The sequence below is a fragment of the Nicotiana tabacum genome, chromosome 23 (genome assembly GCF_000715075.1).
Source record: "Nicotiana tabacum cultivar K326 chromosome 23, ASM71507v2, whole genome shotgun sequence".
Taxonomy (NCBI): Eukaryota; Viridiplantae; Streptophyta; class Magnoliopsida; order Solanales; family Solanaceae; genus Nicotiana; species Nicotiana tabacum.
Genome location: NC_134102.1, coordinates 86241666 through 86313754, shown reverse-complemented (window position 1 = coordinate 86313754; position 72089 = coordinate 86241666). Strand labels below are relative to the sequence as shown.

At 38.7% G+C, this 72089-nt stretch overlaps 2 protein-coding genes across 2 annotated transcripts; one reads left to right on the top strand and one right to left on the bottom strand.

Moving 5' to 3' along the window:
- Positions 1-40372: 40372 nt before the first annotated feature.
- LOC107784204 (large ribosomal subunit protein eL37) lies at positions 40373-42793 on the top strand. The gene is made up of 4 exons (XM_016605287.2): positions 40373-40511; positions 40604-40739; positions 41718-41819; positions 42529-42793. Exons 1-4 carry the CDS (start codon positions 40509-40511, stop codon positions 42573-42575), a joined length of 288 nt encoding a protein of 95 aa, XP_016460773.1. The 5' UTR covers positions 40373-40508; the 3' UTR covers positions 42576-42793.
- A 682-nt stretch (positions 42794-43475) lies between these two features.
- Positions 43476-56704, bottom strand: LOC107784203 (GTP-binding protein At2g22870-like). The gene is made up of 4 exons (XM_075245453.1): positions 56067-56704; positions 45542-45611; positions 44551-44713; positions 43476-44160 (listed from the first exon to the last, which is right to left on the bottom strand). The coding sequence occupies exons 1-4, from the start codon at positions 56572-56574 to the stop codon at positions 43942-43944; spliced, it is 960 nt and encodes a 319-aa protein (XP_075101554.1). The 5' UTR covers positions 56575-56704; the 3' UTR covers positions 43476-43941.
- Between the last annotated feature and the right edge of the window lie 15385 nt (positions 56705-72089).

Here is a 72089-nt window from a genome sequence, read left to right as displayed (position 1 = left end):
AGCTAGGTTCTAATAGTTGGCAGTTGAAAACTGATTCTGCAACACTTCATCCCTATAGGCATGTTTTCTAGGCGAGCGATAGATATAACAATAGTTGATAAATCAAATAAGAACCTATGGACATGGTATCTAGATGAGGACCAGTAGAGCATAAGCTAGTATAATCCTATAGGCGTGGTATCTAATGAACATGCTGCCGTTATGCAAATTAAAGGATGGTTATTGGCATTTGTTTCCAATAGGCATGTTGTCTAGTGACACATAGCAGTGGACATGGGAATAAATAGAGTATTTAAGCTCATGCTTTGATAGTAAACAATTTGTGTGAGTGTGTGATTCCCCTAATGGCATGATTTCTCCTAATGTACATGGAAATTCAAATAGCATATATGGCAGGTTGGATAAAATAACAAGTAAATCATACGAATCCTATAGGCATATTTTCTACCCTTTCATGCAAACATTAGAATATACCGTTACCCCAATTTCACTGACACCCCAATTGTTTATTACAAAATTATTACAGACCAGATGAGGAATATAAGTACAAATATTACACAAGAAATTATAGTAGGCATACAGCAGGCCCAAAGGAGATACCCTGTATTGCCTGGGCCTTCAACAAACTACTTCTTCATAAATAGCATGCCCAGATCCAAAAAGGGGACTATGCCCATCAGCACAGCCCAAAAGTCATAGAGGAACTCAAGCTAAACCAAACAGTCACAAATTGACCATATGACCCAAATATTGAATTACACATAAATCACTTACACAACCTAGTTTGCAGATTATACAAATAATGTGAGGAAGAAAAGCTAAATGCCAGAGACATCTCAAGTTCCAGCAGCAAAGAGAGTGATCAAAGAACCCCAAATCCTAGTGTGTCAGAGTTCACAAGGGCCTAAAATGGACCCCGAGTAGCGCTCACACTAGGGAGGTCAATAGAGAGAGTTTTGGTGGCCTTGGCTTTTAACCGGCCAAGAGTGATAGATTCAGAATAGTGTAGGTAACAAATGAGAGTGAGAGAACAGTGATCAAGTGATAGAATTTGAAGAGGTGCACTTATATTTTAGAAGCAGACATAGCAGGGGTGATAAAACAAAGAACATACAAGCAAAGAGAATCAACAAGAACTCAAAGGACAGGTTGATATCACAAGTTCAAACACTTAGCATATTGGTGAGAAAACATTTTGTAAGAAGCAGGGGAATCGGGTTTTTTAAGACTACAAGATTAACATACAAAGGTGCACAATGCCAAACGAGTCTAAAGTAGAGCACTAACTTAAAGGATTTAAAGCCTAGGGGTCCAAATTATGTTGAATATCCGTCACAACACCAGAAAGTAGACATGCCGACTTATATCACTAAGACAAAACAGTATCAAACATTATAAGGAAACACACATTAAGATGGCTACTCTAAAGATCCGAACTAATCACCATGGGATACAGGATTAGGAAAACCGAAGATATAATGAGTGACAAAATAGCATGGGAGTAGGTCATAGCTAGAGTGAAGGTCATAGATTAGGACACATTATAGATATGAGTCAGTCATTATAGGAACCCAGAACAAAGTAGGGAAGCAAACTCATGCCAAGCAGTAAATGTAAATATCCAGGTACCAACACATTAGGCTAAACGAACTTAAGAGAGTCCAAATTATTCAAGTTAAGCATAAATATATATCAGAACTCGCAGATTTAGGTAAAATCAAATGCTAAAGAAGTTCAGATCACAAAACGAGTTCAATGCCAACAAGTTTGCTCATAGAGATGGTCTAGAAACATATTAGGTCATGAAATTTCAGAGGTATGAATATGCAAACCATGAACACAAGAGAATAAAATTGCAAAAAGCTAAGGAACTTACCAGTTATCACTTGACAAATAGACAAACAAGAAAGAACAAACTCCACAATACTTTGAACATCAGCAAAGAGCAATAGAACCCAGAATCTTAGTGCGTCACAGTTCCCAAAGGCTTCAAATGAACCCCGGGCAGTGCTCGCACAAAGAAAAGTTTGAAAAAATCAAATTCTGGTGGCCTTGGCTTTTAGCCGGCCAAGAGCCAAAGTATAGAACAAGAGAATAAGAGAATAATAGAGTGATAGTCTTTAGTTTTTTTAGTGAATCTCGTGAAAAAGTCTGTTTCAAAGGGGAATGGGTGAGGGATTTATATAGTGTGGAAATCGAACAAGTAAACATGGAAAATAAATTATTCAAACACAAATAAGGAAAGAAGATCAATCAAGATTAAGTAGGAACAAGGAAAGTCACATGCATAGCCTATTCCGAATCAAAATAGGTAAAGATCAGACAAACCCTAGTTTGACAAATAGTCAAGATTAGCCAAAAATCTCGGTGAATCAAACCTATATGACCTTGTTGAGAGTGTATACAGACGGATTTTCGTCTGAATCTTGTGGGTTGAGGGGGATTGCACTCGATTTGGAGAGGTAATATTTGCCAAAATCAGGCAAGTACTAAGTAATACCATGAACGAATGAATGATAATGAGATTGTACAAATAAGGTAAGCAAATCGTGAAAGAATTTCATGATTTAGCCGGGTTTTGAGGTGATTTGGGAAGAGGTGTTTAGGGTTTGGTGTAGGAGTTAGGGAATGCAGAGGCGTCTGGGTTGTGGGAATGGGATTAGGGTTTAGGGTGAGGGAATATTAAGGAAGGTAGGGATTTATTATGGGTTGTTGATCATTTGAGATCAACGGCCAGGATCAAAGGGAAACGAGGCGGGTCTTTTAAGCGGGTACCGACCGGGTCAATTGGAAAGGGGTTGTATGGTTTGGGCTTGGGGTTATTGGGCTAGGCTACTGGACCAATTTTGGTCCAAAAATTGGCTTAAAACTGGGCTACTATTTAAATACACAAAATTTATCAAAACATAATTTATAAAAATACTAAATAAATAAATAAAAATTATTATTTATGCACTAAAATAATTGAAAATAATAATTTAGTATTATAAAAATATAAAAATGCTATTTTGACACAAATAATGTAGTAAAAGAGCACTTATGTAGGAACATAGACTATTACTGTAAAAAGTTACATAAATAACTAAAAATACAGATATAATTATATAATATGATATAAAAATATTTTAAAACATGTGTGTGGTGTAAAAATAATAAATTAGGATGATTGAGTTATTGAAAATAATTTAAGGGAATAATTAGCAAATATTCAAGTAATTTTAATGCAAGAAAAAGCTTTGAAAATTATGAAAAATTATGGAAAATGCTTGTATAAATCTTGTAAATTAAGTAATGATGCAAAAATGATATTTTTAAAGTATATATACTTATTTGAAAAAATATGAGGGCAAAATTGGGTAACAACGGCTGCCCCTCTTTACCCAGAATGATGGAAAAGTTGTCTGGTAAAGAAAAATGATGGCCAATTTTGGCCGAATTGAGTGAGAATGATGTGATTTGAAAAATAAATGAGGTCAAACCCTGGTTCCTGAGTTGCCTACATATCCTTGGTGTTACGGTAATCAGGTCGTGTGTAGTTCTGGATCCAATGGCGAACAAAACCGATGGAGTTGTTGTAAGAGTGGTCGTATGTTTTGAAGAGATTTCTTTGGGTAGGATATTATCGCAAATAATAGATGATTTTAGGTGGAGTCATGAATGCGTATTTGAAACATTACGGATTTATCACAAGGCAGATATCTGAACGGTCATAGAGTAAAAGGTAAGCAATTACTGGTAGTCGGTTACGTTTGAAACAATTGAAGGATGTGAATGTTATGACAGGAAACCGGAGCGAAGATTGCTCCCGTTTGTAGAACGGTTACCTCCTGGATTACCTACAAAACTTAAAACACGGTGCATGCGACTATATATATGGGTTATTGCGAAAGTTTAAACGTGATGAAAATTCCCTTTGGACTATGAAGGTTGTCTTTGGACGGTGAGGATGATGTCCTGGGCCATTAAGCGTATGATAAGGGATTCGCAGGTCATGAAATGGTGTCCTCGGGCCATGAGGATGGTGCCTCTGGACTATGACACCTTTGAATAATGATATGCAATTTTGAGAGATCCTCAGGCCATGGAATGGTGTCTCCCGGCTATGAGGATGATGCCTTCGGACTATGAGGCCTTTGGACAAAATGGCAATGTTTCACCCCATGAAATGCAAAGATATGATGCCTGGTCATAGGTGAGGACGAGACAAGACAAGGCTTAGTCTTGTGTGAGATGAGGGCGGCGCTTAGCCCTAGGTGACCAAATAGATAGTGCTAGGTCTTAGGTAGCATAGTGGAGAGAGTATTTAGTCTCATGCAAGGAAAGGCATTGCTTAGCCTTATGCAATTAGGGAGGCAGTGCTTAGCCTCATGCAAGAAAAGGAGATAATGCCTAGTCTCATGCAGGGAAAGGCAGTGCTTAGCCTTATGCAATTAGGGAGGCAGTGCTTAGCCTCATGAAAGAAGAGGAGACAATGATTAGTCTCATGCAGGGAAAGGCAGTGCTTAGCCTCATGCAATTAGGGAGGCAATGCTTAGCCTCGTGCAAGAAGAGGAGACAATGCTTAGCCTCATGCAAGAAGAGGAGACAATGCTTAGTCTCATGCAGGGAAAGGCAGTGCTTAGCCTTATGCAATTAGTGAGGCAGTGCTTAGCCTCATGCAAGAAGAGGAGACAATGCTTAGTCTCATGCAGGGAAAGGCAGTGCTTAGCCTCATGCAAGAAGAGGAGACAATGCTTAGTCTCATGCAGAGAAAGGCAGTGCTTAGCCTTACGCAATTACGGAGGCAATGCTTAACCTCATGCAAGAAATGGAGACAATGCTTAGTCTCATGCAGAGAAAGGCAGTGCTTAGCCTTATGCAATTACGGAGGCAATGCTTAACCTCATGCAAGAAATGGAGACAATGCTTAGTTTCACTCAAAGAAAGGCAGTGCTTAGCCTTATGCAATTACGGAGGCAATGCTTAGCCTCATGCAAGAAATAGAGACAATGGTTAGTCTCATGCAGGGAAAGGCAGTGCTTAGCCTTATGCAATTACGGAGGCAATGCTTAGCCTCATGCAAGAAATGGAGATAATGCTTAGTCTCATGTAGATAAAGACAGTGCTTAGCCTTATGCAAGAAAATCAATGATCAGCTGCGAGAGAGTAAAGTATTTCTTGGCTTGATGTGTTTGCGTTTAGCAACTTGTCATCATAAAGGTAGTGATTTTGCTGTGCGTATGTATTTGCGAATATTACTGTTGTGTCTATCGTACCTGCATTCAAAGAAAAATTGTGCGTTTTGCGGGGGACGGTTGGTTCGTGCTCTTGATTCCTTGCTTCGCCTTTACTCCTATCTCGAGATCCTATTTGAGTTACTCTGGATAATGTCTGGCTGTCATAGAAACAAAGTTTTTAAAAATATATGCGTGCATTTGACAAATTATTTGCGAAAATATAATTATTTGAAATGCAGTATGTGATATCAAATAATTTAGATGAACCAGTGACTGTGACATATTTTAGAGACATTGCAACCTCCTTGCCTTAGAATTTTGAGGGCTCCCCTCAAAATTCTACCCCAGTTTAAATGCAATACTTTTGGTTGTTCCACATATGACGAAGTTGGCTGAACTTGCAATCTTGTCCCAATTTTCGATCATGGAGAAAATGAAAATTTTATTAAGATGTGACCGAACCCACAGGGCTGCCTACGTATCCCCTCTTAAATGGGAATCAGGTCAAGCGTAGTTCAGTTACATCAAGTGAAGAAATGTAAACAATCCTAAACATAGTATCTCTTGACTGCGTCTGAGTTGATAGGTTTTGGCCAAATCTCTCCGTCCATTTCTACAAGTATGAGTGCTCCTCCTGTTAATACTCGATGAACCATGTAGGGACCTTGCCAGTTGGGTGAGAACTTCCCCTTGGCTTCATCTTGATGTGGGAAGACCACTTTAGCACCAACTGCCCCGGTGTGAATTACTTGGTCTGACCATTTTGTTGAAAGCTCTTGTCATTCTGTTCTGGTAGAGTTGATCGTGACATACTGCATTCATTCTCTATCCATCAATGAGAGCCAGTTGTTCATAGCGGCTCTGTACCCATTCTGCATCGCTGAGCTCGGCTTCTTGTATAATTCTCAAAGAAGGGATTTCTAGTTCGGCAGGAATAACTGCTTCAGTGCCATAAACCAATAGGTAAGGAGTTGCCCCAGTTGATGTGCGAACAGTGGTACGATACCTGAGCAGAGCAAATGGCAACTTCCCGTGCCATTGCTTGTAATTATCTACCATTTTCCTTAGTATCTTCTTGATGTTCTTGTTGGCGGCCTCTACAACTCCATTCATTTACAGCATGTATGCCGTGGAATTCTTATGCTTAATCTTGAAAGTTTCACACATGGCCTTCATTAGGTCACTGTTGAGATTGGCGGCATTGTCGGTGATGATTGACTCTAGCATTCCGAACCGACAAACAATGCAATCCCGAATAAAATATATGACGACCTTCTTAGTTACAGCTTTGTAAGATGCGGCTTCGACCCATTTTGTGAAATAATCTATAGCCACTAGAATGAACCTATGCCCATTTGAAGCAGCGGGTTCGATTGGACCGATGACATCCATGCCCTAAGTGGAGAAAGTCCAGGGTACACTTGTTGCATTGAGTTCATTGGGTGGCACTCGTATCATATCAGCATGTATCTGGAATTGGTGATACTTCTGAATATATGTGATGCAGTCTGTTTCCATAGTCATCCAGAAATACCCTGCTCTTAGTATTTTCTTGGCTAAGACGAAACCATTCATGTGCGGTCCACAAGTTCTGGCATGCATTTCTTTGAGTAATCTGGAGGCCTCCTTGGAATCGACACATCGTAGTGACCCCAGATCAGGAGTCCTTCTATACATAATTCCTCCGCTTTGAAAGAAATGGTTGGCTAACCTTCGAAGTATGCGCTTCTGAGTATGGGTTGTGTGCTCTGGATACTCTCCATTTGCCAAATATTCCTTGATGTCGTGGAACCACAGATTTTCATCACTCTCTTCTTCAACATGAGCACAGTAAGCCGGTTGCTTATGAATTCCTATTGGAATAGGATCGATGAAATTCTTGTCGGGGTGTTGTATCATGGAAGATAAAGTGGCCAACGCATCTGCAAACTCATTTTGAATCCTTGGAACATGTTTGAACTCTATCTTTGTGAACCTCTTGATCAGCTCTTGTACACAGTGCAAATATGGCAATATTTTGGTGTTCTTCGTAGCCCATTCTCCTAGAACCTGATGCACCAAAAGATTGAAATCTCCAATTACCAGCAACTCCTGAACATACATGTCAATAGCCAACTGGAGTTCCAAGATGCAGGCTTCATATTTTGCCATATTGTTGGTACATAGAAACTTGAGTTTTGCAGATACCGGATAGTGTTGCCTGGTTTCTGATACTAAGACAGCGGCGATACCTACTCCTTTGAAGTTTGTTGCTTCGTCGAAGAACATTCTCCAACCATCATATGCTTTAGTGATGTCTTCTCCCACGAACGACACCTCCTCTTCGGGAAAATACGTTTTCAATGGTTCGTATTCTCCGTCTACGGGATTTTCTGCCAGATGATCTACCAATGCTTGTCTTTTGACTGCCTTCTGAGTTACATAGACGATGTCAAACTCGCTCAACAATATTTGCCACTTTGCTAACTTACCCGTAAGCATGGGTCTCTGAAAGATATATTTCAGTGGATCCATCCTCGATATGAGATATGTAGTGTATGCACAGAAATAATGCTTCAGCTTCTGAGCTATCCATGTCAAAGCACAGCAGGTGCATTCCAGCAAAGAGTACCGGGCTTCGTAGGGTGTGAATTTCTTGCTCAGATAGTATATTGCATGCTCCTTTCCTCCAGTTTCATCATGTTGTCCCAAAACGCAACCGAAAGATCCATCAAGTACAGACAAATAAAGTAGCAGTGGTCTTCCTGGCTCTGGTGGGACCAGAACGGGCGATTTGGATAAATACTCCTTGATTTTATCGAAGGCTTTCTGGCATTCTTCAATCCAACTTGTTGCAGCATATTTCCTCAGCATTTTGAAGATCGGCTCACATATCACTATTGATTGTGCTATGAAGAGACTGATCTAATTGAGACGCCCTAAAAAGCTCATCATATCTTTCTTATTCTTCGGATGTGGCAAGTCCTGGATAGCTTTGACCTTTGATGGGTCTAACTCAATCCCTTGGTGGTTTATGATGAACCCTAACAATTTTCCAGTAGGGACTCCGAAGGCACATTTTGCAGGATTCAGTTTCAGATTGTACCTTCGAAGTCGATCAAAGAATTTCTTCAAATTTGCTATGTGATCTGTACTCCTTTGGGATTTGATGATGATGTCATCCACACACACCTCTATTTCCTTGTGTATCATGTCGTGGAAGATAGATAGTTTTATGGCTCTCATGTAGGTGGCTCCGGCATTCTTCAGACCAAACGGCATCATTTTATAACAATATATTCCCCATGGAGTGATGAAGGCTGTCTTTTCAGCATCCTCCCTATCCATCTAGATCTGATGGTACCCCGCGAAGCTATCCACAAAGGATTGGAGTTCATGTTTGGCATAGTTGTCGATCAATATGTGTATATTAGGCAACGGGAAATCATCTTTGGGACTTGCTCTGTTTAGATCTTGGTAGTCAACACATACTCTGACTTTCCCATCTTTCTTTGGAACTGGCATAATGTTGGCCAACCAAGTCAGGTACTCGACCACTCTAAGAACCTTGGCTTTGATCTGCTTAGTGACCTCCTCTTTTATCTTCAAACTCATATCCGGCTTGGATTTTTTGAGCTTTTGCTTTACCGGTAGACATGTAGGATTAGTGGGTAACTTGTGAGCTACTATGGATGTGCTCAAACCCATCATATTTTTATAGGATCATGCAAAGATATCTTCATATTCTTTTAGGAATCTGAGGTACTCTTCTTTCTCTGACGGTGATAGATGAATGCTTATGCATGTTTCCTTGACCAGTTCAGAGTCCCCTAAGTTAACTGCTTCGGTTTCGTCCAAATTGGACTTTGGCTTGTTTTTAAAATTCTCCACTTCTCTGACGATTTCCTTAGGTATCGTATCATCTTCCAGGTCTGCTGAATCACTATCTTTTTGTTGCGTTGTCTCATTAAATGTCACAGTCATAGGTTCATCGGGATAGGTAATAATAATGCTGTAAAAAAAAATGTAGAGAATAATAGTAAATACGAAAAGTAGCAATGCATTAATTGAAATCTTTAAAATGTTAACAAATGCGGCTCGATGACTCGAGCAATTATTTCAAAGCAAAATACTGAAAATGTCTCAATTGCTTAAAAATAATTTATGCTAATCTGCCAAGCTACCCAGGAACTCGACGGGCTCGGGATGGTGCAGCAGTCCAGTTTTTTAGAACAGCTCCTTTCCCCATGGTCTGAATGGTAAGGTCTTCCTCCTCCTCCTCCTCCTCCTCAACTATCGCACCGCAATCCATATCTTCTTCATCCAGAAATAATTTCCTCATGCTAGCTAAGACTCCATCTTCCTCAGATCCCCACATTATATCAAAATTAATGAAATTCTAGTGCAGAGGTGGTACTGGTTATTCCAGCGGATAATAAGGACCATGCCATGGTGGCGACCAATCCTGGTACTCTTGCCAAGTATATTCATATTTGAGCCCAAAGGTTGTGTCATGACGCTACGGTTGTACGGGGTTGGTGATCCCTTGGAGGTTTTTGCCAAGACCCTTGCCAGGTTCAGATCATGTCCATATTAATATCCTTTCTATCTTGTTACTCCACCATTGATCCTTTTCAATTACGTTGACTCGCTCAATGCGATGGTACGTTTCTCCACCCAGCTTCTTCCTATTCTCGATGATTGGAACTGCCTGATTGGTGTAAATGGGGTTGCTTCCATGCCCATGGATAATCACTTCTTGATAATTCCATTCAAACTTCACAGCCTGATGCAGAGTAGAAGCCACTGCCCCAGTGGCGTGTATCCAGGGTCATCCCAATAATAGATTATAGGTAGCAGATATATCCAGCACTTAGAGCTCAACATCAAACCAGGTCGGGCCCATTTGTAGGTTAAGGTTGATTTCTCCGATTGTGGCTCTTTGGGATCCATCAAACGCCTTTACATTCATACTTCCCATCTGTATCTCATGCAGGCCTTTACCCAACCTCTTTAGAGTAGTCAGTGGGCATATATTGAGACTTAAACCCCCATCTATCAAGACCCTGGCGATGAACTTATCCTCAAATTGCATTGTGATGTGTAGTGCCCTGTTATGACTTAGTCCTTCTGGTGGTAATTCATCCTTGTGAAAGGTGATTTTGTGGCTTTCCAGTACCTGCCCGACCATGTTGGCCATCTCCCCACTAGTGATGTTGGTGGGTACATAAGCTTCACTCAGCACTTTCATCAAGGCATTCTTGTGTGTCTCGGAGTTTTGCAGCAGTGACAAGATGGATATCAGAGCGGGAGTTTTGTTCAGATGATCGACGATAGAGTATTCCCTTGCTTGTACTTTTCTCCAAAGGTCATCAGGGCCAGTCTCAACAACAGGCGGCTTAGATGCAGCTTTTTTGCTTGTTCCTCCCAGGTGCTCAGGTGTATAGACTCTGCCAATTCTAGTCATGCCTTGCGCCACACCTGTTTCCTCCATTTTGGCTTTTCCTTTTCTCCTTGCTTCCGCAACATAATCCCATGGGATAGCATCAGACTTGTAAGATGGCGTGGGAGCTACCATCACAGTGAAGGGTGTGGTTACCTTGACTTCAAACAGTGCTGGTGTGGTTACCTCGACTTCAAACGGTGCTTGGGTTTGTACCACAATGGGTGTGAGGGTGACCGGAGATGTTTTAGGATCATCCCTCTCCTGAATAAGTCTGATTGACCCCTCCAAATCCCATTCCTCGTCGGTATCTATCACATTCACTCCCTCACCTCTGTGATCCAGGAGAGGATTGTTACGAACATTTGGTACAACTTCCTTTGCATGTATGACCTTGTTGTCGATTAGTGTCTGAATCTTATCTTTTAGTGTGCGGCACTCATCAATTGTATGACCTTTCATGCCTAAATGATAGGCACATATCTTGTTCGGGTTAATCCACTGAGAGGAATTCTCCATAGCAACGGCAGGGATGGGAGTGACATAACCAGCGGCCTTTAATCTCTTATATAATTGGTCTATGGGCTCAGAGATTGGGGTGTATTGTCTAGGTGGTCTGCGGTCGAAGTTTGGTCATAGTTTTTGGTAGTTTTGGCAGGCGGGTGGTGGCGAGTGGTAGTATGCGGGTTGAGTGTTATAGGCGTGGTAAGTGGTAGCAAGTTGTCGATATCTGGGGAGTGAAGGCTGGTATATGGGTGGAGGCATTTGGTATGTAGGTGGAGATGTTTGGTATGTGAGGGGAGACTCAGGACCCTGGGCCACCATTACAACACCTATTCCTTTCTTCTTCGAGATACCTCCCGATTGCAAAGCTTTATTTATGGCCTGCAGTGCTTCAAAATTCATCACCATCCTACTTTTAATCCCTTCTTCTATTCTTTCTCCTAGCTTGATGATGTCGGAGAATTTGTGGTTCTCAATAACCATCAACCTTTCATAGTACTGCGGGTCTTGAGCTCTGACGAAGAACTTATTCATTTGTTCTTCTTCGAGTGCTGGTCTTATTTTTGCAGCCTCAGACCTCTACCGAGTAGCATATTCGTGAAAGGTTTCTGCTGATTTCTTCTTGAGGTTTTGAATGTAGAAAATGTCTGGTGCGTTTTCTGTGTTGAACCCGAATCTGTCCATGAAATCTGACGCCATGCTTACCCAATTAACCCACTTCTTTGGCTTCTGACTGATATACCAAGACAACGTATATCCATTGAGGCATGAACAGTTTCATACGGATTCGTTCATCTTTGCCCACTCCTACAAGTTTGTCACAATATGTCCTCAGATGCACTTTCGGATCACCAGTTCCATCGAACATTTCGAACTTGGGAGGTTTGTAACTCTCCGGCAGTTTCACATCTGGATGAATGCACAAGTCCTCATAGTTTAAACCTCTAATTCCTTTACCACCTTCGACACTCTGAACTATGCTAGTGAGCTTCTTGAGTTCTTCCGCCATGTTCTTAATGAACAAGTCTTTCTCGGTTGATTCAGGTATGTATAGGGTTTGTTGCGGGGTGTGGGGTAAGGTTTCCATGTATATGGGATTACTTTGATGAACTCCGGGAATCTAGCCATAAGGGTGGTCATTGGTTGAGTTTTGGGGATCAGAAGTGAGTTGTGGTGCGTTCTGGGGAGTGTGATAAGTGGTAGTTTGTGGGTATGGGGTTGGATGATAGTGGTGGTGTTGAGGAGTAAGTGCTGGTAGAGAGTTAAGGTTTTGATGAGGCGTGGGGTACTGGTGTGGTGCAGGAGGATTTGGCGGTGGATTTTGGTTTTGTGTGTTTTGTGGTGGCGCTTGGTTTTGGGTAGTTGGATTTTGCTGGTTAATATCAGGGACATTAAGGGTGAGAGAAAGGTTTGCCAAGTTTCGGACTTGCTCAAGTTCTCTTTATAGCTCCAAGATTTTCTGTTCCAGACGTAAGACTAGTTCATTCTGTGCCGGAGTACTTCGGCCATCCGAAGTTTCGACATTTTCTGCCAGGGTGGCGTTGTCCTTCCTGATACCACTCAAATCATCCATTTTCCCTTTCACTTTGCTTTTGCCTTTAGGATCACTAGGTGGAGGAGGAGGTGGAGGACCTCTGGATCTAGTCTGATATGCTGACGATGCCAGTATGCACGAACCAACCTTGGGGAGTGAGAATAATCGAAAAGGAAAGAAAATGCAAAAGGTACCCAAGTTAGTAAAGGGTATTGAAAGAATGCTTGCAAAATCATGTAATATTTCGCGTCCTAATTTGGGGACCTCGTTGTGCCCGAGGTAGGCGTAAGCGACACATAGACTTGGAGAAAATTGATGCCAATAATTTGTGTCATTTCATTAATGTGAAAATGAGCCAAACCTTCACTAAATCGACAACAATAATAAAGCTACTAATGGCATTTAGCCTTATTACAATTGAAATCTAAAAAAGATATTATTTGCTAGTCTACTTGGTCCCTGAAGGGCCTTCTCCGTGCTTGGCTCTTTTGACTCCATCAATCAAGTTCCCCAAGTCACGTATATCCAATAATAAATAAGCCTTTGCTAGATGCCCTCATTCACTGCCATCCATGTTTTGACAATCCGCAAGCCTCTTTCTCATCTTTCCCTCAAGCTCCATCAATCCTTGTTCTAGATATTCCAATCTCTCGGTGGACTTAGTGGCGATTTCCTTCCATTCATTAATTGCCTCCATGTCCACTTTATGTTGTTCCAGATGTCTAGCTTCAGACTCAAAAACCCTTTTGCGAAGCCTTCTATACTTGACATGTGCCTCAGCAGCATCATCAATGATCCTATTTTCCAAATTGACCCCTGGCTTGATGTCTCCCGCTATATCATCTACCAGCCATGATGGATAGAAATACACATGACCAGCATGGTACCTGTCTGGCTCGATAACCTCTCTTTCCACAATGACCTTCTGGTTCCACATATGTTGCTCCTCGAACTTGAAAGGAATGATGTCCCTTTTGAAATCTGCCTTGTACTGGACCATGTTGGAAACCCGAGGTATGACCTGTTTTCTTCCTGCTTGTCTCATTACCCTTATAGAAGCATAAGGATAAATGTCTCGCAACTCGATAAATACCAAATGAGTAGTATCCCTCGACCTGATGATGAACTCACTGCTAGAAAACCACTCAAACATCCAATGTACTTTCTCGTCTGTCAGATTGCTGAAGAAACGTACCCAACTTACAGCACTTCCGGGTTGTGCGAACCTATCTGGGATGAATGTCATTTTCTTTGGATGATGATAATCTATATAGTCATTCAATGGCCGTCGCAGAATCTCTTGGAGATATTTTCCCCTCTGAAAGTGTTCCAATAGCCAGACTTGCAGTAACAGATTACAACCTTCAAAATGTTAGAACCCCTGCTTGCACCGGTCTAGAGCGCGATACAGTTCAGCTAGGATCATAGGGATGATGGTGTAGGTTTGCCCCTCGATGCCTTCCATTAAAGTTCTTGCAACCATAGCTAAACGAGTGTGAATCCTTCCCCCTTTCATTGGAAATATCAACAAACCCAAGAAGCAAATGATGAATACATAAACTCGGTGGTGTGTCCAACCTAAGGAGGTAATGGCAAGTTCCTCATGATGAAAACGGTACAACTTACTATGCCCATAACGCTCATAAAGAAACCCAAAAGGGATGTAGGATTTCTTTAAGCAAAGCAATTCTTTATTTTTCTTAAATCCCAACATCTTTAGAAAACCGCGAGGGGTGCAATTCTCTAGTACTAGTAACCCTGGACTATCCCATGGCAGCTTAGCAAAACCTTCTATTTCTTCTAAGAGATGAGTCATTTATATGTCACCAAATCGGAAGACCGCTCTTTTCTCATCCCAGAACATGGTAGCAGCCTCAATCAAAGCTTTATTTGGTTGGATATTAAGCAAAGATGGCAAGTCACCAAATACTCTTCTCACATGATTTTTGTCGCAAGGTGCAAGGTCTTTCCACCAGTCAAGTAGCAGAGGTGGGATGTATTGGACCATGCCGAACCTGGGGACTTCGTGTTTCATTTTCTACAAACAAATAAAGTTAGCCCTTTCCCCCTCCAGATATGACCACTTACACAATAATGATCAACATATTTGCACATTTTCTCCAAGTAATGCACATAACATGGTAGTGTCCATTGGGATTGTAAAAATCCCGTCGGACTTTGGACAAGGCTTATCTTAGCTGGCTATTATGTTAATAACGTTCTAACTCGTACTAGGTTTAACATTATGCATGTACATTTGATATTGGAGTAAAGTTTTTAGAATGGCCTAGACTGGTACTCCCAAGTGGACAACTTGAGAGGGAAAGGCACGGGACCGTCAATTGCACCGCTGATCGACTAGTCTACCGTAAATAAGTCTTTCCGATTTGAAAAAGGTAATTTTGGAAGAGCGCGGACACTCATCAAGCGCCGCTATGTTGGTAATTGGCACGAGTGGAGTATGATGTGGAGCATGAGTTTATGCAGATATAATAACACGTTGTCAAGTATTTGCTCGATAAATATGTAAAAGCAGTAAATATAGTAGTAAGGTAAAACATGAAAAACATAGAAAAGAAAGACAAAAGGAAGAAGTTAGTTCGTGGAGTATATGTGAGAATGTAATGAAGAAAGTAAGGGAGTAGGGATGGGAGAGGCATGATATGGCAGTCTTAGGCAAAATGAAGAGCAATGAAGAGTAGTCATATCAAATAGAGGTGAACGGGTAAGGGATGTGCATGTCATAACATATTTAAATGAATAAAAGGCGAATAGGGAAAGGGATGTGCATGTAATAGCAAATTTAAACAAATAAAGGTGGAGAAGGGAAGGGATGTGCATGTCATAGCATGTAATAGAGAAAATAATCCACATAAGCCAAGTTCATTATGGTAAGAGCCTAAGCATAAATCCCCAGCAGAGTCGCCATGTTGTCGCGCCCCCCTTTTCTCGCAAAAGCGGGCTTTGATGTGTGACAACTCTTTTGGATGGGAGATATAGTGTTAAAAGAAGAAGAGACTCCACCTAATGATTTTTAAGGTGCGTTAGGGCACCTATTATGCAGATAACTCTGTTTGACTAGTCAATTCCACCAAAGATCGGGTAAGGGCTCAAATTACCTCAAAGAGAAGGTGTTAGGCACTCTTCGAGGTCCACAGCTGTGGGTCCTAGCCGAACTTAAGACTATGTGGATTATAATTAGGCAAGATGATTAAATAAACAAAGAGAATAAAAGGTCAAAGAGTTTCATTATAACACAATGAGAATTGGTACAAATCTTAAGGACTAAAAGGATACAACTATAATGGTTTATATTAGATGAGTAAGTGTATAAAGAGAAAAGAGGGGTCCTAAGTTTTTTTAGCCTAAAAGATCACCCCGTGCAACATAAATAATACTTCGCAACTCCTTTTGGATAGGAGTTGCTCATATTATTCAACGGGCACAGACTATCATCTCCTGCTACCCGATTACTATGTTGAAGTTGTTTACTTAGAGCATTCTAATTCAATTCTAGGTCGCGTCCTATGCGTGCACTACCCGTCCCATGCCTATGGTCCAGGAGGCGTTGGACCTCTATTTGGGTGGTTCTATACTTTACTTAGACTGCTCAAAATGATAAAACTAAGCAACATTCAAAACAAATAGGACTTTACTTAAGGACAGTTAAAGGCTCAAGTTAGCCTCCACACTTAGACAACAAATGCACACAAACAGATTTCTACGTTAGGAACTATACAATTTCATAATTGAGGCAAATTGAAGTCATTAAGCTCTATAGACATGGTTTCTAAACAACTACTCAGTTTAAGAGTATCTGATACTATTATGTTGTTTATTGAGATTACAGATTATAAGTTATTAAAACCTATAGACATGGTCTCTAAGTGATTTACGCAATAGGGGGAATGAAAACCATTGGGAATACTCAGAATTACTTCCCTTTCATACATTGGCATTCTATTTTGAAAGAGGATAGTTAGCTGTTACAACCCAAATTCGCATACCATAGATCACGCCGTAAGTTAGTCGACGTAAATCCAAGAAGAGATTATCTTTGAGATGATAAGAAGTTAATCCTATTGGTCTTAAACGATACAAGGGTGTATAAGAGTGGTTAACAAGTATTTGAAGTTAAACGAATCAAGAATGTTGTAACCCGTATTTTCGGGTAACACTAGAGGTGATTAATTGTCCCAAGAGGTCTTGTTTTAATGTATTTGAATCATATAATATCTGCATCATAAGTCTTGAAGTCAAGCGAGTTATGAAACAAAAGTCGATAAAAGTTGTCGCAACCTAGGTTTATAATTTTACTTAAACTTTAGGTCAAATGTTACTGCATTTTTCTCCCAATGTGCTTAGAATTATGGGGTGATCTACCTATCAAATTGAAGATCTATGAGTCTAGTTTCCAACGCATTAAACCGTTCATCGATACAATCTCGGAATAGAGAGATATTCGCATTTTCGCGAGAGTGCGCCAAGCTGCTCTCTATGGGGCCCACAAAGGCGGTTTAAGACATATGGACATATATAAGATACCTCAACCCCATTTTAAGTCATTATTTTTCAGTATATTCAGACCTTATAACCCTAAAAACAGTCTCTCAAGGTTCTCTTATGATCCAAGTCCCAAACAAAGGGCAAACAACACAAATCAAATGTCGGGAATCCCATGGCGCTAGTAAGTTTCTTGTTCTTCTTGTTGTTGCTGATTTTTGTGTTGTTCCAGCTCGTGTGGGAGGTTGTTTTAAGTGTTTTATGTCCTGTAAATATACCTTCAAGTTTTTAATATCAACCCTAGGTGATTTCAAGTCTTCTAAAGTAATTCTAGTGCCGAAAAATCCGAATTAATTGCTAGTTTCGCTTCCTTGTTCTTGTGGCAGAATTGAAGGGATATTTCGTGGAAAATTAAGGTCAAATTGGAGTTGTTCTTTCTGTTTAAAGGTAAGGAACCTATTACTCTATATATATTTAAGATTATCCAAGTTGCAGCTAAGTCGTTGAAGCTAGAACTTGTGAAATATATATCAAAAGGCTTGGTAGTAATGTTGTTAGTTGGTGGACTGTTTTGGAGGCTCAATATGATTATTAATGATGTTGTTTGGGCTGTTTGGTGATTGTATTGACTTGTGGGAAGTCATATAAATAGGGGAGGTGCTGTCCGTTTCATCGTAAAATAGGTTGTGGTCGATACATAATAGTTACGACGCTTAAACGATAATGATAGTGTCATTTGTCTTATTGTAGACTAAGGAGTCGTGACATTTGCATAGCTTGAGGTTGGGCAGTATATACAAGGTATGTGAGGCTATCCCCTTCATTCTTTTGCATGACTCCAATTGTACATAATGTAATGAATGAGCTCCCAAAGATACTCTACTCTTAGAAGCTAGCAGTACTTACATTGCTGCCCTTCTTATGAAACGATTGATATTGATGTTACTTCTCTTATTCTTATATTATCAATGTTGTTGGTAGTTCCTGATTCTTTTTTGCCTTCTTGAGTTCATCCTTTAAATAGTGGAATACCTATATCTATTTTGTTGATCTGTTACCTTGTTGGTACTGCAGTTTATGTAGTTCTGTTGCTACAATTATCAGCTAGTATTATTCAGTTTAACCTTTTGGGTTTGTTCAGTTCTGTTGCTACAATTATCAACTAATATTATTCAGTTTAACCTTTTGAATCCATATTGAATTGTTGATGTTGTTTATCCTTATAGAGTATGTATTTCCTTCTCGTTCTAGCTGGGTAAATCTTTATGGATCAGTTGTTAGATCCCCTATTTATAGAGTATGTTGATGGTTATGCTACACCGATCACTAAGAGATGAACTCATGGAATAAGCATTTTAATATATAAGGCTTATAATCCGAACCGTAATCCGAAATATTTATCCGATCAAAATATCAAAATCCAATCCGAACCGAATTTAACTTGGTTCGAATTCGGATTGCAATTTATCAAACCTGAAATCCGATCGGAAGTCCAAAATGTGCCAAATCCAATCCAATCCGATCCACGAACAGGCCTAGTTGATGAATCAATTAAGAACCTATGGACATGATATCTAGATGAGGACCAGTAGAGCATAAGATAGTATAATCCTATAGGCATGGTATCTAATGAACATGCTGCCGTTATGCAAATTGAAGGATGGTTATTGGCATTTGTTTCCTATAGGCATGTTGTCTAGTGACACATAGCAGTGGACATGGGAATAAATAGAGTATTTAAGCTCATGCATTGATAGTAAACAAGTTGTGTGAGTGTGTGATTCCCCTAATGGCATGATTTCTCCTAATGTACATGGAAATTCAAATAGCATATATGGCAAGTTGGATAAAATAACAAGAAAATCATACGAATCCTATAGGCATGTTTTCTACCCTTTCATGCAAGCATTAGAATATACCGTTACCCCAATTTCACTAACACCCCAATTATTTATTACAAAATTATTACAGACCAGATGAGGAATATAAGTACAAATATTACACAAGAAATTATAGTAGGCCTACAGCAGGCCCAAAGGAGATACCCAGTATTGCCTGGGCCTTCAACAAACTCCTTCTTCGTAAATAGCATGCCCAGATCTAAACAGGGGACTATGCCCATCAACACAGCCCAAAAGTCATAGAGGAATTCAAGCTAAACCAAACAGTCACAAATTGACCATATGACCCAAATATTGAATTATACATAAATCACTTACACAACCTAGTTTGCAGATTATACAAATAATGTGAGGAAGAAAAGCTAAATGCCAGAGACATCTCAAGTTCCAGCAGCAAAGAGAGTGATCAAAGAACCCCAAATTCTAGTGTGTCAGAGTTCACAAGGGTCTAAAATGGACCCCGAGCAGAGCTCACACTAGGGAGGTTAATAGAGAGAGTTTTGGTGGCGTTGGCTTTTAACCGGCCAAGAATAACAGATTCAGAATAGTGTAGGTAACAAATGAGAGTGAGAGAACAGTGATAAAGTGATAGAATTTGAAGAGGTGCACTTATATTTTAGAAGCAGACATAGCAGGAGTGATTAAACAAAGAACATACAAGCAAAGAGAATCAACAAAAACTCAAAGGACAGGTTGATATCACAAGTTCAAACACTTAGCATATTGGGCAGAAAACATTTTGTAAGAAGCAGGGGAATCAGGTTTTCTGAGACTACAAGATTAACATACAAAGGTGCACAATGCCAAACGAGTCTAAAGTAGAGCACTAACTTAAAGGATTTAAAGCCTAGGGGTCCAAATTATGTTGAATATCCGTCACAACACCAGAAATTAGACATGCCAACTTATATCACTAAGACAAAACAGTATCAAACATTATAAGGAAACACACATTAAGATGGCTACTCTAAAGATCCCAACTAATCACCAGGGGATACAGGATTAGGCAAACCGAAGACATAATGAGTGACAAAATAACATGGGAGCAGGTCATAGCTAGAGTGAAGGTCATAGATAATGTTTGGATATAATTCCATATTTTTTGTGCATTACTTACCTCATATTTTGGTGTTCTAATGCTAAATTATACTATATTTATGCTTAATTAAATTTATTTTATGTGTAGTTACTTTGAAGATGAAATTTAGGAGCAAAGTAAATATTTTAATGTGTATTTTATACACTACAAATGATGGGATCATTAATTATGTGATTATGAACAGCATTAAGTGGAGGAAATTGAAGACAATTGCAAACAAAGAAAGAAAAAGCAAAGAAACAAGAAAAATGGAAACGTTAGGCAATCCAAATTTTTGCAGCAACTTGAAAGCAAAAGTTCGGCGGAAACGTTACTGGATTTACCGCTACACGCCGGCCTGGACCTGCATTACGTGATTTGCCCTATTTCGCCTGGGACTTGGTTATTTCGATCCTATACGGTCCCAACTTATATAAAAGGGGTCCTAAACCTATTTTGGAGAGAGAGGACATTTTTTAGGGGAAAACACAAGCACAGAGCCGCCGTGGAGGCCGGAATTCATCAAGTTCCATCTTTCTCCCACCAAACTTAGTAATTTTTATGTTTCTTAGTATGATTTGTTGTTTGGCTACCATGTCTATGTGGAGCTAAACTTCACGTTCTAGGGTTGTGGTTCTTTCATGACTATTATTATTCGAATATGATAAACCAATATGATAAATCAAGAAGGTAAAATCAATATCCGAATAATAATAATAGTCATGAAAGAACCACAACCCTAGAACGTGAAGTTTAGCTCCACATAGACATGGTAGCCAAACAACAAATCATACTAAAAAACATAAAAATTACTAAGTTTGGTGAAAGAAAGATGAAACTTGATGAATTCCGGCCTCCACGGCGGCTCTGTGCTTGTGTTTTCCCCTCAAAAACGTCCTCTCTCTCTCTCCAAAATAGGTTTAGGACCCCTTTTATACAAGTTGGGACCGTGTAGGATCGAAATAACCAAGTCCCAGGCGAAATAGGACAAATCACGTAATGCAGGTCCAGGCCGGCGTGTAGCGGTAAATCCAGTAACGTTTCGGCCGAACTTTTGCTTTCAAGTTGCTGCAAAACTTTGGATTGCCTAACGTTTCCATTTTTCTTGTTTCTTTGCTTTTTCTTTCTTTGTTTGCAATTATCTTCAATTTCCTCCACTTAATGCTTTTCATAATCACATAATTAATGATCCCACATTTGTAGTGTATAAAATACACATTAAAATATTTACTTTGCTCCTAAATTTCATCTTCAAAGTACCTACACATAAAATAAATTCAATTAAGCATAAATATAATACAATTTAGCATTAGAATACCAAAATATGAGGTAAGTAATGCACAAAAAATATGGAATTATATCCAAACATCAATAGATTAGGACACATTATAGATATGAGTCAGTCATTATAGGAACCCCGAACAAAGCAGGAAAGCAAACTCATGCCAAGCAGTAAATGTAAACATTCAGGTACTAACACATTAGGCTAAACGAACTTAAGAGAGTCCAAATTATTCAAGTTAAGCATAAACATATATCAGAACTGGCAGATTTAGGTAAAATCAAATGCTAAAGAAATTCAGATCACAAAACGAGTTCAATGCCAACAAGGTTGCACATAGAGATGGTCTAGAAACATATTAGGTCATGAAATTTCAGAGGTATGAATATGCAAACCATGAACACAAAAGAATAAAATTGCAATAAGCTAAGGAACTTACCAGTTATCACTTGACAAATAGACAAACAAGAAAGAATAAACTCCAGATTACTCTGAACGTCAGCAGAGAGCAATAGAAACAAGAATCTTAGTGCGTCAGAGTTCCCAAAGGCTTCAAATAAACCCCGGGCAGTGCTCACACCAAGAAAGGTTTGAAAAAATCGAATTCTGATGGCCTTGGCTTCCAGCCGACCAAGAGCCAAAGTATAGAACAAGAGAATGAGAGAATAATAGAGTGACAGCCTTTAGTTTTTTAAGTAAATCTCATGAAAAAGTCTGTTTAAAAGGGGAATGGGGGAAGGATTTATATAGTGTGGAAATCGAACAAGTAAACATGGAAAATAAATTATTCAAACACAAATAAGGAAAGAAGATCAATCAAATTTAAGTAGGAATAAGGAAAGTCACATGCATAGCCTATTCCGAATCAAAATAGGTAAAGATCAGACAAACCCTAGTTTGACAAATAGTCAAAATTTGCCAAAAATCTCGGTGAATCAAACCCATACGACCTTGTTGAGAGTGTATACAGACGGATTGTCATCTGAATCTTGTGGGTTGAGGGGGATTGCACTCGATTCGAAGAGGTAATATTTTCCAAAATCAGACAAGTACTAAGTAATACCACGAACGAATGAATGATAATGAGATTGTACAAATAAGGTAAGCGGATCGTGAAAGAATTTCATGATTTAGCCGGGTTTTGAGGGAATTTGGGAAGAGATGTTTAGGGTTTGGTGTAGGAGTGAGGGAATGCAGAGGCGGCTGGGTTGTGGGAATGGGATTAGGGTTTAGGGTGAGGGGATATTAGGGAAGGTAGGGATTTATTATGGGTCATTGATCATTTGAGAACAACGGCCAGGATCAAAGGGAAACGGGGCGGGTCTTTTAAGCGGGTACCGATCGGATCAATTGGAAAAGGGTTGTCTGGTTTGGGCTTGGGGTTATTGGGCTAGGCTACTGGGCCAATTTTGGTCCGAAAATTGGCTTAAAACTGGGCTACTATTTAAATACACAAAATTTATCAAAAGATAATTTATAAAAATACATAATAAATAAATAAATAATATTATTTATGCACTAAAATGATTGAAAACAATAATTTAGCATTATAAAAATACTATTTTGACACAAATAATGTAGTAAAAGGGCACTTATGTAGGAACATAGGCTATTACTATAAAAAGTTACATAAATAACTAACAATACAGATATAATTATATGAAATGATATAAAAATATTTTAAAACATGTGTGTGGTGTAAAAATAATAAATTAGGATGATTAAGTTATTGAAAATAATTTAAGGGAATAATTAGCAAATATTCAAGTAATTATAATGCAAGAAAAAGCTCTGAAAATTATGGAAAATTATGGAAAATGCTTGTATAAATCTTGAAAATTAAGTAATGATGCAAAAATGATATTTTGAAAGTATATATACTTATTTGAAAAAATATAAGGGCAAAATTGGGTATCAACAGCACCTGCGATGGCTTTTTCGCAGGTGCTACAGATTGGCCACAGAAACGATAATCGCTTGGCAAAAATAGAGAATTCGAGGGTTTTATTTTATTATCCATATTTTGAGTTAGAGAGCATAGTTTTGGAAAATTCAAGAATCCATAACTAAGATTTGACTATTATACATGAATCAATCATTGTTTTTATCATTTAATTAGTGTTTTGAGTTGGAAAAATTGGAGAAATTTGTGAAAACATCATAAGCTATATTTTGAGGATTTGAAGGTCGATTTAAGGTCATACTAGAATTGAATAATTTTAGTATGACTAGACTCGTTATTGAATGGGTATTCGGATTTTATAAGTTTGGTCAGGTTCTGAGGTGCAAGCCCGGGGTTGACTTTTTGAGTTGTCTTTTTGATTTTCTTTAAAGATTGCAACTTTACTATCCGAAATAGCTTTTTATGATTTGTATTTATGGTATAAAGTTATTTTGGCTAGATTCGAGCCATTCGAAGTTGGATATTCACGAAAAAGGCTTAATAGTGGATTGAGTATAACGAACCGATCGGTTGTTTTGTGTAATTGCACCATGTTTCCCCTTTTATTGCTTCACACATGTGTATTTATGCTTTTATGACTTGCGAGATTGATTAATTTCGCTTCGGGAAGTTTTTGGGTTGATTTGGACCCTTGATTCTTGACTTAGAAGTTTAAATTTAAAAATATTGATCAAACTTTGACTTTTGTGAAAACGACCCTGGAATTGTGTTTTAGTGACTCCGATAACTTTGTATCATGATTTCAGACTTGGTCGTATGCCCGGAATTAATTTTGGAAGTTTATAGGTTGATTTGTGTTGATTTGCCGAAATTTTGCAATTTTAAGTTGAAACGTTTAACTGTAGGTTGACTTTTAGCTATCGAGCTCAGAATTTGATTTTGGGACTTGGAATAGGTCTGTTATGGCATTTAGAAATTGTCTGCAATACTTGGTGTAGTTTGGAGTAGGTTTCGGATGCTTAGTTGTAATTTTAGAAGTTCTTAAAAATTCCTTTGAAATTCATACTTTTAGAGCTCAATTCGTAGTTTTAGATGTTATTTTTGTGTTTTGATCGCACGATTGAGTTCGTACGATATTTTTAGACTTGTGTGTATATTTGGTTTGGAGTCCCGAGGGCTCGGGTGAGTTTCGGACGCTTAGCGGAGTGTTGTTGGAATTAAAGTTTGCTGGTTTTTCTGCACATGCCTCAGATCTCGCATTTGCGAGATTTTGGTTCGTATTTGCGAAGGTAGGCCAAGTCTGCTGGGTTCGCATTTGCGAACTCAGTGTTCGCATTTGCAAAGTGTACCTGGGGAAGAGCTAGTTCGTATTTGCGATCGACCTGGTCGCATTTGCGGTGGTCCCGGGTTTGTAGTTGTGAACTTTTCATCGTAATTGTGATGACAGCATAGATGGAAGTGTCTTCTATTTTGCGAGGGATTCTTTGCATTTGCGGGGTTCGCAATTGCGAACCCCATGTCGCATTTGCGACATCTGCGATTAGTCAAATAGCTGAGGGACGGAATGTTTGAGTTCATTCTCTCATTTTTGAACCCTAGACACGGTAGGAGGTGACTTAGAGAGGGGAGTTTTACCTACAAACATTGGGTAAGTGATTCTAATCTATTTCTAATCATATTCCAACAACATATCTTAGATTTTAACATCAAAATCATGTTAATCAAAGTAGAAATTGGTGAATTTTTTCTAAATTTTTGAATAATAAGAAATTGAGTTTTGAAAGTCGATTTGGACTCGGATAATAAAACTAATCACATACATGAACTCATGGAGTCATGAGTATATGGAATCTACCATTGCGCCCGAGTTTTGATCGGGCAAGCCTCGGGTTGACTTTTGTTGACTTTTTGGAAAAAGTGTAAAGATCTTAACTTTATCTTTTGCAATTGAATTCCCTAGCATTGTTTGATGATATTGAGTCAATTTTGGTTAGATTTGAGCTATGTAGAGGTGGATTTTAAGGGAAAAGCTATTATCGAGGGTTGAATTGGCCTAGTTGAGGTAAGTGTCTTGCCTAACTTCGTGTGGGGGAACTACCCCTTAGGATTGGTATTGTTTGATTCAATTGTGCTAAGTGAAATGCGTGTACGCAAGGTGATGAGTGGGTACACAGGTCGTACGTTGTACTTGACCGGTTTAGGCTGCTTAGACTATTTCCATGCCTTAATTGAAATGACATATTATGTTCTAAATTCTCATAGTTAAATTAATCTTAATTGTATTAGATTATCATTAAATGCTTTAGTTGACTTATTTAGTATTTGTTCTATATCCTACTTGCTAAATTGCTCTCATGCTTTAGTTTAACTTGATGTCTCCTTTATTGTTATATGTTATATCTTCATTGTTAATTTTCATTGTTCGAATTAATTGTTCGTGTTATCCCTTTACTTGTTGATTTCCATTAATTGAGACTCATTGTTGAATATTATTTCCTTTATTATGAGTCAGTCTTATCTAATATTGTGGTTATACATTATTTTCTCATTGTTGAGTTTTTTTGGTGTTGAAGTTGTGAAAGTTGTTAATACGTTGAGGCGATGTTCGTTAGTGTTGAAAAATCTATCTTATTGAGCATTTTTCATCCATTGTTGTTGTTGATATTCTTGTATACGTTGTGGTGGAGTTGTGGGCTATCGTTGTGGAAATATTTATATTGTTGTTATTGGTAAATTGTGATATGTGGGCATTTGTGGTGCGAACTATTATTGTGATATGATATTGACGTGCATGCGGTAGTATAAGGATTGCGTTGATGTGCATGCGGCAGTATAAGGTGGGAACTTATGCTACGTGTTGCTTGTAGGGGAACTACGTGAAGCCACATGGCGTCATAAGGTGGGCTAAAGTGTGTGTAGCTATTTCGGAAAAACTGTTTTCAAAACCTATTTATAAATGTAAGGCTCACGCGGCGGTATAAGGAAAGATTATGATAGAAAATGAGAAAAGTGAATACGAGGCGGTACCTCGGTTGTGAATTCTGATTATACGAGACGGTACCTCGGTTTGATTCTTGTTGTTATTTCATGTTGCAAAGTGTTTTGGCAGGAGTATATTTTGTTGTTTCACTCTTAAAGTTTCTAGTAGTGATGGACAGTACATGATCGTTGTAGCTCTTTAGTTGCTTCTTTTTATGCTATTTCCGTTGTTGGTTTCTGGTACTAGTTCTTGTTATTATCTTGGTTTCATTTCAGTTGTTCTTCATTTTCCTTTAAATGCATGTGTTACACTTTCATACTGTCTATTTTATATCCTAGTAGGTATCTTGACTACTCTACTGAGGTTATGCTTGATACTTACTGGGTACAGTTGTGGTGGACTCATACTACGCTTCTACATATATTTTTGTGCAGATCCAGGCACGTATGCTCGTGTCGATCATTAGAGGATTGTTGTAGCTGCTGCTTGGGAGACTTCATGGTATACCTGCTCCATATCCGCAGGCCTCGGAGTCACCTTCCCTATTTTACTTCCTGTTGTATTTTCTTTCGGACAGTGATGTAGTAGTACTCTAGTTGTATTTTTTGGATCTTATGACTCAGTTCCACCAGGTTTTGGGGGGTGCATTATGAGATTTTTTTATTCGGAATGCTTTTATCTATTATTCAAATTTTTTCAGTAACTTATTAATATATACTTGTTCAGTTGTTATTATTTGTTAGGCTTACATAGTCGTAGAGACTAGGTGCCATCACGATATCTTTCAGAGCGAAATTGGGGCCATGACAAGTTGGTATCAGAGCTCTAGGTTCATAGGTGCTATGAGTCATAAGCAAGTTTAGTAGAGTCTTGCGGATCAGTACGAAGACGTCTCTACTTATCTTCGATAAGCTACAGAACTGTTAGGAAAACTTCACTTCTTTGATTCCTTATCGTGTGAATTGGTTGATTTTGAAAACTAAATCTTTGACTTTCTATTCTCTTACAGATGGTGAGGACATGCACTGTAGGATTTGACGACCAGACACTTGCGCCCCCTACTAGAGCCGCGAGAGGACGGGGCCGGGGTAGAGGCCGAGGATGGGCACGTGGTGTAGCTAGAGCACCTGTCCGAGCTACAACAGAGGAACCGCTAGTAGCTACAGTTGGAGGACAGACACCCGAGGCGCTTATTACCACCCCACCACTTCAAGAGACCCCCGCACAGTTCCTGAGTATGTTCAGTACCTTAGCTCATGCGGGATTGATCCCACTCGCACCAGCCACGTCTCAGGCTGGGGGAGGTGCATAGACTCCCGCAGCCCGTACCCTAGAGCAGCAGGTCCAGGTTTATCAGGTCCTAGAAGTTATACCAGTACAACTTGTTGCTCAAGTTTAGCTCGTGATTAGGGCAGCAATATCAGAGGAGGAGCATCTTAGGCTCGAGTGGTTCAAGAAGTATCACCCTCCTGCTTTTAGTGGTTTGGCTTCAGAGGATGCACATGGTTTTCTCGAGGAATGTCACTGTATTCTCCATACTATGGGCATTGTGAAGACGAGTGGGGTTGCTTTTACTACATTCCAGCTAAAGGGAGCGACATATCAGTGGTGGCAGGCGTACGAGGTGGGTAGCCCAGCCGAGGTAGCTTCACTTACATGGGATCGGTTTTCAGAGTTTTTCTTTAGAGAGTTTGTTCCTAAGACCCTTCGGGATGCTTGGCGCGCGGAGTTTGAGTGGCTGCGCCAGAGTACTATGTCAGTGTCAGAGTATGTTGTTTGATTTAGTGATTTGTCCAGGTAGGCACTAGCCTTGTTTGCCACAATTAGAGAAGCGAGCCTGTCGGTTCATCGAGGGGCTCAACCAGAGTATTAGATTCAGCATGGCTAAGGAGTTGGAGTCGAACACTCTGTATCAGCAGGTGGTTAAGATTGCATGGAGGTTGGATGGTATGCGAGACCATGATAAAGATTACAAGGAGGCCAAGAGGTCTCGTGGTACGGGAGGATTTAGTGGTGGTCACGTTGCAGCTGCAGCTACAGCCCATCATGGTAGGGGTTATGTGAGTCGTCCAGTTCATTCAGCACTTCCAACTTCTAGTGGTGCTCCGGGTGTTCCGAGATCTCAGGTGGCGCACTTTGCGCAGCCACTTTCTAGTGCACCTTCTGCATAGGGTGCCTTTAGTGGTCAGTCCAGCCGACTAGGCCCGAGCCAGTCCTAGATGTCACGCCCACCGAGAGCTTGTTATGAGTGTGGTGATACCCACCACATGGTCAGAGACTGGCCCAGACTCAGAAGGGGTGCACCTTCCCAGACTATTCAGGCTCCACGGATTCAATCAGGTCCGCAGACTTCTCACGCTATGATTGCTGCCCCAGTTACCGCTCCACCCGCACAACCAGTTAAGGGTGGGGGACGGGCGGGTAGAGGTCGTCCTAGAGGGGAAGACCAGGCCAGATTTTATGCTCTTCCGAGTAGGACAGAGGCAATTGCTTTAGACTCAGCCATTATAGGTATGGTTCCGATTTGCCATAGAAATACATCAGTCTTATTTGATTCGGGATCCACTTATTCATATGTGTCATCTTACTTTGCTCCGTATTTGGATGTATCTCTTGATTTTGTGAGTTCTCTTATAAATATATCTACACCTGTGGTAGATTCTATTGTTGTGGACCGTGTGTATTGGTCGTATTTAGTTATTATTGGTGGTTTTGAGACCAGAGTCGATCTGTTGTTACCTAGTATGGTAGACTTTGATGTTATCTTGGGCATGGACTGGTTGTCGCCCTATCATGCTATACTTTATTGTCACGCCAAGACTATGACGCTGGCTATGCCAGGTTTACCACAGTTAGAGTGGAGGGGTACATTAGATTATGTTCCTAGCAGGGCCATCTCATTTATGAAGGCTCATCGGATGGTTGAGAAGGGGTGTAATACTTATCTAGCCTATGTGCGGGACGTCAGTGCTGATACTCCTACCGTTGAGTCAGTTCTGGTAGTGAGAGACTTTCCAAATATTTTTCTAGCAGATCTTTCGGGTATGCCTTCTGACAGAGATATCGATTTTGGTATTGACTTGTTGTCGGGCACTCAGCCCATGTCTATTCCACCATATCGTATGGTCCTAGCAGAGCTGAAGGAGTTAAATGAGTAGTTGCATGAGTTGCTTGATAAGGAATTCATTCGGCCTAGTGTGTCGTAATGGGCTGCTCCGGTCTTGTTTGTGAAGAAGAAGGATGGTTTTATGCGCATGTGTATTAATTATCATCTGTTGAACAAGGTTACAGTGAAGAACAGGTATCCATTGCCATATATTGATGACCTATTTGATAAGCTATAGGGTGCCAGAGTGTTCTTCAAGATTGATTTGCGGTCAAGTTATCATCAGCTGAAGATTTGGGATCCGGATATTCCAAAAACTGTCTTTAGGACTCGGTATGGTCACCACGAGTTCCTCGTGATGTCATTTGGGCTGACCAACGCCCTAGCAGCATTTATGCATCGATAAACAGTGTCTTTCGGCCTTATCTTGATTCATTCATCATTGTGTTTACTTATGACGTCTTGGTGTACTCCCGCAGTCGGGAAGATCATGAGAAGCACTTGAGGACCGTGCTCCAGACCTTGAGAGAGAAGAAGTTATATGCAAAGTTCTCAAAGTATGAATTCTGGCTTGATTCGGTGGCGTGTTTGGGTCATGTGGTGTCGAGTGAGGGGATCAAGGTAGATCCGAAGAAGATTGAGGGGGTGCAGAGTTGGCCCAGACCATCTTCATCTACTAAGATCCGGAGTTTCCTTGGTTTGGCCTAGTATTATCGTTGTTTCGTAGAGGGCTTCTCATCTTTTGCTACACTTATGACCAGATTGACCTAGAAAGGTGCTTCTTTCAGATGGACCGAGGAGTGTAATGTGAGCTTTCAAAAGCTCAAGACTACTTTAACTACAGCCCCAGTATTGGTGTTGCTTATGGGCTCGGGGTCTTATACTATGTATTGTGTTTTGTCACGTGTGGGCCTTGGCACAGTGTTGATGCAGGACAGTAGGGTGATTGCCTATGCGTCTTGACAGTTGAAGACTCATGAGAAGAATTATCTAATCCACGATTTGGAGTTGGCAGTCATTGTTCACACATTGAAGATCTGGCGGCATTATTTATACGGTGTTCCTTGTGAGGTCTTTATCGACCACCGGAGTTTACAACATCTATTCAAACAGAAAGATCTTAACTTGCGGCAGCGAAGGTGGTTAGAGTTACTTAAGGACTATGATATAACCATTCCGTATCATCATGAGAAGGCCAATGCGGTAGTCGATGCCTTGAGTCGAAAGGCGAAGAGTTTGGGTAGATAAGCATATCTACCGATAGCTGAGAGACCATTAGCATTGGAGGTTCAGGCCTTAGCCAACCAGTTAGTTAGATTGGATATTTCGGAGCCCAATCGAGTACATGCATGTGTGGTTTCTCGGTCTTCTCTATATGACCGTATCAGAAAGTGTCAGTATGACAACCCCCATCTGTTTGTCCTCAAGGACACGGTTCAGCACAGCGATGCCAAGGAGATTACTATTAGGGATGACGGTGTGTTATGGATGTAGGGTCGGTTATGTGTGCCCAATATGGATGGTTTGCGTGAGTTGATTCTCTAGGAGCCCCACAGTTCGCGATACTCCATTCATCTGGGTGTCGCTAAGATGTATTAGGACTTGAGGCAGCACTATTGGTAGAGGAGGATGGAGAAGGACATAGTGAAGTATGTAACTCGATGCCTAAATTGTCAACATGTGAAGTATGAGCATCAGCGACCAGGTGATTTGCTTCAGCGGCTTGAGATTCCTTAGTGGAAATGGGAGCGTTTCACCATGGACTTCGTTATTGGGCTCCCACGAACTCAAAAGAAGTTTGATGCAGTATGGGTGATTGTAGACGGGTTGACCAAGTCGTCTCATTTTATTCCGGTAGTGACTACCTATTCTTCAGAGCAGCTGGCTCAGGTTTATATCCGCGAGATTATCCGACTTCATGGCGTACCGGTATCCATCACCTCTGATCGGGGTACGCAGTTCACATCGCATTTCTGGAAGGCTGTATAGCATGATCTAGGCACATGGGTTGATTTGAGTACAGCATTTCATCCTCAGATGGACAGGCAGTTTGAGCGCACTATTCAGATATTGGAGGACATGCCTCGCGCCTGTGTTATGGATTTTTGGGGTGCTTGGGATCAGTTTGCCACTTGTGGAGTTTGCCTACAATAAAAGCTACCAGTCGAGTATCCATATGGCTCCGTATGAGACTCTATATAGGAGACGATATTGTTCTCTAATTGGGTAGTTTGAGTAGGGAGAGGCTAAGTTATTAGGCACGGATCTGGTTTGAGATGCTTTGGAGAAGTCCAAGATGATCTAGGATCGGCTTCGCATAGCCCAATCGAGACAGAAGAGTTATGTGGATCGGAAGGTTCGTGATGTTGCATTTATGGTCGGGAGAGGCTAAGTTATTAGGCACGGATCTGGTTTGAGATGCTTTGGAGAAGGTCAAGATGATCTAGGATCGGCTTCGCATAGCCCAATCGAGACAGAAGAGTTATGTGGATCGGAAGGTTCGTGATGTTGCATTTATGGTCGGAAAGCGAGTCTTGCTCCGAGTTTCACCCATGAAGGATGTGATGAGGTTTGGGAATAAAGTCAAGTTGATCGCTAGGTATATCAGACCTTTTGAGATCCTTGAGAAGATTGGAGAGGTGGCCTAGAAGCTTGCCTTTCCACCTAGTTTATCTGCGATTCATCCGGTGCTCCATGTCTCTATGCTCCGAAAGTATTATGGTGATCCATCTCATGTTCTAGACTTCAGCACAGTCCAGTTGGACGAGGATTTGACTTATATTGAGGAGCATGTGGCTATCTTGGATGGACATGTCTGAAAGTTGAGATTAAAGGATATTGCTTTAGTGAAGGTTTAATGGAGGGGTCATCCGATCGAGAAGGCGACCTGGGAGATCAAGCACGACATGCAAAGTCGTTATCCTCATCTATTCACCACCTCAGGTATGTCCTTATACACGTTCGAGGGCGAATATATGTTTTAAGAGGGGGAGAATATAACAATCTGATCAGTCATTTTATGTAATTGTGCCTTCGTTTCCCTTTTTATTTCTTAACACATGCGTGGTTATGCTTTATTAACCAAACTTTGACTTTTGTGAAAACGACCCCGGAACTGTATTTTATGACTCCGATAGCTTCGTATCATGATTTCGGACTTAGGCATATGCCCGGAATTGATTTTTGAAGTCCGTAGGTTGATTTGTGTTGATTTGCCGAAATTTGGTAATTTTAAGTTGAAAAGTTTGACTGTATGTTGACTTTTAGCTATCGAGCTCAGAATTTAATTTTGGGACTTGGAATAGGTCCATTATGGAATTTAGAACTTGTCTGCAAAATTTGGTGTCGTTTGGAGTTGATTTGATAGGTTTCGGATGCTTAGTTATAATTCTAGAAGTTCTCAAAAATTCCTTTGAAATTCATGCGTTTTAGAGCTCAATTCATAGTTTTAGATGTTATTTTTGTGTTTTGATTGCGCGAGCGAGTTTGTATGATATTTTTAGACTTGTGTAGATGTTTGGTTTGGAGCCCCGAGGGCTCGGGTGAGTTTCGGAAGCTTAGCGGAGTGTTGTTGGAATTAAAGTTTGTTGGTTTTTTTGTACACGCCTCAGATCTCGCATTTGCAAGATTTTGGTTCGCATTTATGAAGGTAGGCCAAGTCTACTGGGTTCGCATTTGCAAACCCAGTAATCGCATTTGCGAAGTGTACCTAGGGAAGAGCTAGATCGCATTTGCGATCGACCTGGTCGCATTTGCGGAGGTCCAGGTAGAGGCAGATTTTAAGGGAAAAGCTATTTCCGAGGGTTGAATTGGCCTAGTTGAGGTAAGTGTCTTGCCTAACATCGTGTGGGGGAACTACCCCTTAAGATTGGTATTGTGTGATTCAATAGTGCTAAGTGAAATCCATGTATGCAAGGTGACGAGTGGGTACACGGGTCGTACGTGGTACTTGACCGGTTTAGGCTGCTTAGACTATTTTCACGCCTTAATTGAAATGCCATATTATGTTCTAAATTCTCATAGTCAAATTATCCTTAATTGTGTTAGACTATCCTTAAATGCCTTAGTTGACTTGTGTAGTATTTGTTCTACATCATACTTGCTAAATTTCTCCCATGCTTTAGTTAAACTTGTTGTCTCCTTTATTGTTACATGTTATCTCTTCATTGTTAATTTTCATTGTTTGAATTAATTGTTCGTGTTATCCCTTTACTTATTGATTTCCATTAATTGAGACTCATTGTTGAATATTATTTCCTTTATTATGAGTTAGTCTTATCTAATATCGTGGTTATACATTATTTTCTCGTTGTTGAGTTATTTGGTGTTGAAATTGTGAAAGTCGTTAATACGTTGAGGCGATGTTGGTTATTGTTGAAACATCTATCTTATTGAGCATTTTTCATCCATTGTTGTTGTTGATATTCTTGTATACGTTGTGGTGGAGCCGTAAGCTATCGTTGTGGAAATATTGATATTGTTGTTGTTGGTAAGTTGTGATATGTGGGCACTTATGGTGCGAACTGTTAATGTGATATGATATTGACGCGCATGCGGTAGTATAAGGATTGGGTTGATGTGCATACGACAGTATAAGGTGGGAACTTATGCTGCATGTTGCTTGTAGGGGAACTACGTGAAGCCACGCAGCGTCATAAGGTGGGCTAAAGTGCGTGTAGCTATTTCGGAAAAACTGTTTTCAAAACCTATTTTTAAATGTAAGGCTCATGCGGGGTATAAGGAAAGATTGTGATTGAAATTGAGAATAGTGAATACAAGGCGGTACCTCGGTTATGATTTCTGATTATACGAGGCGGTACCTCGGTTTGATTCTTGTTGTTATTTCATGTTGCAAAGTGTTTTGGTGGGAGTATATCTTGTTGTTTCACTCTTAATTGTTCTAGTAGTGATGGACCGTACATGATTATTGTAGCTATTTAGTTGCTTCTTTTTATGCTATTTTCGTTGTTGGTTTCTAGTACTAGTTCATGTTATTATCTTGGTTTCATTTCAGTTGTTCTTCATTTCCCTTTAAATGCATGTGTTACACTTTCATACTATCTATTTTATATCCTAATAGATGTCTTGACATGGCCTCGTCACTACTCTACTGAGATTAGAGTTGATATTTACTGGGTATTGTTATGGTGTACTCATACTACAATTATGTACATCTTTTTGTGCAGATCCAGGTACGTATGCTCGTGCCGGTCGTTAAAGGATTGTTGTAGATGCTGCTTGGGAGACTTCAAGGTATACCTGCTCTACGTCCGCAGGCCTCGGAATCACCTTCCCTATGTTACCTCATGTTGCATTTTCTTTCGGACAGTGATGTAGTAGTACTCTAGTTGTATTCTATAGAGCTTATGACTCAGTTCCACCAAGTTTTTAGGTGTATATCGTGAGATTTTGTATTCGAAAGGCTTTTATCTATTATTCAGTTGTTTTCAGTAACTTGTTATACTTCCTCAGTTGTTATTATTTGTTAGGCTTACCTAGTCGTAAAGACTAGGTGCTATCATAACATCCTTCAGAGGGAAATTGGGGTCATAACATTGAGTTAGCTTGTTTGAGGTAAGTGTCTTGCCTAACTTTGTGTGGGGAAAATTACCCCTTAGGATTGGAGTTGTTTTGTGTCATTTATAGTACGTGAAACCCGTGTACGCAAGGTGACGGGTGGGTACACGGGCTATATGTGGTAATTGACTGGTTTAAGCTCTGTAGATTATTTTCATGCCTTTAATCGAATTATCATAACATGTTATATCCATCATCGTAAATCCATCCTTATATGCTTTATTTGACATTGTTAATACTTGTCCCATCTCTTACTTATTAGTTGCCCTTACATGCTTAGTTGAAGTTATTATTTCCTTATTGCCTTGTTAATTATTTGACTATTGAGCTACCTTACTTGAAGTTGTTATTTCTGGGAATATCTTATTGTTGAGTTTTGGTGTTGAAGTTGTAAAAGTCGTGATCACATTGAGGCATGGTTGTAAATTGTTGAAACATTATTCTTGTTGAGCTACTCACTTTCAGTTGCTATTGTTGAGACTCTTATACACATTGTGGTTGAGCCATGGGGTATTTATTGTAGAAATATTGTTATTGTTGATTCTTTTGGCAAGTTGTGGTATTGGTCACTTGAGGTGCGAGTTGTGATATTGATACGCATGCGGTGATATAAGGATAGGGGTTGATACGCATGCGGTGAGATAAGATGGGCTTGATACTCGTGTTGCTAGTAGGGGAACTACCTGAAGCCACGCAGTGTGATAAGGTGGGCTAAAATGCGGGTAGCTATTTCGGGAAAAATAATTTTTCAAAACTAAATGTAAGGCTCCCGCGGTGAGATAAGGAAAGATTGTGATTGTGTTTGTGAAATGAGATACGAGGCGGTACCTCAGACGTGATTCCTGTTGTTACCTTTTATTTACATCACTTGTGTTTTGTCTGCACTGTTTCCTTGGTATTCTTATTATGTGTTCCTCCCTTGATGCCTTTATTGCCTTAATTTCAGTGTAGCTTCCTTGTTTCTATTATTATATTGTACCATACCGGTTTAGTTTCTTTATTTATTCCAATAGGTGTCTTGACCTAACCTCGTCACTACTCTACCGAGGTTAGGCTTGATACTTCCTGAATATCATTGTAGTGTACTCATACTACACTTCTGTACATTTTTTTGTGCAGATCCAGGTACCTCATACCAAGCTAGGCTCCAGTGAGTAGCGCATTCGGATAGGAGACTTCAAGGTATACCTGTCGGCGTTCACAGGCCTCGGAGTCACCCTCTGTCCTTGTTTCTTTTCTACTACTTACTCTTTACTTAGACGCTGATGTATTAGGGATTGGTTTAGTTTATTCGAGTAGAGCTTATGACTCAGTCTTATCAGAATTTGGGGAGTTATTGTCAACTGTATTGTGGAGATTCTGTTTTGATAACTGGTTGGTTTTGAATTTGGAGTTCTATTATTATTTTCGTTATTTCATCATGTATGTTAGGCTTGCCAAGTCTTAAAGACTAGGTACCATCACGACATCCTACGGTGGGAGATTTGGGATCGTGATAGTTTTTCTTATACCGCGTGTACGTCATCAAGAGAAAAACTTGAGAGGATGACCCTAGGAGAATAGATCCTTATTCACATGTTGCACACACAACTCATATGCCATAATCATAACCATCACACAGACCACTCACGTGCTATTGTAAATCATCTCGCACGGACCACTCACGTGTTGTCAATCCAGTCCATATCACACAGAAAGCATATACAAGAATACATATATACGAACAATGAATATCAAATCACATTGTCATGGACTGATAAAAAAGTAACATGCTAAGGTATATGCATGTGCAATGTGGGCTACCACAACTCAGATTAGGCGGATACGCCACAAAATAGTAATTATCGTATTTCAACAGAAAATTAACCTACACATGAGCTCTAGCATGATTTAAGAAGCTCACGAAAGGGTATAAACATTTGAAGCGTAATAGCAAGAGGTAGCATAACACAACCTAAGGACTATCCTGAACATGAATAAAACTTGGTGCACGCACACATGCTCATTCCCCGCATGTGCGTCTCGGCACGCAATCGTCATTAACAATTCAAGCAATGAGTCTCTCAAACCAAGGTTAGGCAAATTATTTACCTTAAACAAGCAAAATCAATACTCCAAAAATGCCTTCCCTCACAAATTAGCCTTTGAATGGCTCGAATATAGTCAAAAATAACTCAATAGCATCAAATAAAGCTATAGGAATCAATTTCAAACTATAAAGCTTCAATCTTTTTCAATTCCCAAAAGGTCAACAAAAATTAACCCAGTCTCACATGGTCAAAACCCGATTCAAAGGGTAGATCTCAACTACGCATAATCCCATGAGTCTAAATATATGATTAGATTCCAAAACTAAGTCCAAATCTGATTAGGAGTGTCAAACCACTCTAGTATCTTCACCCTTGCACCCCCTATGCTAGATAGCTTAAACCCCCAATTTATACTCTCCAAAATTATAGTAACCCCTCCCCCCAAATTCACCTTATATTTTCATAATTTATGTGTAATAATCCATGGGGAAACAATATTTGTCATCAAAATCAAGAAGGAATTACTTACCTTCAAAGGTGTGGTGAAAATCTCTCCAAAAATTTCCTATAGCCGAGTTCCAAAACTCCAAATAATAATAAATGAGCCAATCCTTTTAAAAAATAAGACTGCTAGTGGTTTCACTTCTACGAACAAAATAAGCGCTTTGCGTGCTCGCTTCTACAAGAATTAACTCGCATTCGCGAAATCTCCTCCACTCAGCCAAACCCGCACCTACTACCACTCAACCGTTTGTGCGGCACCACAGGTGAGCAAATGCGTCTGCTTCTACGCTTCCGCTTTTATGCATGGACGTCCGTAGGAGCGAAGTCCCAGCTCCAGCTCCCCTTCGCATATGTTCCCACTTCACCCACATTGTGATGTCGCACCTGCGCACCAAACCTCGTGGATGTGACACACCAGGACCAGAACTGCCACTCAACTCCAAAATGGTCTAGAACCCATCCGAAATACCCTCGAGATTCTGTCCAATCATACCAACAAGTATATAAACACTGTTCGGACCCATCCAAAGTCTCGAAACACATATGATAATATCACATCAACGAATCAAAGATCAAAACACAAGTTGAACTTCTCTTAAGTTCAAGAACTTCCAAATTTCAAACCAAGCATCTGATTCAAGCCTAACCAATCCGGATTATATCCAAATTTTGCACATAAGTTTCAAATAACAAAACGAGCCTATTCCAAGTTCCGTAACAATAATTCAAATTTGATATCATCAAAGTCAACCCTAGGTCAAATTTATGAACTTTCTAAACCTTCGAATTGCCAACTTTCGGTAAATAAAGCCAAAACATTATAGGAATATCCAAATCCATATCCGGACATATGCCTAAGTATCACTAATCCGAGGTCATCTACTCAAAAATTAAATATTGGTCAACTCTAACAACTTAAGCTTCCCAAAATAAAACTTAGTGTTTCAATCATTCTCAAACCTTTCTGAAACCAACCCAAACATCCCCCACAAGTCTTCGTACAACAAACACACGTACGTAACGTATCAAATAGGAAAAATGTGGCTCAAATACATAAAACAACTAGCCGTTTCAACCTATTTAGAAAAAATAAGTAATTGCAAAGGAAAAATCAAATACACTTAATGATTAAGCAGTAAGATCTGAATAATTCATATTTTAAACTTACATTAACCAAAAAGAAATGTGTAGAAATGACACCAGCTAGTCGCTTCAACCAATTTTATTTAAAGTATATTTAATTTTTAAAAATTATTTAAAGTTTAGTTAGTTTTGACAACTTTAGACTGCTCAGGCTGTCGTTTATGAAGTTAGACATTGTCAGGGCTTAAATTCAGACTGTGCATTCAAAGTTTGGCTATTCTTTTAATAGGAATCCTAAAAAAGGCTATGTGTGCACATCCCCCAACAAATGGTGCCAACGTGGGGGATTTGCAGCCGTACCCTATATTTGTGCCACCTTTTAACATGTACCCTATTTTTAAAATTATTGATTTGGTAGCCATCTCACAAAAAATCCGTAATAATATGATAATTACACCCCTGACAAAAGATATAAAACGATCTCCTCCTCTCCTCTCAGCAACTTTATAAAAAAATCATAAACTTGTCCAAATTAATTCAACCTTGAAGCTAAAACTTCATGCTAATGTAGCATGCAGTTATTTCATGTTGAAACTAAAACTCCATGATAATATAGCATGAAGTTGTTTCACATTGAAACTTCATGTTAATATAGCATGAAGTTGTTTCACATTGAAGCTAAAACTTCATGCTAATGTATGTTGAAGTTATTTATCCTGCAGTCTACAGTTTTATCATGAATTTTATCCGAAACTTCAGTCTAAACATGCTGAAGTTATTTAGTTCATTTGCTAAAATTTCAGACTAAACATGCTGAAGTTATTTAGTTCATTTACTAAAGTTTCAGACTAAACATGCTGAAGTTATTTAGTTCATTTGCTAAAACTTCAGACTAAATATGCTTAAGTTATTTAGTTCATTTGCTAAAACTTCAGACTAAACATGCTTAAGTTATTTAGTTCATTTGCTAAAACTTCAGACTAAACATGCTTAAGTTATTTAGTTCATTTGCTAAAACTTTAGACTAAACATGCTTAGGATTTTTAGTTCATTTGCTAAAACTTCAGATTAAATATGCTTAAGTTTTTGTCTTGTAGTATGTAATTTTCTAATGAGTTTTTGCTAATGCATACTGAAGTTATTTAGTTCATTTGCTAAAATTTCAGACAAAACATGCTGAAGTTATTTAGTTCATTTGTTAAAACTTCAGACTAAACATGCTAAAAATTTTTAGTTCATTTGCTAAAATTTCAGACTAAACATGCTTAAGTTTTTGTCTTGCAGTATGTATTTTCTAAAGAATTTTTGCTAATGCATGCTGAAGTTATTTAGTTCATTTGCTAAAATTTCATACCAAAACATGCTGAAATTTTGTAACGCGGTCTACAGTTTTGTCCTGAATTTTATCCGAAACTTCAGTCTAAACAAGCTGAAGTTTTTTAGTTTATTTGATAAAACTTCAACCTAAACATGCTTAAGTTTTTGTCCTGTAGTTTGTCAATAGTCTTTTATTAAAGAAGGGCAAAATCATCTTTTTAAAACGCTTTTAACAAAAAAAATGAGTACGGATGCAAACGGAAAAATAAAATGGGTATAAATTAAAAATGGGCGATCAAATAGGACGCCCCATGCAATTTTTACTGGCAAAGTTGGGCGTACTGGCTTGGACCTGGTCCAGTCAGACTGGGCCAATGCTGTAAACCCACCTAAAGAAAAGAACCTAACAGTTGAAGGCCTGAACAAAGCAACAAATGGACTTCAATTCTGGCCCAACTCGCAAAACGAAAACCAAATAAAAACAAACGAACACCCTAAAACCCTACTGCTTCTTTTTCGACTCGCATAATTTATCCAGCTTTAAGGTTTTCCCACATCCGCTGCACAAATGGTAACTGTCCAATCTACGAATGCTATCGACTCTTTATTCAACTTTGATTTTGTATATGTTTAGTTTTTTTTTTGTTGTTGAATGGTATTTAGGGAAAAGGAACAGGTAGTTTTGGTAAGAGGAGGAACAAGACACACACACTGTGTGTGAGATGTGGTCGTCGTAGCTTCCACATCCAGAAGAGTCGTTGTTCAGCTTGTGCTTACCCTGCTGCTCGTCTCAGAAAATGTATGTTTTTTTTCATAATTTAAGCACCCTTTTTGATTTTGATATTTGTTTATTGGAACTGGAATTATTGAGAGATGTTTTAATGTTAGAAATTGATGTATTTTTTAGTTGCTTATGAGCTTGTTTGGTCTGGATTAGAAAAAAGGTTGTGATTGTGTAAAGAAGTAATTATAGGATAACTGATTGAGATAGTTTTACTGAGCTAGTATTTTGCTATTAGGTCAAAAAGTTGGGGGGTTTGTACTATCGTCCAACATTGATTTTGATGAAGGAAATGGGGAAAATGATGGAATAATGGAAATGGGTCTGGAAGTGCATAGGATTTAGGTTTCTTGGTTTACTTCTGTGATTCTTTTTGTAGCCATTGCCCGTTGCTTAATGGATCTAGCATCTTTTGGGGATGATAAATTTGTTTGAAGGGCTGTTTAAAATTGACGTAATCTATTGTCAGTTGATAAGAGGTAGTGTTTAATCTCATCAAACTTAGGGTCTGTTTGGTTTGGATTTCTCAAATTGTTTCCGGTTGCTGAATTTTATTTAATGTTTTTGTGCAATTAAGGGAACTTGGTAAATTTGGTAATTTAATTGGAAAAAGAAAAGGGGAGATGGCCTACCCAGCCATAAAGTTAAACAGCTGGTAAGCGAATAAAAATTGGTTTTGAAATATCGAGGTCTAAACAAAATAAAGGGGTCTGAGGCCCCACTTGGGCGCTTCATGAAGATTGTTTTTGAAGTAGCTGTTTCAAGTGCAACCTTTTTGTCCTATTAAAAAGAAATAAAAGGCTTGGGAACTTTTACACATTAGAAACGAACTGAAATTAGGATTGTGGCTGATTTTGCGGAAACAACTCAGAGATCCAATTGGTTTTTTTGGTAACAATAGCTAAAATGGTTTAGTTTTGAATACCAATCCAAGTGATTTTGGATGGTTTTTGAAAACAAAAAGGGTATCCATATTTTGCTGATTTCTTACTGTAGATAACTGGAGCGTCAAGGCACTTAGGAGAAAGACCACTGGAACTGGCCGCATGAGGTACCTCCGCAATGTACCACGTAGGTTTAAGACCAACTTCAGAGAAGGTATGTCGTCTGTTATTTTTTTTTGTAATTAGAGAATATTCTCTTGGACCCTCAATTTTACGACCTTAGGCATCTAACCTTGAATTTAGCAGATCCTCTGATAGACAAACTAGCTAATACGAACAACACTAATGACTAACCTACAACTCATGTATTCATGTGTGCTTTTTCTAGAGGGCAATTTCATCTTCGAAGTGTCATTTTGAGGAAAAACAACTATTTTGAGGACATGCATATAGTAAAATTATTTTTACCCTAATTGCCTCTTCTTTCGGCTACAAGGACAGAGATCTGAGAATCGATTTCTTGATGGCTTTGTTCTGGGGGCATATATTTATCTCCTTTTCGATTCGAGGGTTTCTATTTTGCCCAGATTCTGTTTCCTTTCTTTATCTAGGTTCCCTTGTCTTGATATATTCCTGCTTTAATGCTTTCTTTCTTATCCAACAAAATTATCCTTTTCCCCAAATGTCTATTTACAAAATGGCACTCAGTTGTTGCTTAAGTTGTGGCTAAGGCTATTTAAGCTTACCTAGTTTCTGTTTAGGATGGATCAATCTATCGTCCTAACAAAGTAAAGGTTAAATGTGCAAAGTGAGATTATAAAATAGACCCGAACTGCATCTCTTCTAAATATATTTGGCGCTTGCATACTTCAACTCTGTTATATGTGGGATTAACTGGTTTGTCTTTCTTTTGGACACTGCAGGAACCGAGGCTACACCAAGGAAGAAGGGTGCTGCTGTAGCGTCTTAAGTTTCTAAAGAGACAGTTCAACTGTTTCGTTTTGATTTTTTGCTTTACATTCCCTGATGAATCAAGTCTTGGATATTTGTACCTCGAGTATTATCTCTCATTTGTTAGTGTGGAGTGGTTCCTATTTAAGACAGAGATCGAATGATGATTGCTTTTTGTCCTTTATATGCTACTAGTTGTTTGTAATAATTTGAAGTAAATGATGTCCTCTTTAATCATCTGGATGGCTGGTAGAAACTCCCGTTTTACAGACTTGTACCGAAGCCATTATGTACCTAATGCTTAAGGTGGTTATGCATTTTCCTATATAGCCAGCTTTTTCTTTAAGAGTTGTGACAAGACTTAGAGCCCGTTTGGACATAAAATTTGATGGAAGATTTTTTCAAAAAAACATCATTTTTTTTCGAAATCAACGTTTGTTCATAAAATTTCCCATTTGAATATGCATTTTGGAAATTTTTGAAAATTTGAAAAACTACAAAATGTTATTTTTCAAAATTTTCACTAAAATCACTCACGAAACTTCAAAAACAACCTAAATTGAAACTGAAATTTATGTTCAAATACTATTTTAAATTTCAAATACCATTTTCATTTGAAAAGTTTTTTTACCATTTTTTCGAATTTTACAATTCTTATGTTCAAGCGCCTACTTATTTTGGTACAATTAAAAGAATATTGTTAGATTTATTGTGGGCAACGCGAAATGTTTGTTGGTTTCTTCCTCACCTCGCTGCGATTAAATTGTACTCTATATATTGTTATATCCACCTTGTTCAGAATCAGGAGGACAGAACTCAAGCAAATTAACTTTGGTCCAAACCTTCAAGAACATTCCGTTTTGTCCATTTCTTAAGAACTTTTCATGCTATACAATTGTAATATGATAGACGCTAGGTATAAAAAGATCAAAAGACATTTATTAGCAAGTCACGAAATAAATATTGCCAGCATTTCTATTGGTCCATTTCATTGGCAAAGCATACATTACATGGGTCAAAGAAAAAGAGAGCTATATACAAAGAGTGACAATCTTGTTGCTTGGGCATTCTCATTTTGAGTGTCCCTAGTGCCAGGCTCTCTGACCAGGAATGCGAGAAGGATAACTAGTTGTAAGAAGGCATAACAATAACAAGAATTGATTAAAGCAGCCACCACTAGGCTCTTTTGTCCCCTTTATTCCAGTAACTCAGGCTTCTAAGTTCCAAGGCAACCTGCACGCCCTTGCGCTTAACCTCCACTTATGACTCTCTTCTGTGAATAGTTGCCAATACTGGTTAGTGTAGAGATGTTGGACAAAATTTAGAGTCACAGGACCTATTAAGCATATGCTGCCAACTCAATGCTTGAGCCAATAGTTCCCAACTCAATGCTTGAGCCAATAGTTTCGCAGCTGAGACATGTGCAACAGTATCTCGTCTCGACCTTGGTTGGTGACACTACTCGTCATAATCCAAGGTGGTACAGTTTGGAAGAACTTCTGTATCAACTTTAGAAAATCCTGCAAGTTCTCTTCAGGCCTTCTCCCTCCATTTTTCTTCTTTTTCCGCTTATCACACTTGGTGAAAACTAGTGTCATTGGGATCTGAAAAAGAGCACCCACGATACAACACAAAATTTAGAAAAGCGTCTTCATAAATAAACAGAAAAACATCAATATTTTTTTCAAAAACCAAATTGGTCAGCGGTTTCTGAATTGATTGCTTAGGTGGGGGCAAAATGATATCCAAAGTAAGGGAGTAATCCATTTTCCTCTAATATTGAGTATAATGAGGTATGGTCTTGGAGTAGAAAGTTTAAAAATAATACTTCATACAATCACACAGAAAGTGCAAAGGCAAACAAGGAACAACATAAAGAATTCAGAACTTGAAATGTTGAGCACATGGCAAAAGGAGGCCTCATATTCACATGATGTGATCTTACAACTTCATTGTTCATAAAATCGGAATGGAGATAATTTAAACTGAATCACCTGATTCTGTCCCAACCAACTTGCATACTCAAGATCAATCTTTTTTGCAGGGATGCTAGCATCTATGAGGAGGAAGACTGAGACAAGGGTTGGCCGGTTTAGGAAATAATCTTTGGTGAACTTAGCCCAATCTGTCCGTACTTCATGTGGCGCAGCTGCATACCTTCAGTATTAACAAAAGTTCAGTATTTGATCTTGAATATGCAAGTACTATTAAAAATGTCATAGAAGACGGAGATGGCACACGGAAAGCATATAACGTTAACGATATCAATTTGAGGCACCAAAAGGAGAAGATTATTCCAATGTTATTTGAGAGAGTGATAAAGACAGTGAAATTTGCAAAAATATGATTGGAAGAGACTAAGAGACAGGGGGTGTAGAGAAGTTGATTATCGTGAAAATAGATACAAAACAAAGTCCGAGCACAATAATTTGTTTTGAATTGGATTCACAGAAGAGAGGGAATTCAACAGTTGCATGAAGTCGCTCTAAAGAACATGTCCGCTTGGTGCTCAAGCATTTATGAACATCTTCTTCTGTCTCTTCGATAGCTTGCTAAACCTAGTCAAGCTGGCTAAAACCTTGCATCAAGCTCTCAGAATATGATGAGTAATTGTTCAGTTCAGGTCAATGTTTTAACAATAGTCTCTAATCCAAAATCGCAGCATCATGCAAGGTCCTGATTCACAGTTTCTAACAAACAGAAGCAATCATGATTTTCCTCTTCATGAAATAAAATTCCTATATGTGAATTTAGCCAACATTTCTGAAAGACCTAGAATGATAGAGTAGGGAGTTCTCACTTCTCAAGCTACTGGGGATAATAATTACTTATTCAATATGCAACTATAGAAAGCCATCGGATAAGCTATCATAAAAATGCATCGGCAAGGCCAGAATGTGAGCATCACATTTCACAGTAGTCTTTCGAATGCTGCAGGAAAAGTATACACAACTTTTTTAAAACATTCTGCAGTGAAGTACATACCCGTAGCCTGGTAAATCTACAAGGTACCAGCTATCGTTGATCCGGAAATGATTGATGCATTGTGTCTTCCCTGCAATTAGATAGAAGAACAGGCTTACTTAGACGGTTTCTTATTGCAGATTTGTAAAGAAATTCTTGAAAGGTGAAAATATCAGAGCTTCAGTAGCTGCAGGTCGGATTTAATTTTACATATAAAAGAAAAACAATTTACTTTCATTCAAGTCCCCCAGAAAATTTTGCTTGCCTATCTAAACATAGAGAGCACTTACAGGAAATCAAATTTATCAGAAAGAATGAAATAGCATGTACTATCAAAATTTCCATGTACTGAGTTGCTAAACAAATCATATTAACCACGTCGTATTTACCACACCTTAATGGAAACAAAAACTTAGAACCTATACAATTTCACTCGAGTTAATAAAGCAAGAGAAGGAGCTGGCAGTTTCTAGCCACCAGGAAGAATTGGCATGCAGCACAAAGCTGAAAAATCTAGTAAAATTGAGATAGGTAAAGACAGAACAGTGTGCTTGTGGTCTTTGATGAGCGGTACGAGGACCATTTATCAAGTAGTATACCAGGAAACTCTAAAACAGTTGCTCAGCTCTCACACTGGAATGTCAGCTAATGATATTGGAGAATGGCAAAGGCACTTAAAGGAAATCTGATGAAAGAATGAGATAAAAACTGCTGGAACTGCACTGAATCTTTCTCCTGTATCATATGCCTTTTATAAGTCATTGAACACCACATGCATATCTTTCTTCCTCTCACGTTAAACTTCAATCAATCTCCTTAGCAAAAATATAGACTCCTCATTCCATTGTAGATCTATAGGGCATAAATCTAGATTGGTTCTCTGTCACTCTTACAGTGTCCCTAAGTCTACTAACTATCACTCTTCCCCAGAGTTTCACCGTATGACTCATAAGTTTCATGTCATGATAGTTTGCACCTAAGTTGCTCCGACACGGCACCCCTGTCGACATGACACTAGTATGGGTGTGGGTATGGGATCCGTACCGGATCTGGTCAAACAAATTTGGGTACTTTTACCACGGAAGACGAAAAAATTCGAAACAAGATACAATTTGATTCCCGAAATCAGATCCTTATCTAGGAAATCAATCTTTCACTTATCTACAACTTGAGAATAAAAAAGAAATCCACACTTTACAAGCTATACGTAAGTATTCCACAAAATTTCTCATAATTAAGAGATATTTTCATATTTTTATTTTTTTGAATTATTTTTAGCCGGATCCCCGCACCCGTATCCATAGTAGGATCCGTATCCCCGAATCTTATAATTTACATCTCGAAGGACTGACCTCTAGATCCGCACCCGTATCGGACACCCGCACCCATGTCCGAGCAACTTAGGTTTGCACAACTTCAATGCTCCTTTATTTTTATAAAGTAAAATCAGGGTACTCTTTCTCCACCCATCGGGCATCCTACCACTTTTCAGTAAATAGTTTGGTAAGCTATCCTACTCCAACCTTTCCAGGACTCTTCCAAACCTCTATGGGGATACCATTTGCACCATAAGCTTTTCTAATCCTCATATATTTCATAGCATCCTTACCTCTGTTGGCCTAATTCTACAAGTGTAGCTAATGTTCTATCGTGCACAAATGTTTGGAGATCTAGAATGTTGTTATCGGGGTTTGAGTTAAATAAATTTATCAAAATAGCCCCTTTATCTCTCCTGGATCTCATTATCTTCTGTCAATACTTGTTGAGAATCATTTTTTACACTTCGCCTGAGTTAAGTCCTTACTTTTCTTCTCTCTTAGTCGCGTCAGTTTAAACATTTCTTTCTCCCCAATTACGTCCCTAGCTTTTGATTAAAGCCATCTAGGGCTTCTCTGCGAGCTTTTTCTTTCTTGTGATCGGTATCTCACTCGAGCTTTACTAGTATTTTAAGCCTCCCTCTTATCTCTCTTGTACTCTTCAAAGGCTTCTCTATCTTTTGCGTTTGGCAACTTCCTATATCTTTGCACCTTCTCATTCCACCCCAAGATTCTTGAGGTTGAGGTCCTATACCTTTAGAGACACCTAACACTTTGTTTGCTACTCTTTTAATTGAACCTGACATTTCTTCCCATAGGATGTCAAAATCCCCCTCTAAGACCCATGCTCCCTCCTCCCGTAGTTTTTCTTGAAATGCTAACTAGTTAGCGCCTTTTAATGCCCACCACTGAATTGTCAATTACTTGCAAGTTGTCTCCTTTCTCACTCTCACTCTCGCCTCGCGTTTTACATCCAAGACCACCAACCTATGTTAGGTGGTCATCACTTCTTCTGGTATAACTATACGGTCCTTATATGTTCTATATATTGGGATTTTAAGCTTGTATAGCTTAAAGAGGGTGAATGAGAAATGGATGGAAAATGAAATATTTGAGTTTCCCTTGGCAAAGGGACATTGTCCCATATCGGAGGAAGAAAAGGTTTTTGATGGGTATATATATAATTGTTCTTCTTCTAGCTCTTAAAGAGTTAAGAAAAAGGCAAGCCTCGCGCCATCGTCGTCGTCGCTCGCTCGGCTTCGACTTCGGATTCGGATTTGGATTTGGTCAAAGATCGATTGATTGATTAATCTTTTTGGACAAAATTCATTTCAATTATTTAATTAATTAATTAAATAATTAACGAAAAATTCAAAAATTCAATCCGGAATAACCCATGACCCGCGACTCGGTTCGGTCAGGCCCGTTTCTTTCCCGGATTATTTTAAATACATTTTTCCCGCAATATTTCAAACAACCCTTTTCCAACAGCCATGGCTGTTTCTGAAAGGTTGCAAACCTTTTCAGAAACAATGTCAGCAACTCTATAAATAGAGTTTGAATCCTAGAATCTTTCCTTACGAAATTTTCTGAGCTTCTTCTTCTTCTTCTGCAACAAAAATTCCAGTGTGTTTTACAGCCTTCGAGTGGCTCGCTGTTCACCGGCGTTTTGGTACCAATACTCCGGTGAGTTAAATCGTTCTATCCTGGGAGGATATATTCCAGCACCTCGGGTACTTTAGGGGAATAATTTCCTTAAGGACACACTGTGTATTCAGTGGGCTCGATTTATTCCTATACTGTTTTTTTCCAGAATTTATCTCGTTAAACAAGTATTACTAACTTTCTGTTTTGTTTTTCCAAAAAGTTTAATTGTTTATTACAGCAATACAGAATTATAACATTCTTAAGGAAATTATTTTATTATATTCTGTATTTTGTTTGTGGAGATTAAAACCTGTGTGGTTTTCTACTCCTTCTGAATTTTACTATTCTGATTTGAAGATATAAAAAACTTCATCAGAGTATTGAAATTCATAAAACGATTTGAAGAACATAAAAACTTCATCGTTTTTCTGTGAAACAGTATATAAAAACTTCGGTTTTATTTATTATACATACTGTTTTTGTTAATAACAGTATTGTTTACTGTTTTGATTTTGCCATTAATTGAACTCTTCTGTTGTTTACACTGAGAAATGGCAATTGATAACGGAAATTCTTCTGCGAATATTGCAGCAACGACGATAGCCTTGTCAAGCCGGACTGTTGTTCCACCGGCAGAGAAACCGGGGAAATTTTCCGGAGCCAACTTCAAAGGATGGCAGCCAAGGGTGTTCTTCTGGCTTACCACACTTGGTATGCAAAAATTCACTAGTGAAGAACCTCCAGTGCCTGCTGCGTACATGCCGGACAACGAGAAATTCATGATTGTTGAGGCGTGGAAGCAGGCAGATTTTCTTTGTAAAGGCTATATCTTAAGTGCTTTAGAGGATGACTTGTACAATGTGTACAGTGCGATGAATACTTCGAAAGAATTATGGGACGTACTTGAGAAGATGTACAAGACTGAAGATGCATGCTTGAAGAAGTTCGTGGTTGCCAAATTTCTAGACTATAAAATGATAGACAGTAAAACTGTTGGAACCCAAGTTCAGGAGCTTCAACTTATTTTTCATGACCTAATTGCTGAAGGTATGGTCGTGAATGAAGCATTTCAAGTGGCTGCAATGATTGAAAAATTGCCTCCTTCGTGGAGAGATTTCAAGAACTATCTTAAGCACAAGCGCAAAGAAATGAAGTTGGAAGATCTTGTGATTCGTCTCAAGATTGAGGAAGACAACAAAACAGCCGAGAAGAAGTCTCGTGGAAATTCAACGATCATGGGAGCTAATATCGTTGAGGAGACTGCTCCAAAAAGTAAGAAGAGAAAGAGGTCTTCTGGACAGACTAAGGAGCAGAACAAAAAGAAATTCAAGGGCAGCTGCTACAATTGTGGAAAAATCGGTCACAAAGCCCCTGATTGTCGTCTCCCGAAAAAGTATAAGAAGAAGGGACAGGCAACATAGTGGAGAAGAATGATGACATTGATGATCTGTGTGCAATGCTTTCGGAATGCAACCTAGTTGGAAATCCGAAGGAGTGGTGGATTGACTCTGGAGCCACTCGACATGTTTGTGCTGTCAAGGAAGCATTTGCGACTTACTCTACTGCTGGTCCCGAAGAAGAGTTTTCCATGGGAAATACTGCAACAGCCAAGATTGAAGGTTATGGGAAGATATTCCTGAAGATGACTTCCGGCAAGGTGTTAACGCTCAACAACGTTCTTCATGTTCCTACTATTAGGAAGAATTTAGTTTCTACTTCTTTGCTTGTTAAGAATGGATTCAAATGTGTATTTGTTTCTGATAAAGTTGTTGTAAGCAAGAATGAAATGTATGTTGGAAAGGGCTACCTCACAGAGGGCCTCTTCAAACTAAATGTAATGGTTGTTGACAGTATGAATAAAATTGCAGCTTCTTCTTATTTATTGGAGTCAAATGATTTATGGCATATTCGTTTAGGACATGTCAATTACAAAACCTTGCGGAAGTTAATTAATTTACAAGTGTTGCTTAAATTCGAGTGTAATAAATCAAAATGTCAAATATGTGTTGAGTCTAAGTTTGTAAAACATCCTTATAAGTCTATTGAAAGGAATTCAAATCCTTTAGACTTAATTCATACTGACATTTGTGATATGAAGTCGACACCATCTCGAGGTGGGAAAAAGTATTTTATTACTTTTATTGAGGACTGCACTCGATATTGTTATGTTTATTTGCTTAATAGTAAGGATGAAGCAATTGAAGCATTTAAGCAATACAAGAATGAAGTGGAGAATCAATTGAATAAAAAGATCAAAATGATTAGAAGTGATAGGGGTGGAGAATATGAATTTCCATTTGCAGAAATATGTTCGGAATATGAAATTATCCATCAAACTACTGCACCTTACACACCTCAATCCAATGGAATTGCGGAAAGGAAAAATCGGACATTAAAGGAAATGATGAATTCTTTATTAATAAGTTCCGGATTACCGCAGAGTTTGTGGGGCGAAGCTATCCTTACAGCTAACCGAATACTCAACAGAGTACCCCACAACAAAACGCAATCTATTCCATATGAAAAATGGAATGTAGAAAACCCAACTTGAAATATTTCAAAGTGTGGGGGTGTCTAGCAAAGGTACAAGTTCCTTTACCTAAAAGGGTTAAAATCGGACCAAAAACTGTTGATTGCGTTTTCATTGGATATGCTACAAACAGTAAAGCATGTCAGTTTTTAGTTCATAAATCCGATAATCCCGAAATTCACGTTAATACGGTAATGGAATCAGATAATGCTGAATTCTTTGAAAGCATCTATCCGTATAAAACTGAATGTGAGTCGTTAAGTGAAAGACCTAAACGACCTCGGGAAGAACCAAAGGAAAATACTCCAAGTATAGAAGATCCAAGGCGTAGCAAACGTCAAAGAACATCTACTTCCTTTGGACCAGATTTTGTGACATTCTTGCTTGAAAATGAGCCTCAAACTTTTAAAGCAGCTATGTCAATCTTCTGATTCAGCGTTTTGGAAAGAGGCAGTCAATAGTGAGATTCAATCAATTTTGGATAATCATACATGGGAATTGATAGATCTTCCTCCGGGAAATAAGCCTTTAGGTTCGAAATAGATCTTTAAACGGAAAGTGAAAGCTGATGGCACTATTGACAAATATAAGGCAAGACTTGTTGTCAAAGGTTATAGACAAAAGGAAGGCCTTGATTACTTTGACACTTACTCGCCAGTAACGAGGATAACATCTATTAGGGTGTTAGTGGCACTAGCGGCCGTGTATGGTCTTGAAATCCATCAAATGGATGTTAAAACAGCTTTCTTAAATGGAGAATTAGAGGAAGAGATTTACATGGAACAACCTGAGGGTTTTGTGGTAACTGGTAAAGAAAAGAAAGTGTGCAAACTTGTTAAGTCACTTTATGGACTTAAACAAGCACCCAAACAATGGCATGCCAAATTTGACCAAACAATGTTGGCAAGTGGGTTTAAAATCAACGAGTGCGACAAATGTGTTTACATTAAAAACACTCCAGGTCATGAAGTCATTGTTTGTTTATATGTTGATGACATGTTGATAATGAGCAAAAACATGGCAGATATAAATGCTACTAAGCGCATGTTGGCTAGCAAATTCGATATGAAAGACTTAGGAGTTGCTGATGTGATCTTAGGAATCAGAATTCACAAGACTCCACAAGGTCTAGCATTATCACAGTCTCACTACATTGAAAAGGTACTTGACAAGTTCAAGTATTTGGATTTCAAAATTGCCAAGACTCCAATTGACATGAGTTATGCACTTCAAAAGAATGAAGGTGAAAGTGACTCACAACTGGATTATGCAAGAGTATTGGGAAGTTTGATATATATCATGAATTGTACACGACCAGATATAGCATGTGCTATTAGTAAACTGAGTCGGTTTACAAGTAATCCCAATCACATACATTGGATGGCAATGAAACGAGTTTTGGGGTATCTCAAACATACCCAAAATTACGCTTTGCATTATAACAAATATCCCTCCGTGATCGAGGGATATAGTGATGCAAATTGGATCACTGGATCATCTGAAGTTAAATCCACGAGTGGATATGTTTTCACAATTGGGGGTGGAGCAGTGTCTTGGAAATCATCCAAACAAACGTGCATCGCCCGTTCTACAATGGAATCTGAACTCATAGCTTTAGATAAGGCCGGTGAAGAAGCTGAATGGCTCCGGAATTTCTTGGAAGATATTCCATTTTGGCCCAAACCTTTGGCACCTATTTGTATACATTGTGATAGTCAAGCGGCAATAGGCAGGGCAGGGAGCGTTATGTATAACGGAAAATCTCGTCATATACGACGGAGACACAATACCGTTAGACAACTACTCTCTAGTGGTGTTATCACAATTGACTACATAAAGTCAAGAGATAACGTTTCGGATCCACTTACAAAAGACCTATCTAGAGAGGCAGTTGAAAGATCATCAAAGGGAATGGGGTTAAGGTCTAGGACAAGTCATCATGACGGTAACTCTACCTAGCAGACTGGAGATCCCACGAGCTAGGTTCAAAGAGATCAAACAAAATTATGAATGACGGTTCAACATTGTCAAATAACTCAACCCATTCTCGTGATGAAGACAATGTTCAGAAATCGAGGTAAAGCATTAAGGCTTTTTGATGAGTCAACAAAGCTTAAAGGTTTTTAATGATTTGCTAAGTCTGGCAGGATATGACCAGATAGTGTGTCTACAGGATTACACGTTTAGAAATCACCTATGTGAGTGTGAAGTGTAAGCCGCTTCAAGGGAATGAAAGTAAAGGCCCATTCTCTAAGCACTCATGAAACCAGGCGGTGTTCATGGCTGAAACGAACACAACCGTGAGAACCATAGATGGTTAAGGATTGATTGTGTGACTTATGTTGTCTAGGTATACAACAAAGCTCGACGGTTCAAAGATATCAAATCTACCGATTGACCGAGTATATCCGATATAAGTTCACTACGGAAAGTTCAAAGGGAAACCTACTTATCCAGATGCAATTAATTCTTGCATGTAAAACACACACGCGTCCATGCATTCCTTTATTTTATAGCCATTCCCCATTCATGTGGGGGATTGTTGGGATTTTAAGCTTGTGTAGCTTAAAGAGGGTGAATGAGAAATGGAGGGAAAATGAAATATTTGAGTTTCCCTTGGCAAAGGGACATTGTCCCATATCGGAGGAAGAAAAGGCTTTTGATGGGTATATATATAATTGCTCTCCTTCTAACTCTTAAAGAGTTAAGAAAAAGGCAAGCCTCGCGCCGTCGTCGTTGTCGCTCGCTCGGCTCGGCTTCGGATTCGGATTAGGATTTGGATTTGGTCAAAGATCGATTGATTGATTAATCTTTTTGGACAAAATTCCTTTCAATTATTTAATTAATTAATTAAATAATTAACGAAAAATTCAATCCGGAATAACCCATGACCCGCGACTCGGTTCGGTCAGGCCCGTTTTCTTTCCCGGATTATTTTAAATATATTTTTTCCGCAATATTTCAAACAACCCTATTCCAACAGCCATGGCTATTTCTGAAAGGTTGCAAACCTTTTCAGAAACAATGCCAGCAACTCTATAAATAGAGTTTGAATCCCAGAATCTTTCCTTACGAAATTTTCTGAGCTTCTTCTTCTTCTTCTGCAACAAAAATTCCAGTGTGTTTTACAGCCTTCGAGTGGCTCGCTGTTCACCGGCGTTTTGGTACCAACACTCCGGTGAGTTAAATTGTTCTATCCTGGGAGGATATATTCCAGCACCTCGGGTACTTGAGGGGAATAATTTCCTTAAGGACACACTGTGTATTCAGTGGGCTCGATTTATTCCTATACTGTTTTTTCCAGAATTTATTTCGTTAAACAAGTATTACTAACTTTTTGTTTTGTTTTTCCAAAAAGTTTAATTGTTTATTACAGCAATACAGAATTATAACACTATAACGTCTTCGGTTAAGAATAAAGCCATTTTGACTATGGTTAACCTAACTCTAAATGTTTAGGGGCGAATATTTTTTTTTTTGGTTAAATTATGTGTTAGTTACAAAAAATCATAAGCTAAAGCGAACTTTAGGATAGCCTTTCCTTCATCGTTCCTAATGCCATAACCATATCTCGTGTACTTGGTCATTATTGTTGAAGTGTGACTATCTCATCTAAAAGCATAAGCTATTAGAAAAAGCACACTTTATTTACTTAATTGTCTCTTAAAGCACGCCCCCCATGTGCCGGCTTCATTCATTTTTTGCATTTGCCAAGCACATGAAAAGTCATTTATTATAATGGCGGCGGTGAGACTCGAATCCCAGACCTCTGCCTGCTCTCATACCAGGTTGAAGTGTATGACCATATCATCTAAAAGCTTATACTACTAGAGAGAGCACACTTTATTTACTTAATTGTCTCTTCGACAACCTATGTTGCACGGACTCTCCAAAACAGTTGCCCGCACCCGTGTCGGATCCTCCAAAAATACACTATTTATGGAGGATCCGACACTTATCCATCGATATTTTCAGAGAGTCCGAGCAACATAGTTGACAACTATCTTTATCGACATGACCTTTTAGATCTCCCTTAATAAAGATTTGATGGTCGCCTGGAATCCCTTTAACTAAGGTGTTCATATCTTCCCCAAGCTCGCTTTCAAATAATTTAATTGCTTTGAACTTGTTGATAGCCACTTTAATTGATTTGTTCTTCTTTATGTTATCCCAATCCTTACTGCTACCCCTGTTACCTTATTAAGTTTTCGAAAGTCTATATGATTCGTAATCCATACAAATTTTACCTTATGAGAAGTTAATCATAATGCTGAAGCCACACAAACATGTAATCAATTATGAAAAGTTCCAAAATTTCTGTCAACATCAAGTGAAGATCTTTTTTGATGAAGTAAGATGTTGTATTACTGGCATCAAGAAAATGCAAAAACTTTACAAAAGAGGTTGGTTAGCTTCATTACACAAAAATACAGTTCTAGTCAGGAAGCTAACCAAAAGCACCAAAAACCTAAGGTTGGCAATCAAGCCAAAGTCAAAGAGCTAATAAAATCTAGAAATGGAATTCATTCATTTACGGGGGGAAAGGTTGCTCCAGTTATATAGATTCCTAAGGCACTTTGCTTTCAGGGACTTGATATGCCATCAAAGCATTTGCGATTCTTTTCTGTCCAAATACACCAAAATATACTTGCCGGGATCAACTACCACATCTTCTTGATGGTTCTGTCAACTTTCCATCAACTGAGACCTACTATTTTAGCTATACTCAAAAATCTATCTTTAATGAACCAAGGCACCCTCAAAACTCACATCTTTTCTACAATCAAGAATCACACTTCATCAAATTAATAGTCATTCTACAAAAGTTTTAACCATAATGCTGAAGCCACACATACATGTAAATGTGTAATCAACAATGAAATCAGAAATTTCTCTATCAAGTGAAACCTAATATCTTAGCTATACTCGGAAAAATTATTTTTAATGAACCAAAGAACCCTCAAAGATCACATCTTTTCTACAATCAAGAATCACACGTTATCGAATTTACAGCCATTTTACAAAAGGTTTCAAGCAAAGAACGTATGAAAACCTGGTTTCTTGGAAGTAAGAGCAAGCCTTTTACGCTTCACAAGCGAGTTAAGCAAAGAAGATTTGCCCACATTGGACCTCCCAACAAGAGCAAACTCAGGCTTTCCATCAGAGGGACATTCCTCAGTCTCCACACTGCTCTTCACAAACTCGGCTTGCTCCACTTGAGCATCCCCAGCATATTTGCTAAGCACAATATTTGACCCTTTTAAAATCCTAGCACTCAAGGGCCTTGAACCAGAAGAAATATCAGTATCAGGTGGAACAAATAGCTTTTCAACTGAAATTTCTATGTGGGTATTTTGTTCTTGAGCATCTTCAAGTTCCAAATTCTTGGTTTGTGAATCTGGGCTTTGGAGGAGTGTGTTGGCTGCTGCTGTAACTGATGAAAAATGGGAAAATGGGGTTGTTTTGGATTTGGATAAGAGTGTGGAGGTGATGAGAATCTTGGGTTTTGGGCAGAAAATGGAGAAGTGGGAATGGAGTTTAGGAAGATGAGTGATAAACATCTTGTTTTGGTTCTCTGCTCTCACTGTGAAGCAACTGCCACCATGGTTTTGTTGGGTTTTGCTGTGGTTTGCAAAAGATATTTCCCACTTCTTTTTCTCATGTTGGTCCTTTGGGATAAGATAAATTTCAGAACATCCTTGAGATATGACCACAATTACAAATTGCTCCTTTTAATTTTGGCAGAATACATAAATAGCCCCTAACTAGTCCAAATTTTCTATCTAGGCACTCCAACTTAGACAATGACCTATCGAACCCTAAACTCTATTGGAAGTGTACCTATTAGACACTCATTGCTTACCTGTCATCGCATGTGTTTCACACCCAAAGTTAGGTGCGGAATGGATGACATTTTTGACGTTCCCAAACAAATAAAGTCTTTGCGACTGGAAAAATCTGAAAAACTAAAGAAAAGTAAAGTGATAGAATAGACGATAAATGAGAAAATATTTTTGGCCGGAACCCAATCTATCCCGCAAGATCCGTTTTTCTGCAAGCCACAATGAGTGCAAACAGGGAAATTTTTTTTTAAAAAAGGAACATGATAAACAACAAGAATCACCCAAAACACTCAGCCCAGGTTCACAAGTCATGTTTCGCCGCATAATCTGACTCCAACAGCGAGTGATAAGTTCTTAAGAGATGCATATTATGTTCTTATCCGATTACTACCATTCATTAGAAAATAATTGAAGCAATTGTTAAGAAAGACATCGACGGTGGATAATTAGTCAAATCTCTGGGAACTGTGTATTTTAATAATTTAAATTTCTCTAGTCGAAAAAAGAATTCGCCGTCTTTTTCCGGCCAAATCTTCGTCTACTTTTCTGTACCTCTTTGTCCTAACCAACATCTGATAGCCCTCTACGATTTTTTGGAGATAAAAATGCGAAAAGGATGAAGGTTAAGAAGAATTAGAAGGGATGAGCAGTAATGTGTCTTATCTGAGAGAGATTAGGGAACAGACGGGGAGATAGAGAAAAAAGTGAGGATGTATTGACATGTCATTTTTTTTATTGGTTGCATTTGTCACGTTAAATGCGTGTTTGCACACGCTCTTGTTTGTTTATAGAATGTTCAACTTGTGTTTAATTGACACATTTGAATATAGTTCAGGTGTCCAATAGGTCATTGTCTCAGTTAAAGTGTCTAAATGAAAAATATAAACTAGTTTAAGGGGTTGTCTATGTATTCCGCCTTTAAGTTTCATAATGTGCTAAAATTAAAATTTCCATTAACTTATTATATACAAAACAGTGTAAAGAGTATGTTATTTACTTTATTTTTTAGATTATCAAATTTTATTTATTACAAACAATTACTATCTCAGTCTCACATCATATTGTGAGATATTATTTAATTGGATAACAAGTTTAAGAGGGAAAAGAGACTTCTGGACATAAACATGTGTGTGATCATGAGTCATCTTGTTAAGGGCAATATAAGAAGTTTAAAACCAATTATTTTTTTAAATAATATCATATAAATTGGAACAGAAAAATTATATATTATTATAGTTTAATGTGATAACGTAAGAAGTTAAACTATTAAATAGATGAAATGATTTCATATGACTACTTAAAATTTGAATAGAAGAAAATTACCTATTTAGGTCTCTTATGTGTCCACTAAAAATCTCATATTAGTACATAAAATTAAACTCTTAAATTTTATATAAGTATATTATTTGCGCGATGTAACAATCAAACTGTGAATTATTTTATGTGAAATGTTGAATATAATATGTTAACATGAAGCTCTTTTTTTTGTAAAACCGTAAATGATATTCAAAAATTACTTTAGATCATCTATTTAAATTTTGTGTGATATTTTTGAATAAGCTTGTATAAAAATTAATATCCAAGTTATATATTGATTGGGAACCAAGTTTAACCTCATTAGGAACCAATATTAACCTACTTCTTTACTGGAGGGAAGTTTTATTCTCGTGGAAACTTAGTTTAACGTGCTCAACGTTACTATTTATTAAAGAGATAATAAAAAATATGCATCTCGAACTTGTCCCAAAAAATGAGTTTCATACACAACTTTTACGTGTGTTCCAATACCATCCTATACTTGTTAGGAACGATTTTTTTTTTTTTGCACTCTTGTAAGCCATCTCTCGGGCGCATTGTGCGTAACTACAAATGGGCGCGTTTATTGCTATTGTATAATCATGAAAATAAAAAAATAAAATAAAATAAAATTGTCAGCTTTAATTACAACTCCAGCGGTAATATATTTCCCTTACCTCCAATTTAATACTCGACCCACCCTACTTCTTCTTCCACCATATCAATCTCAATAATTCTAATTTATTTTATATCAAATTACCGACAAGTGACGTTCAAGATTCGATTTTTGAAGGCAAATGTAGGTAATGTTTGGTGATTTTAGTCAAATTCAGTCTGTCTTTACTAAATTTCTGTCTTTTTCTTTTATTTGGAAACTGCAGTAAAGGCCACAATGCCTTCGAAAAGGTTGAGCAGGCTTTGTATGTTAGAGGATGAACATGCATCTACCGAAGAAGTGCGATGTAATCATGAATATTTGCTGTCATTATTGGCTTCTTGGACCCTTAGGAATCCTGGTATAAGGTATTGGGCTTTGTCCATTCTATGGGGTAAGTTGATTTAATTTTAAAGATTAAATGAGTTAAGATAAGAAGAACTCAACTCTTAAATATAAATTTTATTGTTATTCATCATATGCTGCTAGAGCATGTGATTTTTGACGTTTGAGGGATGGAGAAATTGACCCTACATCAAGGTTTGTTATTTCTAAACTGAAAGAAGAGATTGGAAAACTTGAGAATCAAGTTGAAGCTTTTGAATTTTTTTAACAATCTGATGGCAGCAAAGATAAGATAGGCATTCAACTAGATTACTTGGAAACTAAAATTAAGAAGATGGAAGAAAAAGATAAGAAAATGAGGAGCAAAGTTGCTCGATCAAGGGAAAGGGAGAATGTTCATTGGGTTATTATTTTATATTGTGTTATTATCGGCACTAGTACTAGGTTTCAAGTATTGTATTTGAAGTATGATGAAATAAAGTTGTCATAGGCTCTTTGTTTCTCTTATCCATTTGGTACCATTGTTGAACCTTGATGGTGTATGATTAATTGTATTCAATATTGGTGAATCTTTTTGTATAATATTTATGGTTTTTGGGATGAAGTTGGTGCTTGTTTTGATTCTAAATTATTTTGTGCAAGCATATTGAACCCCAGAATTATATTGAAAGAAACTTAATATGTAGTCACAACTCATAAAAGAAAAGAGTGCATAATTGCAGTCAATAATTACTATTAAAATGCAGTCATTGATGTTCCTTAATAACACCATTCATTAGATACAGTAATCACCATAAAAATAGCAGTTGTTCCAAGCATTGCAGTCACAGTTGCATAAAGAAGTGAATAATTGCAGTCACAATTGCTAACACAAAAGAGCGCATAATTGCAGTCACAACTACTAACATAAAAGAGTGTATCATTGCGGTCACAACTGCATAAATAAAATATAAATTTGCAGTTATTGTTGCTAATACAAAAGAGTAACTACTCTACGTAACCATACATTATAAAAGATCAAAATAATCTACCAAGTACACAAGATATTCCTAGGGCTTCCAAGGATGTGAGGAATGTTCTGTGGAGCTTCCTTGACTTTAACTATGCAGCCTTTGACCTTGTCAGAATGACCTTGTTTCCTCGTATCGTAGATGTTTTTCCTTTCTAGTTCACTCCAGCTGATGGTGTGTGCCCAATATCTCCAGTGATATCTACTGAAGATATAATATTTCTGGGCCTAATTGAAGGCAATTCAGGCTGTTAAAGAAAGGTAAACTTGGTTAGTCTAAACAAATAGTACCATTTATTTGTTATACAAAAGGTGATAATAGGACTTACATTATGGATGGTAAAGCCACTTTATGTTTGCTTCCCATTTTTGGTCTTTTATAGGGTCTTGCCTTAATGGTATAACCTTTTGGTCTACCCCTTCCTCTTTTAGTTTTTGGTGCTGCAGTAGACTTAGAACTACTACTTGGTCCTGCACTTGGTATAAAAATGTCAATTGGTGCTGCACTTGGTATATGATTAGAAGTTGTTGTCTTGGTCTTATGACACCCTCTCTTGTTATGACCTTTCTCATTACATGCTTTATATGTCATCTCCAGCCCTCTCCTAGATAGCTTACCTATCTTGTTATCAGTTTGCCATTTTCTGATAACTCTCTTAGGCCTGCCTGACACCTTTTTGACTGTTGGTGGAATAACATATACATTATGTGTCACGACCCAAAATTCAACTAGTCGTGATGGCATCTAACTCAACCTGCTAGGTAAGCCAATTAGCAACAATCCAATACAAACGAGATTTACAGAGAAAATAAATGATGAAATAACTGGACTCTTATACAACTTTCTAAGGACTAGTAGTACAAGTTATAAGATTCTAAGATTTAGAGTTTACAAAACTAGTATGAAATAAATACATCATCTGTCTGAAATGTATATAAATAGATCTTTATAAATCTAAAGTTACCATGAATAAGAGGCAGTTATAACTGGAATGCAGGTTCATCTTCAATGCCAGCTCCCGCCATATACAGCACATCAACTCCAAAATCTAAACGCAAGGTGCAGAAGTGTAGTATGCGTACAACCGACCATATGTACTCAATAAGTAACAAACCTAACATTAGGTTGAAAGTTGTGACGAGCTTGGACCACGGTCAGAGTCCAACACCAATAGCCAAGCAACTTGTAACAATATAATAAAAATAGTACAAGTAATAACTCAAAGATATGATGCTCAACTCGTTCACAGATACGGAAAATAGGCATGCTTTTAGGTATAACAGTAAAATTCAAGTCTTTCACCAAGATCACCAAAATATGAGTAAGTTAGAAAATTGTGATTTTTCCCAAAAATTTTCAATAACAGATAGGATGTTTCATTATCAGATGGCATGAGGAAAGTACATTTCTATACCTACATGTCAATGTGCATGTAAAGTCATGAATGTCACAATACCGTACAACATGAGGAAATGCATCTCTATGCCTACATGCCAAGTGTGCATGTCAAGTGTAATGCATAACAGTGATAAGCTCATATGCTCATGCTCTCGAAGCAATCAACCTCACTCAGCACGCTCAATCACTCAGTCATCCCAGTCACTCAGTCCTCTCAATCACTTAGTTCTCCCAGTCACTCACTCCTCCCAATCACTCAGTCCTCCCAATCACTTGGCACTCGCGCTCGACACTCGCACTCAGTAGGTAACTGCGCTCACTGCTAGTATGTCAGACTCCGGAAGGGCGGATCCTTCCCAAGCGCTAATATAAACAAATCATGACATGTTGCGGCGTGCATCCCGATCCCATCATCATCACTCACAATCAGGCCCTCGGCTGCACTAAGTCAACATCCTCTCCAGTCTCTCGGCCTCACAAATCTCATGTCAATCAACCCAAACAATGATAACATTATGTGTCAACAAATGATAACAGAGATTGAGATATGTTATGCAAATGATGAATGTGATTGAGTATATAATTGCAATTTAAGCAAATAATTCAACAGCATGAATGACCTACGTGGGTCCCAACATGACAAGCTTATAGCCTAAACATTATTTCTAACATGGATCACAGTTTAATTACTCTAGCACGTAGAAATTTTGTGCATAGAAACAAGATTAGGTAACTACGCGGTACCACAGAATCAACCGCGTCACAATTCACACGGTGCACACCCACAAACCTATCACCTATCATGTGTGTCACCTCAACACCAAACACATAACACGTATATTCAAGGGTTCATACCCTCAGCACCAAGTTTAGAAGTGTTATTTACCTTGAACAAGCCGAATCCAATATTGAGCAAGCCAAATAATACTCTAAAAATGCCACCCCGTACGTACCAACCTCCGAACGGCTCAAAACTGTCCAAAAGTAACTCAAGAACATAAAATGATGCCAAAGGAAACAAACCCAATCGATAAAGGTCCAATCTTTAATCAAAAGCTCAAAGTCAACCAAAAAGTCAAACCCGAGCCCGCACCTCACAACCCGGCAAAACTCACAAAATCTGACAACCCATTTAATTACGAGTCCATCCATACTAGTTTCACTCAAATCTGACTCCGAATTGATGTTCAAAACTCAAAATTTTACTTTATGAAAGTTTAGACAAAAAACCCCAATTTGTCTTTCAAAATTGTGAGAAGGCACGGGAGATGTTTGATGAATAATCCCATGAGATTTCATAAAATGCTGAAATGGGGAAGACAAATACTCTCGGGCATTATCACTACGAAATGTGCGAATAGAAACCCCAAATTGATTTTGAATTTCAGCGTGGAAGGTCTGGAAAATAGAAAACACCTCAGATCGATTTTTTATCAAAAATATCCAAGTGCACCTGGAATAATCATCAATGAAACTGACAAAGTAGCGGAATCCTAAGGTGGAACTGACCCGACTAGGACCCCAAACATCTGAATGGACTAAAGTAAAAGGTGACTGTGCTCGATTATCAAGACGCCGAGGGAAATGGGAGCGGGTATGCTTACCGAGCTGACATGACTCACACTCTAGAGCTGACAAGTGAGATAAACCAGATACCATTTTCTGAAGTTTTGACAAACTGGGATGTCCCAACCGTTTATGTAATAAATCTAGTGAATCAGTAACAAGACAAGTTGTAGAATGAAGACAAGATGTGAGTCCATGTGATTTAGCAAGGATAAGGTAATAAAGTCCGTTTGATTCACGCCCGGTACCAATGATCTGCCCCGTACTGCGTTCCTGTATAAAAACATGGTCATCAAGAAATAAAACAGCGCATTTAAGTGATTTGGCTAAGCGACTAACAACTATGAGATTAAAAGGACTATTGGGAACGTAAAGGACTGAATCTAAAGGTAAGAAAGGAAGTGGGCTTGCTTGACCTACTGTAGTTGCCATGGTTTGAGACCCATTGGCCATTGTGACTTTTGGAAGAGATTGAGAATACGAAATAGTAGTGAAAAGTTATTTGTTACCAGAAATATGATCTGATGCACCTGAATCAATGACCAAGACTCGGAGGATGAAGATTGGGAGAAACAAGTCACGCTATTACCTGTTTGAACAACAGAAGTTAGCTCAGAAGATGTCTGCTTACATGCTTTATACTGAAGGAACTCAATATACTCTGCTAAAAAAACCATCCGACTATTCAAAGCATCGGTTCCCGTGTCACTATAATTTGTAGTAGTAGGGTTAACTTGAAATAGTGGAAATAAGTAACTCTTGTGAGAAAACTAAAGAAATAGCTTGAAAAACACTGTTTACAGCAGGAAAACAGAACACTGTTCTGTGCCGGAAACACTGTTCACACCAGAAACACTGTAGCTCACCGAAAAATTCCAAAGTTATCGGAATTTGTTGTAACCAGGATGGATAGACTCGGAATTCCTTTGCGAGCAAGCTGTCATGTAGAAATATTTTCAAAAAATGGCCAGAAAGGTCACTGTTTACGCCGGAAAAATATAAAAGTGACCAAAATTTGATTTGAATTAGATGGGTAGGCTCGGAATTTTAAGGAGAGCACACTGTCCTGAAGAAGTTTCGCGAAAAAATGGCCGGAAAGTGGCCGGAACCCTCGCCGGAAAAGTTGCCGGCTCGTGGAGGAGCGTGGCGGCTTTTCTGCCGGATAAAATTTTAGGGGTTGGTAGTCGGAGGGTGATCTACCTCGTGGTGGTGTTGGTTTTAGCACAACACCAATAGAAAGTGACTTTCACTTAGACAAGCCTTAGGTCACCGAAAAAATTACACGATGACTAAGTTTTTTCTTCCCGGTTAACGCTGGAATGACGCACAACGATCTTTTCTCACTAATTCTCTGATACCATGTGAGAAGGCACGAGAGAAAATATGTTATTGATATTGGATGATAAATAAAATACAAGAGGTCCCTATTTATAGCTATACACTACAAGGAGATATTACTCATCTTCCAATGTGGGACAAGACTACACTATACATACCTATAAACTAATAAAAATCATTAGTCAAATGCCAAAATCAAAGATGGATTCATAAAATATAATCCAAACCGAGTAGGAAATACTTATCCTAATCCATATAATGAAAATCGCCTCAATCCGAGCTTCATAGCTCAAAATATACTAAAATGTTCGAAACATTCGAAATAAAGTACTTTATACACTGTTCTAGGGGTATATACACTGTTCCAGGGGTACCCTTCACGATCGCGGTCACAAACCTCGCGATCATGATTACAGAATTTTTCAGGGCAATTTTTACCATATGCGATCGCGGCCATTTCCCCGCGATCGCGATGAACAAACTTTCATAACCCTTCCCAAACTTTTCTCAGACAACTTGTAGTATATCAGTCATAACCTTTTGTACATAGCTCCAAATAACAAACGGTATAATTTTCTGAAAATAAGACACAAAGAGCTACAACTTTTATTTTTAGATCCTCTCCAAATTCCTTATAGATTGCAATATATAAGCTTCCAAAGTCGGGTTAGTGACAATAGAATTTCCTCTACGCGGTCGCAAAATGCTTCCGGGATCGCGATTCACAAGCCCATTTTCCCCATCTTACCCTTCACGATCGCGACCAATTCTTCGCGTTCGCAATGTACACCCATGTAGCCAAAAACTATCAGCTAAAAATAGCCTAGAAATGGTCTGAAACCACCCCGAAACTCACCCGAGCCCCTCGGAACCCCATCCGAACATACCAACAAGTCCCAAAACATAACACGGACCTACTCGATGCTTCAAATCATCCGTAACAACATCAAAACAACAAATCGCGTCTCAAATCAAAATTAATGAACATTTGAACTTTTAACTTCCAAAACTCGTGCCGAACCATATAAAATCAACTCGGAATGAATTCAAATTTTGCACACAAGACCCAAATGACATAACGAAACTATTCCAATTCCCAGAACCTTAATTTGAACCCGATATCCTCAAATTCAACTCTCGGACAAGTTTATGAACATTCAAAACCTTCAAATTTCTAACTTTCACCAATAAGTGTCGAAACCTTCTAGAAATATCTAAATGTAAATCCGGGCATATGCCCAAGTCCAAAATCACTGTCCTGACCTAATGGAACCATCAAAACTCTAATCCAAGGTCAAATACTCAAAAGTTAAACTTGGTCAACTCTTCCAACTTAAATCTTCAAACATGAAATTCATTCTTCCAAACCAATTTCGACTCACTTGAAAACCAAAAGCGAAGATTCACATAGGTCATAATACATCATACGAAACTACTCAAGACTTCAAATAGCTGAACAGAGTGCAAATTCTCAAAATGACCAATCGTGTCGTTACATTCTTGAAGTCTGGCCACATTGACATATTAAAGGCAAGTTGAATGAAATGATTGTAGACTTTCATGTAAGTCTCTTTGGTATACCAGTGAGCAACATAGTTAATTGGTTCTAGCTTTTTGAAGTGAAGGGCATCTAATGTATGAGCAAATGGTATCCCTTTTACCATCCAAGATCTACAACTGCATGCCATGGTTTGTAAGGAAACCAAATGTTTCATATATTCAACTTCTTTCACTTCACATAATGTGTCTCCATTCCATATATGTTACACTTCATTGACTTGGATGTGTTTTCTTGTAAAACCTTCAATGCCATTAGTGAGATATCACATATCCATCCATTGGCAAATTTTCTCAATTTCCCAATCATGTTAATTATTTTCACTGTGATTTCATCAATCATTGTGATAATTGTCTTGTGCCTTGGCTCTAATATTCAGGATTTGAAGCTTTCAGCCATGTTTTTGTCCATATTATCATAGTTGCTAAAGAACTTGAAAATACCTTATACTGTATTTCTTTGTTATATCACAACAAGTCATCAATGATTCATTTACCACCTAGTCTTTCTAAAAAGTCAAGATTCTTACTCAATTCTGTCTCATAGGTACTTCTGGCACACCTCCAGAAATAATTTCTTCTTTCAATGCCTCTCCACTTCTTAGACTAATTAGGTAGGATGTGTCTGGCACACATCTTATGTTCATAGCTTGGCAGTACATCATCCATTGCTTGATACACTCCCTACACCGTAACAAACACAGTAAGACTTATGAAAGAAACGGAAAAAAATAAACATAAAGATAGCATAAGAATAAAATAAAATAGAATACTAACCTTCTGCATGTCTGTTATAAATATGAAATTTGTCTCATTTCCAAGTTCAAGACCATCCTTCAACAACCTTAAAACCCATGTTCAAGTAATCTTATTCTCAACCTCAACCACTTCCCAAGCTAGTTGTCACGACCCAATTTCACCTATAGGTCGTGATGGCGTCTAACATCACCTTTAGGCAAGTCAACTAGTGGATTAAACATCTATTTTCTTTTTTAATAAATTTTCGAGTAATAAAGTATTCCTTAATTGCAAGATTTAAGAAAAATAGAAAGTCTAAATAAAACCAAAATAATAATTTTCCACCCATAATTCTACTAAAGTGCGTGCCAAGATCTGGTGTCACAAGTGTATGAGCATATAGTAGATTATATAAAATCCAAAATATTGTCTGAACATAAAATAGACAGAATACAAATACAAAGGGAGACACTAGGTGTTACCGAACGGCTTAGGAAAAGAAGCTCACCACTAGGCCTCGGGATAATGGGAATGCGCACTGGTGGGACCGCCTTATGTAACTGTCTCAGTTCCTGCACAAAAAGTGCAGCAAGTGTAGCATGAGTACGTAAACAATATGTACCCAGTAAGTATCAAGTCTAATCTCGAAGAAGTAGTTACAAGAGGTCGACTTTGACACTCACTATAGGTCAATAGTATTAAGATAAAAATATTTAAATAAACACAATTTATGTGATCAATAATAAATTCTCCTTAGTAGGCAGAAACAAATAATTCTTTATAATTTGACAAATTTCCAAATAATCATTTACCTTCACAAGCTACAATAAAATAAATATCAAAGCACCGAATAATTTTTAATATTACGCACGATTTCTGTTGAGGTCGTACGACCCAATCCAGAATAATGTGTACACTACCGAGGGTCGTGCGGCACGAACCATAGATGCATCTATCTACTGCCGAGGCATTCGGCCCGCTCCACAAGAAGAGGAGAATGTTTTATAAGTATTTGACTTGGATATTATAGAGGTTTTTATACAACAATAATACTAATTTCATAAGCAAACTTCCACAATTTTTCCAAAAATTACTAATATTATTTAGACATTTTTAAATTAACAAGTATGATGCAATAATTCCAAATAACTCATGAATTGGGTCTTAAACACTACCCAGACAATAGAATAATAGTAGCTACGCACAAATTCTTATCAACTCGTACGTATGTAGGCCCCCACAATTAGAGACAATTATTTATTTGAAACACCTATGGGGTAAATTCCCTCTTACAAGGTTAGACAAGAGACTTACCTCTTCTCAAAATTCACTTCCCGATCACAACTTCGCGTTAAATCCTCAATTTGGTGCCGAAAAATCCGAAACTAGCCAACTGTTATATAATTTAATTAATACATGCTCAACAATTCGAAATTAGATTGTTAGATTAAGTTCCCAACCAAATTGGTAAAATTCTTAAAATTCACCCCGAGCCCACATGCCTGAATTCCGGAAAATTTCAGAGGAAATAATTTCCCATAATCTTAAGAACTCAAATATACAATTTTAATCTCATTCCATAACCATTTACGTGGTTAAAATCTCATTTTTTTTGTCAAAACCTAGATTTTTCATCTAAACCCTTGATTTTCACAATTTACATGTTATATTCTAATCATAATCTATGTATTTAACTTACATGGATAGAATTAACTTACCTCCAAGTTTTTAGTTGAATACCCCTCTCAAGAAGCTCCAAAATCGCCTAAGAATGGAAGAAATGGGCTTAAAAATGGCTAAGCCCCGTTTTAAGGCATTCTGCCCAGCTCTGCTAACCCCTTCTTCGCGAACGCGAATGCCCTTCACGAACGCGACGGGGGCCTCGCGAACGCGAAGGCTTACTTGGCCTTCCCTTTGCGAACGCGTGCACTCTCTCACGAACGCGAAGGATAAAGTGTACTGACCCCCTCCCAGGCCCGTCCTTCTTCGCGAACGCGATACGACCTTCGCGTAGGCCTAGGATCCCATGCTTCGCGAACGCGACCCCCTACCCGCAAACTTGAAGAACATTTTCCATCTCCCCCAAATCCTTCATTGCGAACGCGAGAGTCCTTCCGCGTTCGCGAAAAAGGAAACCAGAACTGGAAAATCTGGTTTTTCCAACTTAGCTCCGGGTGGTTCGAAACTCACCCGAGCTACTCGGGACCCCGTCTAAATGTACCAACAAGTCTTTAAACATAATATGGAGTTGATCGAACTCTCGAAACACGTTAATCAACAATGAAACCAAGAATCACACCCCAAAACTGAATTGAGTCAGAATATGAACTTCAAGTTTCCAAATTTCTCCGAATGCGCTGAATCATACTTAGACTAATCGGAATAACACCAAATTTTTCATGCAAGTCTTAAATCACTATATGGAACTATTCCCAGGCTCGTAATTTTAAACGGACCTTTATTACTCCAAAACATAATCCAAACTAAATTTAAATAACTTTAAAAACTTCAAATAGTCAGCTTTCACTGTTAAGCACTGAAACGCTCCCGGGTGATCAAAAACCCGATCCGAACATACGTCCAAGTCCAAAATCATCATACGAACATATTAGAACCGTCAAATCCCGATTCTGAGGTCGTTTACTCAAAATATTGACCAAAGTCAAACTTGGCTTTTTAAAGCCAAACTAAGGAACCATGTGTTATGATTTCAACCTGAACCCTTCCAAATCCCGAACTAACCATCCTCGCAAGTCATAAAACGGTGAAAGAACATATGGGGAGTCTTATTTAGGGAAACTGGATTCTAGAAGGCAAAACGACCGGTTGGGTCGTTACATTCTTCACTTCTTAAACAAACGTTCATCCTCGAACGGGTTTAGAATCATACATGGAGTGCTGAATAAGTGTGAATATCTGCTCTGCGTGTCCTCCTCGGCCTCCCAAGTTGCTTCCTCGACTAGTTGGCCCCTCTACTAAACCTTTACCGCATAAATCTTCTTGGACCTCAACTGGCAAACCTGCCTATCAACAATGGCAACTGGTTCCTCTTCATAGCCCAAGGTCTCATCTAGATGAACTATGCTGAAGTCTAACAGATGTGACATGTCAGCATGATACCTCCGGAGCATAGATACATGAAAAATCGGATAAACTCCCGATAGACTGGGAGGCAAAGCAAGCTCGTAAGCAACCTCCCCAACTCGTCTCAACACCTCAAATAGGCCTATAAACCTTGGGCTCAACTTGCCCTTCTTCCCGAATCTCATGATTCCCTTCATTGGAAAAACTTTTAAGAGAACTTTTTCACCCACCACAAACGATAAATCACGCGCTTTCTGATCCGCGTAACTCTTCTGCCTGGACTGTGCTATACGAAGTCTCTCCTAAATCAACTTCACCTTTTCCAAGGCATCCTTCACCAAATCAGTACCATATAACTTTGCCTCGTCGGGCTCAAACCATCCGATAGGCGAACGACATCGCGTACCATATAAAGACTCAAATGGAGCCATCTCGATGCTGGATTGCTAACTGTTGTTATAAGAAAACTCGGCCAAAGGCAAGAAACAATCCCACTGACCTTCAAAGTCAATCACACATGCCATGAGCATATCCTCCAAAATATGAACTGTATGCTCCTACTGCCCGTCGGTCTGCGGATGAAAGGATGTGCTGAGCTCTACACGGGTCCCCAATTCTCTCTGTACTGCTCTCTAGAAATGTGAAGTAAACTGAGAGCCCCTATCTGATATGATGGAAATTGGCACATCGTGAAACCGAATTATCTACTGAATATAAATCTAGGCCAACCTCTCTGAAGTATACGTAGTCACAACCGGAATGAAATGTGCCGACTTGGTCAACCTGTCGACAATGACCCAAACTGCATCAAACTTTCGCAAGGTCCACGGCAACCCAACTACAAAGTCCATAGTAATGTGTTCCCACTTCCATTCCGGTATAGTCATCTGCTGAAGTAGGCCACCTGGCCTCCGGTGCTCATATTTAACTTGCTGGCAATTTAGGCACCTAGCTACATACTAAACTATGTCCTTCTTCATCCGTCGTCACCAATAATGCTGCCTCAGGTCACGGTACATATTCGTAGCACATGGATGAATAGAATACCGAGAGTTGTGTGCCTCCTCTAGGATCTTTTCCCTCAAGCCATCAACATTAGGTACACATAGGCGACCCTGGAGTCGCAAAATGCCATCATCACCGATAGCATCCTCTTTGGCACCACCCCGTAGTACCGTCTCTCGGAGAACCAACAAGTGTGGATTATCACACTGGTGAGCCTTGATCTTCTCAAATAGTGAAGACTAGGCAACGACACACACAAAAACTTAGTTGGGCTCTGAAATATCCAGCCTCACAAGTATGTTAGCCAAGGACTGAATGACTAAAGCTAATGGCCTTTCCTCTGCTGAAATAAATGCCAAGCTACCCATACTTTCCGCCTTTCTACTCAAGGTATCTGCAACTACATTCACTTTGACCGGATGGTAAATGATAGTAATATCATAATCCTTCAGTAACTCAAGCCATCTACACTGCCTCAAATTTAGGTCCCTATGCTTGAATAAATGCTGCAAACTGCGATGATCAGTGTAAACCTCACAAGACACCCCATAAAGATAATGCCTCCAAATCTTAAGAGCGTGAACAATCGCAGCTAACTCCAAATCATGTACCGGGTAATTCGTCTCGTGAGGCTTCAGCTGAAGAGATGCATATGCAATAACTCGCCCCTCCTGTATTAATACACAACCCAGGACAACACGTGAAGTGTCGCAATACACTATATATATATATCCCTGAACCGAAAGGCAACACTAATACCGATGTTGAAGTTAATGTTGTCTTGAGCTTCTTACAGCTCACCTCACAATCATCGGACCATCAGAACGGAGCACCCTTCTAGGTCAATTTGGTCAAAGGTGTCGCAATAGATGAAAAGCCTTCCACGAACCAACGATAATAACCTGCTAACCCTAGAAAACTCATTATCTCGGTCGCCGAGGTGGGACGAGGACAATTCTGAACTGCCCCGATCTTTTTGGGATCAACTTTAATACCCTCGCCTGACACAATATTTCCCAAGAATGCTGCATAGTTTAGCCAAAACTCACACTTGGAGAACTTAGCATATAGCTTTTGTTCCCGCAACGCCTGGAGCTCCACTCTCAAATGCTGCTCGTGATCCTCCATACTACGTGAGCAGATCAAAATGTCATTAATGAAGACAATGACAAACAAATCATTATATGGCCTGAACACCCGGTTCATCAGATCCATAAACACCGATGGGTCGTTAGTCAAAC

Excerpts from the sequence above, each read along its gene's own strand:
- LOC107784204 (XM_016605287.2), top strand. Across the intron at positions 40,740-41,717 it reads TGCTGCTCGTCTCAGAAAAT|ATAACTGGAGCGTCAAGGCA; the intron begins GTATGTTTTTTT and ends TTCTTACTGTAG. Across the intron at positions 41,820-42,528 it reads TAAGACCAACTTCAGAGAAG|GAACCGAGGCTACACCAAGG; the intron begins GTATGTCGTCTG and ends TGGACACTGCAG.
- LOC107784203 (XM_075245453.1), bottom strand. The coding sequence starts at position 56,574 with ATGTTTATCACTCATCTTCCTAAACTCCATTCCCACTTCTCCATTTTC. Across the intron at positions 45,612-56,066 it reads TCTTACTTCCAAGAAACCAG|GGAAGACACAATGCATCAAT; the intron begins GTTTTCATACGT and ends ATCTAATTGCAG. Across the intron at positions 44,161-44,550 it reads GTTGGTTGGGACAGAATCAG|ATCCCAATGACACTAGTTTT; the intron begins GTGATTCAGTTT and ends GCTCTTTTTCAG.